Here is a 57,003-nt window from a genome sequence, read left to right on the forward strand (position 1 = left end):
GTTAAAAGTCCTGCATTCAAGTAAAAGTACAAAAGTATCAGCATCAAAATGTACTTAAAGTAGGCTATCAAAAGTAAAAGTACTTTTTATGCAGAATGGACCCACTCATATATATATATATATATATATTTGAATAATAGAGTTATTAATGAAATATAGACAATGTTCATTGGGATTTTTTAGTTTCTGACATTTTGGATAATATGTGGATATATATGGATAATTATATATATATGGATAATTAAACATGCCCCGGGTCAAATTGACCCATGAACAATAATGCTGTTCCTGAGAAAGAACATAACAGGAGGGTTAAATAGGGGGATAAACAGTCATTCCTACCTGATATGTACAGGATGAAACACAGAGTTTCTGTCAACAACATGACTGTTGTAATCTCAAATCCTGGAATCAGAAAATATTATTGAATGATCGTATAAGTATGTATGTCTTTACAATGACTGCATTTTTACAAATCTAAAGAAATTATAATAAAGCAATAACTCACCAGTCTTTAAAGGCTGTAGAGGACAGAGTGGACTGTTGGTCAGAATCAAGCTCAAACATCATAACCTCACTTCCTTCCTAAAGTGCTAATTTATTTATACACACAGATCACACTTTGATCTCTTCAAGCTTTTACTTTGATGTCACTTTCTGACATGTTATATGGAATTATTTGGAATATATATATTCCAAATATTTTATTGGATTATTTAGCAGCATTTTAATGTTGTAAAGATAGGGCTGGTTTTAACTATTTTATAGACTGTTGTGAGGTTTAGTTTAAAAGAAAATGCCGAATCATTTTAGATTGATCATGTTTTTAATGTTAAATATTGACCTGGAAAGAAACTAAAGCTGTCAGGTAGTGGAGAAAAAGTACAATATTTGCCATGTACGTAGCAGTGGTGGGATATAACTGAGTACATTTACTCAAGTACTTAATTAAAAATGGTGATAGGCCTACTACTTAACTTGAGTATTTTTCCATTTTATGTAACTTTATACTTCTGCTCCGCTACATTTTGAGGCAATTATAATCGGTGATTGGATGAGAAAGATAGACTCTAATTTGTTTTACTTCACTACAGTCCAAAACAAAAAAGCTGACCACCTGACGGAGAATAGCTCTGATTGGATTGAACCTCTTAAATTGGCCCTGCTGTAACCTCACAGTGTACACTGTCTCCCCTTAGTGGTTTAAAGTGGGAAGTTACAACCTGGATTCCACTCAGTAATAAGAGACCACACTGTAAAAAAAACATATACAACTTATAAAACTGAAAATTCACCCAAAATCTGTTATTCTTCCTGGTTGATTTATCCATCAAATAATGCACTAATAATGAGACATTGTTGTGAATTTAAAGGACATGATGGACATGTGTGTCAATTCATAAAGTCACTGAGGTTTTGCAAAGCTGATAAACCATATAACATGTCAGAAAGTGACATCAAGGTAAACGCTTGAAGAGTTCAAAGTATGTCTGTCTGTTTGTATAAATAGGAAGTAAGGAAGGAAGTGAGGTTTTGATGTTTGAGCTTGATGCTCGTCCCTCTCCTACACTCTGACAAACAGTCCACTCTGTCCTCTACAGCCTTTAAAGACTGGTGAGTTATTACTTTATTATAATTTCTTTAGATTTGCAAAAATGCAGTCATTGTAAAGACACCAATACTCATAATGTTATTCAAAAATATTGTCTGATTCCAGGATTCGAGACTGCAACAGTCATGTTGTTGACAGAAGCTCTGTGTTTTATTACAAATTTCATCATGTACATATCAGGTAGGAATGACTGTTTATCCCCCTATTTAACCCTCCTGTTATGTTCTTTCTCAGGAACAGCATTATTGTTCATGGGTCAATTTGACCCAGGTCATGTTTAATCATCCAAAGTTTGGAAACTAAAAAATCCCAATGAACATTGTTTATATTTAATTAATAACTCCATTACTAACCATCTCAATCAATATGGAAATATTGAAAGTGAAATGGTGAAACTTCAAATTTGGTTTCATGTAAATAAGTTATCATTAAATCTGTTAAAAACGAAGTGTATGGTCTTTGCTAAAAGAAGTAAAGAGGAAGTGTCATTATCCTTTGATGGAGTTAAAATTGAGAAGGTATCAGAGTTTAAGTTTTTGGGTATTATATTGGATGACAATTTGACATGGAAATCACATGTATCATATGTTAAGAAAAAACTGTCAAAGAATATTTTCATTTTGAATAAAGTCAAGTATATTTTAGATTGCAAAATAATGAGAATATTGTATTGTTCACTTACACTGCCTTACTTGAATTATTGTGCAGAAGTATGGGGTAATACATATGTGAGCAATATAATGCCTTTGTTTTTATTGCAGAAAAGAGCAATCCGAATCATCCAAAAAGTCAACTTTAGGGAACATACCAATAGTTTATTTATTAAATCAGGGTTATTGAAACTTACAGAGATAATAGAACTCCAGACACTGTTAATTATGTTCAAAGCCAGAAACAGTTTTACCAGGAAACCTGCAAAAGCTATTTGTGTTTACTTCAGAAGATGAAAATCATAGAAGAAGATTTGATTTTAAGCACCAAGTTTCTCAGACTACTTTGAAACAAATGTGTGTTTCGGTTGTCGGTGTGAAAATATGGAATTCCCAACTAAAGGATTTAAAAGGTTGTACAGATATTAATAGATTTTTTTTAAAATGTACAAATGCAGAAAAAAAAGTCAATATGTTCTGGAAACTTAAACTGATTGTTTATGATCAGTTGTTTTTTGGTCTTTTTGTTTTTGAGATGTAAACATGTGCTTGTATGGGTTTTTGTTTGTTTTTTGTCTTGTTTGTTTGATTTTGTTGTTTTAAGTGTTTTGTTGGTGTAGGCTACTGAAAATCAATTGTATGTGATGTCAGACCATCTTTTTTATTTTTATTGTTCAAGAAAGGGGGGCAGTCAAATATAAGAAATGTTTTCTTCTTGCTGCTCCTTTCCAATCATGAAGCTACACCTTGTGTCTCTGTACACATTTTGTTGTCCACCTTCATGAAAGGAACAAAATAAAAAAATAAAAAATAAGATAAATAAAATATTTAGGGCAATGCTTTATCTCTCACAGATCATGATTCAATGAGGATAATTCACTTGTTTTTCATTTTTTAAAAATGCATGTTAAAACCTTTTTTATATGTACATTGGAAAGACTTACCTAAAATATAATGGTTTTACACTACATTGATTTTTTTTTTTAATTATTTTACATTTTTACTTTTTTCTTTTCGTAGAAAAAAAAATATACATATTTTTTAACTTTCAAAAGGATCAATTTGACCAGCAACATAACAGGAAGGTTAAACCACGCTTAATTGTTGATATGATGCATTTTTGATGTGGTTTGAGAAGGAGAGGAAGCCCAAAGTAGCGTTCAAGCTAATTTAAAGCAGACGAGCTCAGATTAGATCCTCTCATGCTGCAGAATAAATGCAGTACACTTTAAGGTCAAGTTTATATAGATAAGCTCAAGGCTGTATATCTGTAGTTTTCCATAATAGCATTTTTTCTCAATAATCAGTTCAGTTCAGTTCTATTACAGGCTTGGTCCAAAATACATATGTCCTTACAAGGTAGTACTCTTCAGGTTACTGGAGACAATGCTATGCAGAATTTATATTTAAAAAATTGTTCTAACAAGATGCTTTATTTAAATTATAGGTGACATATGATTCTTAAAAGGGCACAATTCACACATAATGGTCACTACAATTCATGCAGTTAAAACATCTTTAAAATGTCCTCTTTTTAGTCATAAAAGCTTATAAGTATTTGACTAATAAAAATGTTTACCATATGGTGAAAAGCTGAAAGATTACAGTGATAACAGTTCATGAAATGTGGACTCAGGAGCCTTATGTTTAGACTTCTTTTAGTATGTCTCGCGTGAGCCTCTCATTGAAGTGCAACAGTAAATCGCTGTATTCGCTGAACACTGATGTATTGTCGTGAAACAGTTGCAGTTTAGTGAAGTTTATGGAAAGATTATGGTTTAAATTTATAATGTTAAGTTAGCCTAAAACATAAGTTACATAACTTAGTTAAAATAACTCAAAATTGCGTTTTGGTTTATTATGGGACACTCTGACCTCGTCCTTATGTGGACTTTGTCACTCTTTATAATACCTTGTGCAACTTTCTCCTCTGCTCCCATGGTACATACTATGGCCACTAGAGGTCGCTGTGCAACAATAAATATGAATATGGGTTGTAATATGCTTATACAAAGATCTATGGGGTAGGAGTCTCATTTCGAAAAAAATATGTGTCAGGTACAATATTACTGATGTGCACATTTATTAACACATAGTAGAAAAGTAGAATTACATATCAGCTTTCTCTCTGTGTCACACCAGTTGCATGCAGTATGGCACACTATTTTCGTTACAAAAAGTGTTTGGTATGTTAATAAAATCTTCTGTTATAGGGGTTCAGGGCCGACAACACAGGATCTGTGCCCTAAAAGGTTCATCAGTGAACCTGACCTGCTCAGCTCAGCATCCCACTTCCAGCATGACATGGTACACAATACACTGGAATAGATCTGACTATAGATGGTACAGAGCAACAACAAATGGATTTGTTCAGAATTACCTCATAGATGGAAATAACACAAGGTACAAGATGTCTGAGGAGAGCAACTTCACTCTTACAATCAATAATCTAACAGAGAGCAATACAAATTATTACTGCTGCGGAAACGTTACTGACAACCCAGGACGCTGCTGGTCCTACAGAACTGAGCTCTATGTTGCAGGTACGGACAATTATTAAACATCTGCCGAACCACATCACCCTATAAATTCTTATTCATACATTATCATGTCAGACCTGCAGGTGAAGGTGCTTCCCACCACAGAGGGACAGACAGTAACACTGATGTGTAGCACCAGCTGTCCTCTGACTGAAAACCCTGCAGTCTACATCTGGTACAAGAACGGAGAGTCTCTCTATCAGGACTGGTCTCCCTGGTACCAAGAGCTGGTCAGCAGTGAGGAAGCAGTCAGATACTCCTGTGCTATCAAAGGCTACGAGGACCTCAGAGCTCCTGAAGTCTCAGTGGGTGAGTGAAAACGATCAGCTTCTTATCATGTGAAGAAACATCTGGATATTTTCTTCATAGTTTGGGTTAAACTAAAGGGTACACCTGGGGGTAGGCAAAAACAAAATTCCCGGACGACTTTCTGTCATTCAGAAGCTGAAGCAAGCTCAGCTTTAACACTGTCATGCATTACATATATAAATACATACAGTCATGGAAAAAAAGGATTAGACCACCCTTGTTTTCTTCAGTTTCTTGTTCATTAATATAATGATACCAACAAAAATAGCTCATGAGAGTGTAATTTAAGAGCTGAGGATAACCAAAATCATAATCAAGAAAACTATGGAAAATGGCCAGATACCAGCTCTTAAATTAAACTCTTATAAGCTATTTTTGTTGTTGTCATTATATTTGTCCAAACACATGTACCTTTAGTTGTACCAGGCATTGAAATGAACAATAAATTGATGAAAACAAGGGTGTTCTAATTTTTTCCATGACTGCATGTCATGATGTGGCATCTTCTGAAACAAAACCTTACCATGTCATGATTATCTTGTCGGGAAGGGGGCTGAAGATTGCACCAAAGATAGGCTACATTTTGGTAAGGGAAAAACAGGCATGCCTCAAAGGGTTCCCTTGACTTCCGACCTCAACATATGTGAATGAAAATGTAAAATGAAACCACAATTATCAGCACAGTTATTAATAATAGTTGTTTATTGTCAGTGGAGTAAAGTAACAATACATTTCTGTGTCCAGATTCTGTCACACCGACCTGCATTAGTGTGACCTATGCTAAAGGCCGAGTGTGTCCTTACAACCAGACGTCAGTGGATGAGCCCTGCTCCATCACATATCCAACAGGTTAAGACCTCCAGACCTCCAAAAACTTGAACACATAAACACATCTCCTGTCATTATAACACCATATTCCAACTAGCCTGGGTATACCCATACTGCCTTGCACGCTCGAATTTCATTTCGAACCTCCAGGCAGTCTGGCAACCAGGGAGGTTTCTTAGCCCTGTTTTAGGGATCCAATCACAGAACGGGGAGGGACGGCAAGATGATGACGCGTACTACTCGGCAGGCGGAAGCTTGTAGTTTTCTTACGGATCCAACATGGCTGCTGCAGATGCGAAACTCTCTTTAGCTGTAGATGGTGTTTTAAATAGTTTAGAGCGAAAGGCGAAAGGTCTCTCGGCGGCTCCGCTGTCCCCCGGCTCATAGTGAGATCTCCGCCGTTACGGTAGCGGGGCTATAGGCGCTAATAGCCCCGCTCCGTCATCTCGCTACGAGCCGGGGGACAGCGCAGCCGGCAAGAGACCCGCAGCAGCATGTTTATTGCCCATAAAATCAGTGGATGTGTGTGGCTGAATGACATGAGGGGGAATAAAGCGTGAAAATGTATATATTTATTTTTAAAAAAAAACTCTTATTCTTTTCTCTTCTTTTCTTCTTTAACATATAGCACTCCTTTAGCAATGACAGTTAGCTCTTAAAGTTATGTACTTACTTGATTCCTATGGTCTATGTCTAGTACCATCAGGTTGAATGCACTTATTGTAAGTCGCTTTGGACAAAAGCGTCTGCTAAATGACATGTAATGTAAATGACATGTAAAAAATAAATAATCTTGCAGAAAGCGAGAACTGGAGAAGCAAAGCAGCAAGCAACACTCTCTCACAGACACACACACAACAAACATCCATTTCTGTCGCTCTACTACGTCATCTGGTATAACTAATACGATTGGCTAAGAGCTACCTACAGACGCTTTTGATAGACATTCTAAGCGCCCAATAAACGGCTCCGGAGGATCGTTAACCACACCTCCTCTACGGAGAAATGAATGGCTGGTTGCCAGACTAGATCTAGTTTGAGATTAGTCTGGTGTTAGCCAGGCTATATTCCAAACAGAATGTATGCCATTGTGTGCACATCACAGAAAAAACAATAATTTAGAGTCCTCTTGATGTCAGGCATAAAACTTCCTGTGTTCACAGTTCAACAATCAGGTAATTCATGCATTTAATGTCGCATGGCACAGTAACTGAAGTCTAGTTACCATCTCCTTACAGAAGTACATTCCCAAAGGACTCAGACAAGACATTTCTTGTTAGACAAGGAATATATCAGACTGACCTGTACCCCCAGCTGTCCTCAGACTGACCTGCAGACTGCCTACAGGTGGTACTTGAATAAACGCCTTTACAGATTCACAGAGAGTCAAAACCTCACAGTTTACGCCAGCGGTAATGCTATTTCTTGTGCTGTGAAAGGTCACGAGGATCTGCGCTCTGATGAAGTCTGTGAGTATGAACCAAACAATGGTCTGTTATAACATTTGCATCATTAGTGTGCTTGAAAGGCAATAATAAAGATAATTTAAATTATGCTTGTAGGTTAACACCCTTTTATCTTCATTTCAGGTGCTAAGCCTAACACATGTATGAACTATGTCAGCAGGACAATCTGTGCTCTGGAAGGTTCCTCAGTGAACATTTCAAGAAAATACGTATATCCTTATGAAAGCCCGCCATTGTTTAAATTGTGGTATAAAAGAAATAATCTCGTGGAGGATGTTGGGAATCTGACAGGTCGTCTGGTGTACCATGACTACATCCTAAAAATAACAAATCTGAGCAAGAGTGACTCAGGAGAATTCGCGATCACGATCCACAGAAATGACGAAGTACAGACTAATTCTGCTGGAATCGCTTTGTTTGTCACAGGTAATTCTTCTAGTTACATTCCTAACAAACAAACAAACAAGGCAATTATCAGTTCAGCTAATAGTTGATGTGATCATGTTTCAGAGCTGAAGGTGACGTTCACTCCTTCTGCAGTGGTGACAGAGGACCAGAGAGTCACACTGACCTGCAGCACCAGCTGTCCTCTGACCAACAACACAAACTACATTTGGTTCTTCAACAGTCGACCTCTGACCCTGACAGAGAACCAAAACAAACACCTGGTTCTAGACCCAGTCAGCAGTCAGCATGCAGGAAACTACTCCTGTGCTGTCAAAACCCAGACAGACATCAGATCCCCTGAAGAATCTCTCACTGTTGAAGGTGGGCATGCCTTTTCAATTTTACTAAATTATTGTAGACATTAGAAGCACTTTTTAAAAATGTAAACCTGTAAGAAATGTCACGTCTGTCTTTCTCCAGCTCTCGATAGGTCAATGGCAATAATAAATGTGATCAGACTGACAGCTGCATTGCTGATCCCAGTTCCTCTTCTTCTCTTCCACCTGTGGTTGAGGTAAAGTAATTCAATTTGCACTCATTTTTAAGATTTGCTTCCCATAATACACAACTTTAAAATTGGAAGATAAATTGTTGGTGATAAAAGTTGTGTTTGCTTCCCTATGAGGGGCCGTACAGGCCATAACTCATATCCTCCCTCTCACATTCACAATTTCACCTCTCACATACACAATGTTACCTCTCAAATGCACAGGTTTATCTCTCACATTCACAATTACACCTCTCACATTAAAAAATGTACCTCTCACATTCAAAATTTTACCTCTGACATTCACAATTTTACCTTTCACGTTAACAATCATACCTTTCACATACACAATTTTACTTCTCACATTCACAAATTTACCTCTCACATTCACAAGACATCATCATTTTGTGAAAGAGAAATTGTGAATGTGAGAGGTAAAATTGTGAATGTGAGAGGGAAGATATGAATTAAGGCCTATATTGCCCCTCATACTTCCCCGTCTCCTCTCTGTTTGAACTGCCCTGCAGATGCAGCCCCAGTATGTGAACATCATGAATCCTGCTTTGCAGAGAGAACCAACAGAAGACGCTGTCAACACAGGAATCTCCTCACAGTGTGCATAAAACTGCCGTCTTCATCGTTTAGGCACAAGTTGACAGTTTTTAAATGTTTGCTCTTAAGTATTATTTTGTGATTTTGGGACTGAATGATGGATTTACATTTGAAAATTGAACAGAAACCCGAGTCCAAATGAATGGTTAATTCGTGTGTGATTTATGTGACAGTAAGTCAGAGCATTGACTTTGTCAACTTGTTGTGAGGCTCTTTTTTCCCCCAGAATAAATGCAGCTTTAATATTTCCTTGTTGTCATTTTTAACAGCTGCTTTATTGTCCCCTGGGTGTTTTATGTAATTAAGATCAGCTTTGTTAAAAAGCAACTGCTATAAATGTTTGGCAACAGTGGGGACTATCAGAAGATGTACTCAGAAATCAAGGAAAAGAAAATTGAGTGTTGGAATATAAAATTGTTCACAGATTAATGTACTCACAATTATAATTAACAATAAGTCATCTTTTCTATTCTTTGTATATAGATATATAGATATATATATATATATATATATACATATATGTTGCAATATATATATATATTGCTCTTAACAGTTAATTGTTACATTAATCATTTCATAATCTGTATGAACGTCATTATTTGTTGTTACAGATTTTTTTAATATTGCTGATTAAATTTAAAAAATTACCCAAAAGTTGTTGTTCTGCCTGTTTAATTTATCCATCAAATAATGCACTGAAACACAGTTAAGTTGCGTCAACAATCCCAGTTGCACAACACAACATGTAAGACGTCAGAAGGTGACATTAGAGATAAAGCTTGAGGCGATAAATGGGTGAGCTGCCTGCAGATAGAATCAAGACGTTCAGCGTTAAAATAAATTCAGATGCAATCAGTCACTTAAAGAGAAAGGAAGTGAAGATCTGATATTCACGGGCTGGAAGTTCCTAGTCCACAGTCCACTCTGTCCTCTTAGACACTGGTGAGCTATATATTATATTATTTTTTTAGATTTGCGAGAATTATTAGACATCAGTGTAAATGCTGTTATTTAATATGTTTTTCTGATTACAGGTTTTGAGACTAAAACAGTCATGTTGTTGGCAGAAGTTCTGTGTTTGTTAACGTGTATCATCCTGAACATATCAGGTAGGAATGACTGCTTATCCCTCTTTATACAATGACAGTTGTGATGTGATTATGAGTTTTTTAGGAGGCATTCCATCAATTTCTCACATGAAGTTGAGTTCACTCTTCATAAGGACTCAACCTGTGAAAACAATTGTATAATGTCCTCTGTGAGGCTTTACTGAGGCCCAATAATGCTGGACTAAATGATGGACTAAATGCTAAAATCAGTATGCTGATGTGTTACTACTATAAACCTGACTAACCATCTGAGGTCAGTGGTTTACCTCAACCATCTGTGCACATGCATAGAACAATTCGATTTGTGGTACCAGAATCATCAGCTGATGTTCTCACAATAGTTTAGTCTTTAGTTTTGTGGTAAAAGTCAATAAAGTCAATAAGTCATTAAAGGTGTAGCCAGAGTATGTCCAAATGACTGATAATATACAGTGCTTAAATAATTTATTAGCTTATGCCACAGCTATTCTAAATTAACAGCATTAGTAATTACCAAAATCATTTTTTACTGTAATCGTTAAGCTCTTTAACCCCAATGATATTTTTAATGCTAAAATATAATTGTTATTGTATTTATCCATGAATTTTCAAATTAACTGTTTTACAAAAAAACACGAAAATAGTGAAGCACATTATTATTTCTTGATTAAGATGTCAAATTATAGTTTTTAGTATTTTAATACTAACAAATAATAATTTTTAGTTGTTTGATGAGCCGGCTCAAACCTGGCTATAAAAAGATTTCTAAAAAGATTAACTTATTAACATATTTATTAGATCATCTTTCACGAGAAAACATAAATATTTTAGAAATCTTTCAAAATTTAACCACTAAAACAAATTTTTCTGTTCAGGAATGCAAGTAAATATCTATGATTTGACATCTTAATTAAGAAATAATAATGTGCTTTACTAATTTTTCAGTTTTTATGTAAAACAGTAAAATTGAAAATTCATGGACAATAATACAAATCTTATTTTAGCATAAAAAATATCATTTGGGTTAGAGAGCTTCTACATATTGGTGTATTTCCCGTTACAGAAACATAAAAAATATTCTGATAATTACTAATGCTGTTTATTTAGGACACTGAGGCATAAACTGGTGGTCTAAAAAAACATTAACCACTGTATATCTGTGCCAAAACTTCCTCTTCTGGTAATTTTCTTGCAGTCTGATTAGCAACTTCATCAATATTTTTGTAGGTGTTTTAGGTCCAGATGACATGTCAGCCAGTCCCTGTAAACCAATATCTGCATATTAAACCAGATACACTTTTAAAAGCTTAAAAAAAGCTAAATCATAATCAGACAAAAACAGTTTGTTTTGCCTCTTTTGCCCTCCACATGGACTCTTGAACTGCATGCAATCAAAACCCAATCAAACATGATTGGCCAACATTACTTAGACTAAAAATGGACTACAAATGTTAACCACCAACACTTCTGATACCAAAATCTTGTCCCGTTGCCGACATATTCTGCATTCAAACGTATATTTCTGTTTATAGAGATAAGTAAATGGGTGTAATGTTTGTCATGAATGTCATTATGTATGGTTTTAAACCAAAGTATCAAAAGAGAAATTCCGACCACATAATTGTGGTTTAAAAAGTAAATGATGAAAGTAATTGCAATTCATAAAATCTACATCTTTGGAGCTTGACTAATTGTAGAGACTAAAAGTCAGGAGCTCTCTGATCTGATCATGCTTTTTTTTTTAACTCTTATCTGTCACTTGCAGTGATAATGTGTGTCAAGTTAAATATTAGTTGTTGTTTTTTCAGAAAGGCCAGCAGTCATACCAGTTGTTTGCAACATACAACACCATCATTATTACAAAAAGTGATTTGTTTTAACATCTAATCTATAAGACGTTTACATTTGTATCGAAGTTTGTTAATTAAATCTTCTGTTAAAGGGCTTCAGGGACAACAAAAAGAGATATGTGCCTTAAAAGGTTCTTCAGTGGATCTGCCCTGCTCAGCTGAAAACCCTGCTTCAGATATGAAATGGCACACTGTGCACTGGAATGACTCCAAGTATGTTCTGAATGACTTCTCTCAAGATGGAAATTATGAAACATACAACATCTCTGCAGAGAGTAGCTTCACTCTAACCATCAATAATCTAACGGAGAGTGATGCAAACGTGTACTGCTGCAAAGAATCTACTGACAAACAAGAAAAGTGCAAGAAAAGTGTGATTAAACTCCGTGTTGCAGGTATAGCTTTGGTTATCAGTATTACTTTAACAATAACCCAGGTATGAATTCTTATTTATACATTATCATGTCAGACCTGCAGGTGAAGGTGCTTCCCACCACAGAGGGACAGACAGTAACACTGATGTGTAGCACCAGCTGTCCTCTGACTGAAAACCCTGCAGTCTACATCTGGTACAAGAACGGAGAGTCTCTCTATCAGGACTGGTCTCCCTGGTACCAAGAGCTGGTCAGCAGTGAGGAAGCAGTCAGATACTCCTGTGCTATCAAAGGCTACGAGGACCTCAGAGCTCCTGAAGTCTCAGTGGGTGAGTGACAACTCCTGATCAAGTTATAAAAATGTGACTATAGTCTCCAAAAGTACACTTTTTTGGTCCGTATTCTGGCTGGTCAAATATGTTAAGATTAAGATTTCCTTTATTAGTCCCACAACGGGGACATTTCCAGAGGTACAGCAGCAAAGTGGATAGCAAAATAACAATAAATAGTAAACAGCTGTATAAACTAGAAATATAAGAAAGGTATTGGCAAATAAACAAGTAAAAAGTAATTTTTAAAGACAATTAACAATTTACAATTTAAACAAGTAGAAATATAAAAAAGTATTGAAACAGAAATAAAATTAGGAACATTATATACAATGTAGACAGAGTCAGCAGTTGGATATGGACCATTGCAAAAAGAATATTGCACTGTTAAATTCAATTTTAAAAAGTAGCCTGACTGTTCATAGTGCAGTGATTGTCAATGTCTGGTTTCTTTAAGTTATGTTCTTAAATGTTCTTTAAGTTATATCCGTCACATAACTCATATAATGTGTATTCAAGAATGTGTTAATACAGCACTATTGTGCTATCTGTACGTAACACATACTCTGGTATCATTCCTCCTGTCCAGACTGTCCATTAAGTGTGCTTGGGTTCAGCAGCAAAAAAAAATAGTTAATGTTATTTATTTTCGTCCAGATTCCATCACACCAACCTGCTTTAGTGTGACCTACACTAAAGGAAGAATGTGTTCTTATTATCAGACATCAAAGGATGAGCCCTGCTCCATCACATATCCCAGAGGTTAGTTTCCACATACGTACAACTCCTAAATCCCACAAGCATAAGTCATATTTACACATGCATGTTGGCTGATTAAAGCCTGGTACTGGATAATAACTGGGTAACTTCCAACAGAAGTACATGTTCAGAGGACACCTGTTGAGAGCCATGTGAGACTGACCTGTGACACCAGCTGTCCTCTGGCTGACCATCAACCTGCTTATAGAGGCTACAAGAACAGACATGCTGTGGAAAGCTTCTCCTGTGCCATTAAAGGCTTTGAAGATCTGCGCTCTGCTGAAGTCTGTGAGTATGAACCAACCTTTTCTTTCCTGTTCAACCATTCCTTGAGCTGGGCCAGACATGGCATGTTTTTGTCCAACTGTGTAGTGTAATTTATTACATATCACTACTATACTATACATGCTTTTTTATGAGGGGCTTATGGGCCATAATTCATTCTTCCCTCTCACATACACAAAAAATACCTCTCACATTCAGAATTTTACCTCTCACATTTTACACTTGGACATATTTTTGTGAATGTGAGAGGTAAAATTGTGAATGTGAGAGGTACAATTGTGAATGTGAGAGGTAAAATTGTGAATGTGAAAGGTAAAATTGTGAATGTGAGAGGTAATATTGTGAATGTGAGAGGTAAAATTGTGAATGGGAGAGGTAAAATTGTGAATGGGAGAGGTAAAATTGTGAATGTGGGAGGTAAAATTCTGAATGTGAGAGGTAAAATTGTGAATGTGAGAGGTAAAATTGTGAATGGGAGAGGTAAAATTGTGAATGTGAAAGGTAAAATTGTGAATGTGAGAGGTAAAATTGTGAATGTGAGAGGTAAAATTGTGAATGTGAAAGGTAAAATTGTGAATGTGAGAGGTAAAATTGTGAATGTGAGAGGTAAAACTGTGTATGTGAAACGTAAAATTGTGTATCAGAGAGATTAAATTGTGTATGTGAGAGGTATTTTTTTGTGTATGTGAAAGGTAAAATTGTAAATGTGAGAGGGAAGAAATGAATTATGGCCCATACAGCCCCTCATACTTTAATACAGTTGTTTTTGTTTTTTTTTACACTTTTCACTTTTCTTCTTGCCTCATTAGAGCCTCTGCTTCTTGTTTACCTGATAACTTTCAGATGACATTACCTTAAAAAAACTCTCTTATATACATGCTGCTAATTGATAGTTGTTTGTATATCACATGTGTTGCTGTCTTTGTGATAACTTCTGGTGTATCAGTATCAAACATTACACACTGAAAAAACCTGATACATATTAAAATTCTAATTTTATGTTCCAAAAAAAATGTATTCCAAACTTTTTTCTGTAACTACATGGTCGCCCATAAAGTTGGAATAAAATATATTTCTTTACCACTTGAAATGATTGTGACAAAAGTGATATCTTCTCCAAATGTTTTTAATGAATCTCTTCCAAACATATCACAATGAAAATGAAACAAGTTAACAGAGGATTGTGTTTGAAAACAAAATTATTCCAACTTTATGGTCAACCGTGTATATCACACTGATTCTGAATTTAATCCATATGTTTTTATTTTCATTTTATTTTTTCCAAAAAGACAGCATATGTATCCAGCTCTATGCCATGGGAAAATGACAGTAAAGTCTAGAGTGTTTAAGCAGTAAGCATTGTAATTAAAGTAAACTTTATGGTGGCAATCAAATGAATAGTAATCCATACAGTTTGAGGCTGAAACCTCTGAAATATTCCAGATCCTCAACCTGGATCCTATTTTCTATTAGCCACTTATACATAAAAACATGGGAAAATAGGGTCCATGTAGAAAAATACCTCAGTTTCCTTTCAACATCTTTAGTTATACTTTTTTTCCAGGTGTCAAGGATAACAACTGCTGGAGTGTCAATTATATGAGCAGGAGGATCTGCGCTCTGGAAGGTTCTTCGGTGAACATTTCCAGTGAATACTCGTATCCTGACAACCAGCAGCCCAAGTCGAAATTTTGGTATAAAATAAAGAGAATGGGCAAGAAATCTGCTGAGGAGATGACTGAGGCAGCAGGTCGTGTGGTGTACCACGAGGACACAAAGAACCGACACACCCTCAATATAAAAAACCTGAAGAAAAATGACTCGGCAGAATACATATTCAGACTTACAACAAAGGGAGGAGGACCTAAACAATCAGGCTTCTCTGTAGTTCTATTGATTGTCACAGGTAAGTCTTTTAATGATTTTCATATTAAGTTGATACATGATCAGAATTAGGTGAGAGTTGCATCTTAAGTCATACCCATAATGCATACAGTATTTCATGCATGTTCTCTCGAAGTGATCAATGTCTCCTATGTGACCACTCTCACCATGTTTCAGGGCTGAAGGTGAAGTTTACTCCTTCTGCAGTGGTGACAGAGGACCAGAGAGTCACACTGACCTGCAGCACCAGCTGTCCTCTGACCGACAACACAAACTACATTTGGTTCTTCAACAGTCGACCTCTGACCCTGACAGAGAACCAAAACAAACACCTGGTTCTAGACCCAGTCAGCAGTCAGCATGCAGGAAACTACTCCTGTGCTGTCAACACCCAGACAGACCTCAGATCCCCTGAAGAGACTCTTGCTGTTGAAGGTGGGCATATTTCATTCACATACTGTAAATCTGTTCAATTTTGAGCAATAAAAATCTGCTCCACCTCACCAAAACATGTGGGGCCCTGTGTAAACAGAAAAGAATGTGTCAAAATCAGAATTGAGAATGTGTATTTGCAAAAACAACAAACAAGTTTATCAGTTAAGAAATAAAAAGTGATTCTCTGTGTACTGTTTCAATTGTATTTAGGTCACAAATGACTGTAAAAAAGCCACAAAATGCCATCTGTTGTCTTTCATTTATTTATTTATTTATTTATTTATTTATAAGGATCCCCATTCGCCATTATCAAGTTACTAACTACTCTTTCTAGGGTCCTTTAGTATAACCAAAAAAAAATCCAAGGCAAAGGAGAACAACAGATAAGAGACAAACAGGCAAAACATTATTATGATTTCTATTATGATTATGATTATTATAATTATAATTACTATGTCAACATTTGTTAAATCCGCAACACAAATCTAACAAGCATCTCTCTCCACTTCAGGTACGTCAATGTCAATTAATGCAGTGAGACTGACGGCTGTGTTACTGCTGACTGTGTTTCTCTTCTACCTGTTGATCAGGTAAAAATCTGCCATATTAATCTTTGACTCATACTTCTTGTTTTCAATGCTTTCTTACTGATTTGATGGCTTTGTTTGTAACATTTGCATAATCTGACCCAAAAAAATCCAGGAAGAAGAATATCTTGCCCCCCCTTGAAACTGATAGGGGCATTGGACAGGTGAGTGTGTGTGTGTGTGTGTGTGTGTGTGTGTGTGTTTATTGTAGACGAGTTACCAATTCTCGAGGCTGAGTCAGTCTTGAGTTGAGTCCAAGTCTAAGTAGCAGAGCCTGAGTCAAGTCATCAATACCTGAGTTCGAGTCTGAGTCCAAGTCCCGAGTCCCCAGTTTTCAAGTCCAAATCCAAGTCACCAAGAAGAGTCTGAATCGAATCATCATTACCTGAGTTTGAGTTTGAGTCTGAGTCCTCATCATCAAGGTTGAGTCTGAGTTGAGTTCCAAGATTGCCTCAAGTTCTCCATTCTGTCACCTTCAAAAAGCTGATATATGAATAAAAAAGGTTAAAAAGTATTACAATAATATAATGACTCACTGTCACCATTTCAGGGAGATTATTTAGTTTTTCCAAAATTCACCAGTGGTTCCAAAATCCCCAGAAACTGAAAAGACATTGACATTAACAGTGCAAAGTCAACTTGTATAATGTTCTTGTTCCATTTCTTTATGTACATTTTTGAGAAACCCATTTTTGAGTCCAGGACTCGAGTATTCCATCGTTACAAACATTGTGCACCAGAATGCACAAATCCGAGTCATAGTGCAGCAAAATACAGTCATCAGAGTGGGAGTTCAGGTTGAGTCACGACTCCAACTTAAGTCTGAGTCCAAGACCAAGTCCAGTACAGTGTGTGTGTGTGTGTGTGTGTGTGTGTGTGTGTGTGTGTGTGTGTGTGTGTGTGTGTTTGTGTGTGTGTGTGTGTGTGTGTGTTCTTCTTTCATCTGCTGCTGTCCTCTCTGTCCTGCAGATGGAACAGGAGCAGCAGGAACTCACAGTGTGATCTGCTGAGGTGTGAAGATGATACAAATATATGTATTTTGCTTTTATTAGTTGTTGATGCTAATTGAATTGCATTGAAATGTATTCAACTCTTATTTTGCTGCATGTCTTGGAAGTGGGATTGAGATTCATTGAGCCTGTGTTCACTGAATCCCTCTAGTGGTTATTTATGGGGAACTGCAAGTCACTCCGTTAGAATAAACCAGCTTTGTTTATTAGTTTAAGTCCATCAACAAATTCTTCATGTATCATTAAACTTTTATTACTTATTACATAGCTATAAACATGCAATTTAAAAATGTGAGAGAAAAAAATTAAAAGAAAGACAGCAGCAATAACTTTTATTTTCACTTTCCATTTCTTCTTTTAGTGTAAAAGGCTGTAATTACCGGACATATTCAGATATAATCTTGGTTTCTATAAATACATTTCTTCTTAATCTTTTGACATTTTAAAAATTCTAAATGAATTTTTTTCTTCTACTTCTTATCTAAGATGAGTGTGCTTTCCACATGATTGTAATCTGTTCTGTCATGCAGGAATTCTTTTTTTAGTTCAACCTTACTGAAATTAAATTTAAATTAAAAGTCTAGCAGTGAAACATTTATATCATAAAGATGTTTGTCTCATTAACACAGAATGACAACCCACAATATATAGAAAGATGACAATTTAAAGAAAAAGACATTTCAGTGTAGTTCATCATCCTTACAAACATGAGATGCCAATTTTGATTGTTTCCTAAAGATGTTGATTTTGTTCACTGTTGGAAAAGTTTGACTATAATTTTTACTTTGGAATAAAAAACAAGCAAACATTTCTGTGATTATTTTTGTTCTTCTTGGTTGATTTCTCAATTAAATATATCCTTAGAATAAGAATTATTCCAAGATATATTCTAATTATATGCATTATTATCATTATTATTATTATTGTTGTTGTTTTTTAACATTTTTTAATTTTAACCTTTATTTAACCAGGAAGTCCCATTGATATTCAGAATCTCTTTTTCAAGAGAGACCTGGCCAAAATAGCTGCCAAAACTCAACACAAGTGTCAAATAATTAACATTTACAATAAAACAAGTGCAATATAACACAATATTATAAAATAATGAGCCTTATTAAGAAAAACAAGCACATGTCTCTATAACCACAGTCTTGATGGTAGCTTTAAATTCATTGATTGATATCAGACTTTCTAGTTTCAGCTTTTTCTGTAGATTGTTCCATTCCCAGGGTGCTGAGGAAGATAATGCAGTTTTTCCCAGTTCAGTTGAAACACAGGGGACATTTAAAAGTAAACCAATATAAAAAAAAACAATCACAGCCTTTTTTCTTTCCGCACAATCTGCAGATAAAACTTTTTCAGCTTCACATCACTGTGCAGCACCATACCTTTGACCTAATCCTTTTCCAGTACACTAATGCTGAAAGGAAAGTGTGACGAGATAAAAGTAATGACTGTCTTTAACTGGAATCAAGACTTAGAAGCATGAGATAAACACTCGTGAGAACCAATGAGATTTCCATTAAGCTTGTTTGTCAAGATTTCAATCACTTAATGTAGGCTAATCCTTTAACATGCATTGGATGTGTTGGCTGTTTATAAACTGTCTGACCAGTTTCAGGTCTCACTGTTTAATAGAAACTTAACAGTGATACTGACCATATTAACCCATTAGAACCCAGACCCAAATATCCTTAAAGTAAAATTATGGGGGATATACCACAGACCAAGTTGACCACAAAGAACACATTTATGATGTTTTTAAAAAAAATACTACCCCTAAATGTCAAAGATCTGCGATGTGACATAAATGTTACATTGGGCGTTTATGGTATTTGTGTTCATAATATTTCTTATTTTAAAATAAATAAACTAGACGTTTTCTGCTTACAGAAACACAAATTTGACTTTTTCTTTGCATCTCCACAACATTTATCAAAATTGTGACATTAATAGTGCTGTTTAACAACTAATTATTTTTCAGATTTGTTTTTAAGTAACACATTAATAATAAATATTAACAAATAACCATTTGCCTTTTTCTTTGCATCTCCATAACATATATCAAAATAGTGACTTTAATTTGTTCAGGAAATATGGTCAGAACAAGTTAAATGCAATACAGGACACCCTATTAAAGGGTTAGAATCGTTAAATGGGTTTAATCTTAGATTCTAGAAGATTTAAAGTGTTTGTTACACGGGTGTCACCATGGGTTCTTGTGGGTTAAAACATTTTGGAACTAAAATCCGAGATGCTTTAAAAAAGGTCTACTCACATTCTTCTTGAGCAGGGTAACAAACAGTCTACTACCACTATTACTGACAAACCCCTGAGCCTTAATAAAAAAACATGCCAAATCCATATTTTATGTCATAAGACAAACTATGGAAATAATTTAAGCTTGTGTTAACCACAGATCTAATGTCAGATGTCTAACCCAAAAACAATCAACCAACAATCAATTTAATTCAACTTTATTCAGGCTCAGTGTCCAGATTAAGAACAACAAACCAAGAACAAACAGAACATTACGATGCATGAAATTCGTACAAGCCACCATAAAAGATTAGGTTTAAAAAATGAATGTACTACAAGGAGACAGCTAAACCAGAGTTTCCACAGCTGGGATTGGTAATGTGTAGTGCTTATATTTGATAAAACCATGATCATTTCATTCTTGGAGTCATTAAGATGAATTTATATACAGGTGCATCTCAATACATTAGAATATGATGGAAAAGTCCATTTCCAGTAGTTCAGTCAAATAGCCCCAACCAAGTATTGAGTCATATAGATGGACATACCTTCAGAGGCCAACATTTCCATATTAAACATACTTTTTAAAATTGGTCTTTTGGAATATTCCCTTTTTTTTTCAGACACTGAATTTTAGGTCTTGATTAAATGTAAGCCATAATCATCATAATTAGAACAAATTAAATGATTCAAGACATGAAATGTTTCATTCTGTGTGCAATGGATCTATATAATGTGTTATTTCCAATTTTTGAATTTAATTACTGACATAAATAAACTTTTGGATGATATAATGATATTATATAATTTATTGAGATGCACCTATATTACATTTCTTAAAACAGTTTGGAGAGTATTCACTCCTGCAGCCACAAACTTTTCTCTTGCACTGCTGCATCAATTTCTCTTCAGTAGTATTCTCATGGCATCATTATAAGCTACATGAAGTCTCTGTAAACTTGCTTGTTTGTAATTTGACCTCAAATGTGCATGATAGTGATGTATGATATGCTCTGAAGAGGGCAATCTACAAATCACCTGTACACAGTGGTGGAATGAAACTAAGGACATTTACTCAATTACTGTACTTAAGTACAATTTTGAGGCACTTGTGCTTTACTTGAGTATTTCCATTTTATCTGTCTTTATACTTATACTCCACTACATTCTGAGGCAAATATTGTACATTTTACTCCACTACATTTAGCTGACAGCTTTAGTTACATTTCAGGTTGAGATTTAACATGAAAAAATATATCAATTTAAAATGATTACACATGTTATAAATGTCATAAATTAAACCACATAACAGTGTATTAAGTAGTTAAATGAGCCTTATTTTGATGACATTAATAAATGCATCAATATTATTAATGTAATACTTTATTTGAACATTTATAACCGTCTGTGTGGGTCCATTCTGCATAGCAATTACTTTTACTTTGGATACTTAAAGTACATGTTAATGCTGATACATTTAAGTAAAATATGAATGCAGGACAAGATGAAAGATGTTGAATGTTCATCAAGAAGATGAAATGTTAATTATTACAGATATCAGGGCTCATTCTGACTGCATGGAGACCAGACTTTTTTCTCCGGTTGTGTTTACTCTTGGGCTTACAATCAACGAACCCTGAATCTTTACAAAAGCTTAGACATTTCAAATTAAAATTAGAATTCAAAATTACTTTATTTATCCCCGAGGGTAAATTCAGTTAGTCTGGTAGAATCTCTGTTAGAATGAGACAGCCTGATGGCTGTAGGAGAGAAGGATCTTTTGAATCTCTATCCTGCAACAGAGAGAGAGGAGCCGTCCACTGCTGTTTTTTTGGTCCATATAGGTTTTGTGTAGCAGATGATCTGGGTATTTCAGGATGGCCTCCAACATCTTGACAGGTCATCTCTCCACCACCTCCTCCAGTCTGTCCAACCTCCTTGCATCTCTGTGTCTGTGTCTGCCTCCCCAGCAGACTGCAGCATAAAACAACACACTACCACCACAGACTGATAAAACATCTGCAGCATCTTACTACAGATGTCCAGAGATCTGAGCTTCCTTAAGAAAAAGAGGCAGCTCTGCCCCTTTTTGTAGAGAGTGTCTGTGTATAGGGACCAGTCCAACTTATTATCCAGGTATACGACGTACATCTAGATCAGGGATGGGCAACTGGAGGCCCGGGCGCCGCATACGGCCCGCACCCTCAGTTGAAGTGGCCCTCAGTACAGCTATGCATTTAAGCATGACATCTTAAAAGTGCAGTGTAAAAATGCACAAAATTACTTGTTGCAATTAATGTTGGTCTGCTGTCCTTGCACTGAAAAAAAAGAAAGAAATCACAGTAAGTGGTCATTTTTTATTAGCTTCAAACCTTTTGTATTCCTATCTATACTGTTAAACATGCATTTGAGCATGAAATATATTAAGTTACTGCACTGTAAACATATTTCAAATTGCAGTTTCATCTTATCTGGTTAAGTGCACGGTCCTATATATGGCCCTATGGTAGTGTCGATGAAAAATTGTGGCCCCCTACAGCATTTGAGTTGCCCATCCATGACCTAGATACTTATAACTTGGCACCACCTCGATGTTCAGCCCACAGGTGTTCACTGGCTGGGGGGGGGGGGGGCTAGAACCTCAATCCTAGGAAGATTATGAATAACACCTTTTTTCAGTGATATTTGGATTGTGGACTTTCATCTAAAATTGAGTGTTTTTACCCTCTAGTATTGCTATTTTTTACTCAACTAAAGTATCTGAACACTCCTTCCTTAAATTAAATGTCGTGCCAGTGGGCTCTGTATTACGTAACGAGGCCTTGGTGGTCACGTGATAGTTTTGCGGCTCGGATCGAGTCGGTACATCTCGTCCCTCTGACGGAGCTTTAATCTACCCCAAGGCGTAACGACTGCTGGAGACATCGCTGATCGTTTCGACCGGATTTTCTGAACAACGCACTAAAAAAATATGGACGGCAGGAGCTACGGTTCTGGTAACTATGCACTAGCATGGTACTGGCGTTAAATATGTTAAACTGTGGTGCAGATGCATTCACCGTCTAGTTTTACAGTTCGCTGCATGCTTTGTTACCGTGAAACGAAGACCCGGTACGTTAGCTGTGAGCTAGTTAGCATGCCAGCAGCAAATACCAACCAGGTGTAGCTGGAAACAAAGAGGGGTTAGCCGTTAACTGTTAAGTGGCTAATGTTGTCCACTATTGTCGTAATACATCTACGGAATACATTCCATAATGAATTAAAATGTGTTAACGGCACACCAGGCCTGTTAGCTGACGTTAACGGAGAATAGCTAGGTTAGCCACTTCGCCATCAGGCTGTTTTTATTTGCTAATATGCTAACATAGAAGGCTGTGTGGCCCTTTGTTTGGGTTTCTGCAAGGCGGGTTGCCCAAGTTAATTCTGTTAAAATGGAGTCAGTGTGGTTTTAGAATAAATGACGTTAAAAAAGCCTAAAATGGTCGCCGTGGAAAAAAGAGAAAAGAAAATGCGCTCAAAACTTCTGGTTGCTCTGTCATTATCGTCCCAAATTCTGTCAATGATCTCTAAGGCATTTCTGCATTTCCCATTTGCAAGTTAAATCAGTACAAAAGAAGCAAACAGACTCTTTGGCTGATAAGAATTACATGGAAATCATGCCTGCTTGTTGTTGAACATTTCTGGCACACCTTTCTGTTAATTTTATCTACAAGCATGGCTACTCCTGTTTTTCTTTTTAGACAACTTACTGCTTGCATGGCCGACTAAACAGCCATATGGTCTAATTAGAGACAAGGTGTCTTTGTTGCGTTTAAAGTTCTTATATCATCTGCTTTCACCTTTTTATTTTGCTTGAATCGGTGTATTCTCCTTTTGCAGGTTACTCCAGTTGGGGAGGTGGCGGGTCAGGCAGCAGAGGTGAGAAAATACCTGAATCTAGTCTAGCCCTGCATAACGACAGTGATACTCAAGCATTATGCTCAAATGTATGGCTGCTGCCAAGTTTTGTATATATTTAGTTTTCATATTAACACCTTCTGATTCCTTGCTTTTTAAGGTTCTGGTGGCTTTGACCTGTATGGGGGAGGTTATAAGGATTCAATGTCTGGGCTCGGGGGCTATGGGGGAGGAGGAGGAGGAGGAGGAGGTGGAGGCCACATGAAGAGAGGTCTCTCGGGCGCGTCCCTGCTCTCATCCACAGGGACCCACGCAGATGCAGTCATTGCCAAGATTAACCAGCGCCTGGACATGCTCACTCAGTTGGAGGGGGGGTTGAAAGGGTCTCGGGGTGACAGGTAATCCCTTTTTTGTCATTTTTCTGCTCCATAATGTCTTCAGTAGTCAGAATCCACTTCCACACATCCATTTTGCAAAGTGTCAAATTGCCCAGGTGTCTTTTCTGTTGAAAAGTAAAATAATGTCATATGACATCTGTTTGGTTGAGAACATTGCCTCTGAATGTTGCAGCATGCCTGGACAATATCCAACCAATATTGCTTGTATTTATAATGATCTGGAAAAGGAAGAGTACATGTCTCAATTCATGTTTTTTCTGTAATACATATATATTAAAATGCTTAAGCCTTCTAATGATATTGGTAATTTAAAGTTAAACAGGCCTTGCATTACTTTGGGATTCTGAAGTTGTCTTTCAGTAAAATAGAGTTCTTTAAATTAAAATCATCGAGCATGCCAATGTGGTTGGAAATGTAGTTGTTATTGTTTTAGAATGGTACGGTTCCTACGCTGTTTCAGCTTGCTAAATGCCTAAGTGCATTACTTGCACTTTACACTGAACCTTTGTGAAAATAATGTGTGCCTCAATTCCCGTTTGAGATGGAAAGGGTGCGAGTTGCTCACAGGCTGTAGTGGAATGCCTCAGCGTATGCAGAAGCTTTGATTGCGTCCCATTTCTTATGTTGTGGTTTGTCTGATTGATGGAAAGAAGATGTTGTGATTCCTCAAAACCGTAGATGTCACAAATGCATGACCGCTTGTTGGAAGTTAAATTATAGATCATTCGTAACAGATTGACATCCTTGCACATGAAGCCAGTCCATCTTTACCTAGCACTCCTTGAACATTGCCTGTGTCTTGCCTTTGTTTTTATTTGTTCCCACACTTTGTTTCTCTCATCCTCCATGTGACCTAACCCTGTCTTCTGGCTTTAGGTCGTGCAAGAGAGATGAGTTTACAGGTGTACGCTTGATGTACTGTTTTGTCAAGCTCAATTGTTCATTGAAAGATGCCTTGTGTCTGCAAAAACACTATTGCCCTCTGAAAAAAAGCCCCAGTTTATGTCTCATCCCCTTTCCTGAGTATTTACCATAAGCTAGTCACTACCCAGGATATTTCACCTCATGCACCTGTCTCAAGACATCACAGGTTCTGATGGACCACGGTCATGTCTGTTTAAGGTTTCACAGCCGAAATAACTGCATTTCCCTTAATCTGCAGAATACTGTTTGACCTCCACCAGAGAATGTGGTTGGATGAGTTTCTGTAAAGTAAATGATAACAAAAATCATTACTATGTTATAGAAGACCACAAGCAGAGTTAACTTGTTTTGGATCATCAATTTCTGATCTAATGTGGTTTCTGAAATAAAGCTGGGAGTGACAAAACAAATGGAGAAAGCGAGACCATAGAGGAGAAGGAAAAGCAGGTGGAGAAATCCAAACCTGACTGCCCTCCCTGCCTCCCTTGCTCTCTGCTCTTCTCTATCAACCCTCTCCCTCCCTCCCGCAGGTTTGACCACTACGAGTCATTCGACTCGCGCACCTCCGGTCTCACCTCCTCCCGAGATCTCTACAGATCTGGCGGCAGTAGCTATGGTTATGGCGATGGCCGTGATGACAACATGCTGTTGAGTCAGCGAGGAGGCTCGGGCTTCGGAGGGGGAATTGGGCTAGGGGGAGGGGGAGGCTTTGACAGCCCCTCCTCTTCCTATGGAGTCGCTAAAATGCGACAGAATATGAGGGACTCCTTCAGCGGTGGCCAGGGAGGAGGTTCTGGAGGTGGAGGATGGCCTGGAGCAGGCCGACGTTCCCCCAGAAGGGGTGGAGGTTCCGGGGGTCGAGGAGCTGGAGGAGGGTTTGGAAGCCGCAGGTCTGACCCCACTCCATTAGGCGGAGGTGGGCGGGGAAGTGGCAGTGGTGGCCAGTCCCACCGCGGCCACTCTCCAGGAGGTGGTAGAGGCAAGCTCCCATCCCTCCTGTCCAACCGCATGTACCCTGAGAGTGGGGGCTTCCATCAGGGTTCCACTCAAGGGCCTCACGACTTCCCTGGGAGGCATTTTGGAGGGGGCCCCCGGGCTGGCCGCCAGCGAGGCCGCAAGAGACCCCTCAACAAAGTAAGTACCTCCAGCCAAATAAGACCTCCTCAGACACTGGGCAACAGTTAAGCCCTTTCTGATTCCCTCCTTTTCTATCCTCAACCAACTGGCAAGTGAGCCTACAGTGCTACTACCTGCTATGTGCCATGCAAAGCAAATTGTCACAAAAATCCCCAACACACATTTAACATTACACTTGCCCTTCTAGCTCCACCCAGCCCGTATTTATTTGTAGTCATAAATGCCTCATGGAACTGCCCCTTTTGTACAGTAAAGGCAAGTGACCACTCTTCCTGTCCAATTCTTTGTCTTGTTTACCTCTGGGGTGTTGAGTTATTTCACATTGTGGATTTTATTTTATTTTTTGGTTACGTTACGTTCTTTTGCCCCAGTCCTCGGTAGTCTAAAGATAAGGCTAACACTTGATGAGGAAATGCCCAGAGAATAAAGACATAATCAAGTCTTCTAATTGGCCTTGATGAGCATTAAGTCGTTGATGTGTTGATGATGAGTTGTGGTTTTATTGCCCACATTTTTTTTTTCAGGAAAAAATGTATTTGAGTGCATATTGATTCTGTTGACTGTAGCAGGTGAAGCCACAGCGTGATGTCCAGAAGAAGAGGAAGCAAACACTTAGTGGAGGTGATGAGCCAGAGTCAAAGATGAACAGGACGGAGAGTGCAGGGTCAGAAGCTACCCAAGGTACTTAGACAACTCTAAAAGAAAAATATAACTTGGTATACATAATTTCTGTCTATTTTGGCTTATGTTGATGTGCTCTGTTTCCAAAGAGCAAGCAGAGAAAAATGGTGACGACAGTGAGCCTAAGACTTCAGCTGCGGTGAGTAGATCATTCCTGTGTGCCAGAAATTCAGTTGTTTTTTTAAATCCACCTAGGTCTTTAATGTACCTTTTTATTGTGCTACATCAACACTTCAGGCAGTATTAGTTTACCACCATGAATAAACCACTGAACCATGTGAAACGCGCTGTTCTTTGTGTACTTCTGTAAAATGGCCTTTTCATTGTTCCTCATGTTTTTGCACAGATTTAGGAGGGACTTAATATTCTCAATCAAAAAGAAAAAGTAACCTGTTAAAAGTTCTCATGTTTCTAAAAAAAAAAAAATTCTCTTTTACAGGAGACAAAATCTACCGATGGAGATAAAGGTAAGCTGAAGTTGCTCCTTTCATGATCCAGCTACTCGTCTTGAACTGTTCATACCATATCATGTAAATGTTAGCATGCCTAAGCTTTGATCATTTTTTTCCATAGCTTCACCCAAACAGGAAGAGAAGAAAAGTCCCCAGGGCAAACAGACCCTGACCCCAGGTCAGGAAAAGCACCCAAAAGCGAGGAAGAGAAGGGGTTTCCTGGAGAGGTGAGAGGACATACTATATACCCTTGAGTCAATATTTGTTACCCAGCTCTCCATTGTCTCTTCTTTCCTTTCTTTCTCGTCATTTTGTGAGATTATTCTTTGACCTTTTCATCTGTTTCACTTTACATTACGATATTCATGGCTTTGTTGCAAATTGCCAAGCCCTGATTGTTTATGATATAATAATCCCGATCTTTAAGATCTGCATTTTTCTGATTGCCCTCCTGTTTTTTCTGTTTAGGGTGATGTTTGCCTGCTCTGTGTGCAAGTTCCGTTCATTCTATAAGGAGGAAATGGAAACTCACCTTGACAGCCGCTTTCACAAGGACCACTTTAAGTTCCTTTCCGGCCAACTGTCCAAGCCCACTACAGACTTCCTACAGGTGACTGAGATTTTTCAAACATCACACTCTCATATGCTTTTTGGAAGCTGAATTTAAAATGATGCGCGAGGGCTGTTCCTGGATCTGGATTTCTAAGTCAAATCTACCATTTTTTCCCCTCAGTAATATGCATTCTTTCCTATGAGTCTTTACAGAAATATAAAAAATTTCACAGAGGATATTTTCAATTCCAGGAACAAGCAGTTACCCTGTATAACCCATATAAGATAATAATAATAATAATTAGATTTATGATCACTAGAACTGCTTATGGAGGCAAGAACATTCAATGATGAAATATCCGTTACACGGACTGTGAACTAATGAACACTTCATGGTTTTGTTTTTGTAGGAGTATTTGCAGAACAAGTTTAAAAAGACAGAGCAGAGGGTTGGCCAGTTGGAAAATCACAGTGCTGCCATCTGCCAGGTGTACAAAGAGCAGGACCTCACCAGGGGTAAGAACCAGCACCAGCAGCAACAACTGAAGCTTAGTGTGTGTGAGAGAAGTAAGGAAGGGTGAATTTGAGTGATTTTTTTCATTGCATTTATTTCTCACTATGATCCTTGTAGATCTTGGTATGGAGCACTTCATGAGGAAGGTGGAAGCTGCCCACTGTGCAGCATGTGACCTTTTCATTCCCATGCAGCCACACCTGATACAGAAACACATCAAGTCCCCTGACCACAACTACAACAGGAAGGTATGACAGATCACACCCAAATTATTCTATAGGAATCTAAAAGCCCCTTTCTTCTACTGATTAGTCTGTGAAAAAGCAATAATAAAATGAAAAAACACAACAAAAGCATTATATGCAACTTAGCAAGTGTTTTCATGTAGATATTTTAATGATTGTTGTTTTGCTTTGTGTCCTATGTGTGACTTTTGGATTGTTCTCTCTGTGATTTCAGGGTATGATGGAGCAGTCCAAGAGGGCCAGTCTGTCAGTTGCTCGTAGCATCCTCAACCACAAACTCATTGGCAAGAAGCTGGAGAGTTATCTCAAGGTATTTACAGAGTCAAGTAGCTGAGCATAAGCTAGCAATCAAAATGCATGGCAAGCACTGAGTAAATTTAAGTTCCCTCTAGAACTCTCCATGAGCTCTATATATGTCTAGGGCTTTTACTGTGAAAGGTAGGAACAGAAAAAGTGAGGCTGTAAATGTGCTGCCGTCTTGAATAAGATTTCTGAGCCTTCTGAGCCTTATTTTATTACCTTCATAATTATATGTGCAATAAATGATGGATACAATGGGGAAAAAAAGTTAAGTCACTTGTATACAATATTCTAAGCGAATTGAAAATGTAGTAGTACTGTTAAGAAAGGCATACTGAACTTATTTTTTTTTAAAAAGTTCCCTGGAAAAATACAGGTGATTTTATTAAATGCCATTGGGATAAATGCTCTAGCATTTATAATGTGTAGTCTACACACATAATATACTATGCATGCATATATTAAGTCTGAACTGTGTTGTTGTTGTCTACAGATCATCTAGCTGCAAGTGAAACGTGACCTTTTGTGCTAGGAAGTATGCAAACACAGTCTGTGAGACATGCATACGTAGAGACTTAGACATACGTAGATACACAAAATGTTCTTATAAATGTTCTTTCTTTTCAGGGGGAAAACCCATTCATTGGTAATCAAGACGACCAGGATCCAGAGGACTCCATGGTGATGGATGTCTCTGAGATGGAGTTAACCAGTGAGAAAGCAGACGACCAGACAGAGGCAACACCAGTCAAGGGGGTGCCGGTGAGCGATTGGGAGACGAGCCAAGAGGTGGCCGAGGGTGAAGCAGCAGCAGCAGCAGAAACAAAGGCAGAGGCAGAGGAGGAGGTAAAGATGGAGGAGGAGCAAGGAATGGAGGGAGAGGAGGAGCAGGGAAATCCGGAAGAGGAGGAACAGAGGAATCAGGAAGAGGAGGAGCAGAGGAATCAGGAAGAGGAGGAAGGTTTTGAAGTTGAGGAGGAGGAGGAAGAGGAGGGATATGTGGTGCACGATGAGATTAACGACGAGGGATTACAGGTTGATCGTGACGGGGACGAGGAGGAGGAGGAGGAAGGAGTGGAGGCAGCAGAAGTAGAGGAGGAAGACAAGAATGACGAATGACTTTTGCACCCTGTGTGTGACTTCTCGATCTTACCGTCTGTCCGGACCAGTCACCCCACGCTCACATTCAACCAAATCTCATTGCCAGGCACGTTGTGAAAAATACATACCTGCGACCACCATTTTTCACTGTCTAATGACTCTGAGCTTGTATCATTTTATTTTTGTATTAATGGAATAACTCCACATCTTGGGAAATGCTCTTGTTCACTTTCTTTTCAACAGTTGGATGATTAGAAAAACAAGTTATGCTACCGAACTGTGTTATGTATGCCTACGAACTCTTTTGAAGTGTTGATGGTCGGTGGATTTCCCAGAATGTCCAAGTATTCCTCTTAATAGTTCTCATTGTGCCTTTTCTTTAAAGTACTCTTTATTTAGGTTAATTTGTTTAGAATCGTTTAAGAAAAATTCTGAGTATTGTAAGGTTAAGAGATATTGTGTACTTTTTTTCTTATCAGAGTTACTGTCATAGCCTTTTGTCCATGCCAGTATTGATGATGGTGAGTAGATGATTTTCCAAGCTTTTGGTAAAATCTATCACATGCTGGGCTTTTTATTCTTCAACTTGAGGTAATAGAGGGGACTGTCTGTTGAACAAGTATGTAATATTTAGAATGGATATCAGTCATGTAACAAAGTCTTGTTTCACTCCGAGTAAGAAATAAACTTGTTGAATAAATAATTGTTTCACTGTTTGGTTTGAAAGATTATGACATGCAATTTACTTGATGAAAGTCAATGTAAGAAGAGTTTAATGTGTCACAATTTGACACGATCAAAGCTTAGGTTAATAAAAAAAAAAAGTACACATATGATATTTATCCACCTAGAAAGGTGAACGTTCATGGGCTGTTACTTTACATTTATGTAGCTGTTAAATTAATATCTATTCGCAGCAGCTTCCTTAGGATTAAGCAATATTCTTCACCACAAGGTGGCGTACCAGTCCCTCTGGCCCCAAAGTCAAACAACAAATGTTTTTTTTTGTTTGATGTGATTTTGCTTCAGAAATTACTCATGGATCCCCACCTACTGATATTGTTTTCACTGAAATATTTCAAGGCAGATTTGACTCTTGCCTCAAAAATATGTTGCCTCCATATGGTAATAGAGGGGTCCATTAAAATTATACACATATTTCTTAGTTATTTCTGCACAGCACTCTTTGAATCCCTACATCAGAAATTGTGGCATATAGTGTGCTTGTTTTGATGACTTTTTTTCCCCCTATAATTCAAACTTATTTTAGTTTATGAATCATTTTGGTTTATACATTGGTTCATACAGGCACACATCATGAGCCATAAACATTAAATAAGTCTTATAAACAATGTAAATTCACCTATAAAAAAAGCCTAATTTTCCTGTTTTGCATAAAGAATGTGAGATGATAAACCCTAAAGTATTGTAAAAAAAAAAAAAAAAAAAAAAGTATATATATTAATAATTTGGTTTGTTTGTGTATTATTTTTACATCCTATTTCATCTAGTCTTTTATCCACCGGTGCTGTGATGTTCAGAGGATTGTTCATCATATTAAATAAAGAGTTATTCAAGAGAGAAATAACTAAATGGCTAAGCACCGCATACAACAATATGCATAATGCGTGGATTTTTTTTAAACTTAATTATTTACATTTACAATCTTTATTTAGACAGCAGGATTAAAGACGTAATTTGTGTGATAAACTCTTAGCTATTTTATCGCTAAAATGATTTCGAGGTATTGCATGATGTCTCCCGGGGGAGGAGGTGGAGCTGCGGGTGACATTTCGCTCTGACAGCCTTTAGTCCCGCCCCCCGTGCGTCTGACGTCATCGACGTCGAACGGGACTGTTTGTTCTGGATTTGGGGCGAGGAAGGTCTGCGAGCGCTGACAACCGACTGAATAAGGTAAAAAATACCATGTTATGCCCCTCTGGAGATGACATTGGTATATCAAATGAAAGCCTACAACACAGGGGATCCGGTAAAACGTTTACAACGGGCATCGGGGGCGTATTTCGCGCGCTGTCAGTGTGCTCTTCGGCAAGCGGAGCATGAGCTGTCTCCGCAGGCCTTGCACCGGTTTCGGACACACGAGATGGATGATTTTTTCTGTCTTTTAAGTTCGCGCGATTTGGTGTTATTGTGCATTTTCTGTGTGTTGTCTTCCTTTTCTTTATACTCGTGTTGAGGTCGTTTTCGTGGCGTTGGGCACACCGCACTGTCAGTGTGCACGTTAGCTGCAGGTCGGCGTTATGCTAACCTGTTAGCTGCTATGCTGTTTGTTTGTAGCCCCGTAGGCCGTATTCGTGACATAAGTTACGTCCTCTCGGCAGCGTAGTTTACGCGCGATGGCGCAGGAGCTCATGAGAAGTGCGACGTAACGTAATTTCGAGAATATCAATCCGGTCCAAGTAGTATTGTGAAAGGCCGTTTACGTGCGGAGCTGTCAGCTGCTCAGTGGACATGGCGATTCACTGACAATGAAGGTTAGCAAGGCGAAGGGCTAGAACAAATAATGTCTGCCTCTGTGTTCACTGTTGGTGTTAAGCAACATCATTTATGACACTCAGCTTCGTAGGCTTTTCTCAGATAATGTTACCGGTAGCATGAAGAATCTAGCCAACCCTACGTGATACGAAATAGTAGCAAAATGGCTGATAAATGTTGTATAATAATTAATTGACGCGACAACGTACGTTTATTCGCTTCACTGTCCAGATATTTGGGCTTTTTATTCAAATTAGCTGCGCCAGTGGTAACGCTGTATCATGTGAATGCAATTGAATCTTCTTGAAATTATCAGGATATGATTTTAAAACCTCAAGCATGAGCCACAGCTTTGTTCATGTATTTAGAATTGCTATTAATATGTGTTGGGAATATGGTACACCTCAGATTTAAAAAGAGCATGAATTACAATATTGGACTAAGGTTTTAAGAAATGTGTTGACACAGTCCACAATTTGTTGCACAGTCCATTTAAGATATCTAATCTACATTCTTGTGGTATAGATTCATGTCTGGAATCTTGTTGACAACATCAATTACTTATCTGGAGCTGCACTGTTTGTTTTGGTTTAATTTTGGGAAGAGACTGAGCCCTAACATTATGCAGTGGAAAGTCTCTTTAACACCTTGTGATATGGACCTGCAGCAGAGGATGGGCATTTTTCTTACAAAACTTGCAAACACTGTATGTATACACATCTTTCAATATGAAGATTAAGATCTTTGGTGGAAGAAATTTAGCAGTCTTTTAGGTAGGCACATGTCAGTTTATGAGAGACTAAAAACAAGCTATCGTCTGTGTTGTTATTTGTCTATATATTCCAAAAAAAGGACCTTCGACCACCTTGGCCTACACTGTCAAAAAAACATCTGGATACTGTAAAGATTCAAGGTCAGGGTCCAGTGTATTCATCAATAAAACCTTGCAAACTGCAGAACTAACATTGTCACATTGTCATCTAAATATTTAGCCAAGTAAGTCGCTGAAATCTAAATCAACACAACTATAACAGAAAAAACAATAAATTAGCAACAAAGTATTTACATGCACATGAAAAAAGATGACGCATAAAAATTATAGAAGAGCTACTGAAATAATGAGAATAATATGCTTCTTACAAGCTGCTCATTGTGCTGTCAAATTCCCGGGGGAATCAAGAAGAGAACATACCAATACATTCAATATAAATGGTCCATGATGTGCACATGTCGTCGGTTTTTGACTTTTAATTTGGAGCATCAACCTCTGAAAGACGTAGATTGTCAGCAGAATCAAAAAATATCCACGAGGGTCTCTTGCTTGCAGAGGTGATGGATAATTGTGTGATAAGGGGTCTAAAAACCTTAAACGGGAAATAAAGGGAAGGGTTGACAGTTCAGAAACTTTTTATTAAAGCATCAAAGAAGATGCTGTTTTGGCCGAAAAATGGGCATTGTTTGTATTGTGTATTTTGTAAGCCTCAGCTCATCTTGACAGTTCCAGTTAGAGAGAGGACATGTGCAGGGAAAAATTGCAATCATGTCTGAAATGACTGTAATTGTATGTAGGTGGATCCTTTTTAAACATTGCTCAGGAGAAATGAAGGAAAAAGGTGCAGCCTTAAAATAAACTGGTTAGAAAAAGAGGAGTAGGTGAGAGCTAACCACCGGCAAATTTCCAACATGTCATGAAGGAATGCAACTCTTGTTTGTGCAATTCCTCTCATGTCGAAATAGCATTTGCGCTTTTCCTGTATTCTGGGCTCTGCCTGAGACACAGCATGACCCAATGTTTACCTGATGGTGTTTTGATGTTCGTTGGAAATTATGTTATCAATTTTAATCAGGCACACCTCTCTTTTTTTTATATCCTTTTTCCCAGGTGTGACACTCAGCCCTCTATCTGTGTCTTGTGGTTTCCTTGCCCCCACACGTGTCACTGACAGATCTCCGGTGTTACCTCAGGAAATCACTGCCGCATCAGCTGAGATATGGTCACACAATTGGATTAGATCACAGCTGCATAGCAACAACACATGTAAGAAATACATTTTCTTTTTAATATTTTTTGAATGTATCACAATTGACTATTTGGTCTACTGAGGCCTTAATACAAATCTTGAGCTTACTCTTGTAAATTTTGGTCTTTCTTTTTGGCCTTAGCATCAGTTTCTCAATAAAAAAGCTTTCATGATTGTTATGATCATTATTATTGCATCTGCTTACCAAAGAATGCAACATTCTGCCAATGCGTGCCATCATATCTGAATACTGCATAGATGCACTGATCACATCATAATGCAAAATGTATAAAATTATTATTTTTAATTTTTGACGGATTTGGTTGGCTAATATCTGGTTTCTAATTGAAAATGTATCCAGATATTCCAGTAATACAGTATTGCATAACATTTACTGTCAATTTAAAAATTCTAATGTTTCCAATAAATTTGTTTAACTACTGCAAGTTAAGCACTATAATTGCATGTTGGGTGTATTTGATGAGTGAAGTAACTACAACCCAGACTCTGTCCACTCCAGTGTTTAAACTGGATTTTAAACTAAGATTTTGATCAGAGTGAAATTCCATCAAAAATGAACACTAAACATAAGAAACATGAATCGTTTATTCTCTGTTGCCAACTCTCTTCTAGTGAAAGCAGCTAGAACTAGCTCCAAAAGTCAATAACATTACCTCATGAACTCATTTGCACATTGATGGCATCACCATGTATAATTTGTATAGAGCTCAGTGGTTGGCTGTCTGTGCACAGAGCAAAAGAAGAGAGGGAGACCCGGTGTTTTTGGCAGAATGGAAGATGAATAACTCTATAATGCATTTCTTGTTTTTTCCCTGATGGTCTGAATACATCGCTGAATTTATGCTGTTTAGAAATAAAGTTGCAAAGAGGGTTGGAAAAGCTTCTTATTCTAGTTGGCAACACAGGCCTAAATTTCTTAAGAAATTTATATGCAACTGTATTAATCATTACCGCAGGCAACAGAGATCCACGGTTCCCAATCTTTTCCAAGCCGATCACTGTGTATCGCCACTGAGAAAATGAAGCAATAATGGCCAGCTATAGAAAGATGAAAGGTCCCACAAGGGGTCCTCTCACACCGTACGGACATCCCTGACCCGCAGAGTAGAATCCCTCCTGCAGACTGTGGACTGTGACCCGTTGAGTCTTGTTAAAATATTCAGTAGAAACTGCCATGCGCACATCGAATTGCCATTACTGAAACTTTTACTGAATTACTGAATTTCATCCAATCCTGCAGTGTGTTTTTCAAAAAAAAAAAAGTACCTTTCCAAGTTATGTCTGCTTTACTGATGCCACTGAAGCTGAAGTTTTAAATCGACATGTAGACACTGTGGACTGATTGTGAGATAATGAGTGATGAGAACTGCTTGATACAGGTTGTTTTGATAGTGGTTTGGTTTCAGATTTCATGAGTGATATCGAGGCTGACTGCGGTTTGTTATATGAGAAAGTTGAGTCAGAAGTGGCATCACTAACAAGTGCAGTAATGGTTTCGGCAGTGGCAACAGCGATAATGCTTTTGTTGATTGTTCCTTCCAGAGAGTCGGGTAAAGTGTGTAATGGCCTGAGAGGGGTCGCCCGGTCCCACCTGCCCCTGCCAGGTCCTATCTGCTCAAACTGTCTGCTCAGTCACTGCAACCCACCTCAGCGATGGGAGACGGACTGGAGGCTGGCAGCAGCCAGAACCCTCCCTCTGCCCCACCACCCCTCTCCTTCAACGCTCCACCCCCTGACACATTGAACCCCAACAGACCCAAACGACAGACCAACCAGCTTCAGGTACGGAGATTTCAGTTTGTGTTTATACAAGTAAACTTTGTCTGTTATTTGGACTAAAATTTTATTTAGATTTGATTGTTGTATGATTTTTTCTCTCTTTCAGTACCTGCTTAAAGAGGTATTGAAGACACTGTGGAAACACCACTTTGGATGGCCCTTCCACGCTCCTGTAGATGCTATCAAACTCGGTTTACCTGTGAGTCACATGTTTGTCTGCTTGTAATCAAAACACTGTCCAAAACAGAAGCACTTTTTTTAATTGATTCTCCTGATAAAGATATATTCAGAGTTGCTTCCTCAATTAGCACTTTGAGCAAGCTGATCTTCTTCACTGGAATAAAAACACTTCTTCTGTGGAAACAGTTGAAAAACAGAAGTACCAACAGTATCAGAGATTAATCAGAGAGATACAGGAGGCACTAAATGCACTAAATAACTTTGCACATATGTCCGTCTTGAAGCTGCTGTAACACTATAATCTATCTATCTATCTATCTATCTATCTATCTATCTATCTATCTATCTATCTATCTATCTATCTATCTATCTATCTATCTATCTATCTATCTATCTATCTATCTATCTATCTATCTATCTATCTATCTATCTGTCTAATATTTGTATCTAATCTGTCTAATATTTGTATCTAATCTGTCTAATATTTGTATCTAATCTGTCTAATATTTGTATCTAATCTGTCTAATATTTATATCTAATCTATCTAATCTTTATATTTAATTTTTCTATCCATCGTCTATTTTGATTATTAATTTGGATCCTCATTAGCTGTTACCAGCAAAGGATGTCACAATACTAGAAAAGTAGAAGTGGAGACCAGTGCCGGCAAAAAAAAATCACACAATTCTCCATACCCAATTTGATACCGCGATCGGAAACAAAAACAACACATAAATCTCATTTTCATTCTTCCTGGCTGCCAGAGACGGTATTAAATTCGGGGATGACTCTGGCAGTCATCCAGAGTCCATAGAACTTAAGTTACTACATCGGTGACTCTTGTTCTGTTTCTTTCTTCTTGGCTGCTAGAGTTCTTTGTCGTTTTCTCCTGCATTCAGGAAGAATTTATTGAACTGTAGTTACATCTGTAACCCTGGTTTTGCTGTCAGTTTCCCCTCATCTCCTTTTTTCTCCTTGTTTATTTCATCCGGTGTGGAGCAGACAGAAAGGTGCAGTGATGACTCACTAGTCTGCTTAGTTGTTGCACCTGCTATCAATATAAGCTGCTCTGTTTCAACCACGTCAGGTTAAGGGAAAAAAAGAAAAACGTACATGCAGTCTGTGAAAGGGTGAAGGGTAGAGCTTCATGCGCTGCGATGTGGAGGGACACAGGGCACCTGGGTTTCCTACAGTACAATAGAAAAACAGGTCACTTCAAGTTTTCCATATTTAGACATTGACTCACAACCAAGGTATCGGTTCTTGTCACACACCAATTAACAGGGAAATAGTTACTCATGCTTGGCTTTTCAAAAGAAGAAAGTGAAACTGAAATAACGTGCAGAACACTCCTAAATATAAAGCAGCACTTCAGACTCACTTGATATGCTCTATATTATGTTCCATATGCCATGTAGTCTTATTTAAAGGATAGTTTACACTTTCCTGGTCAACAAATCTGACAAAAAGAGGATTTGACTTCAAATAAACCCATGCTCATCAAAATGAACAAACATGTCAACCAGTGTAATTTTGTCACCCTTAGTTTTAGTTGGTTTAGTTTAGTTCGGTTTTTTTTTTAGTTTAGTTTTAAATTTCTTGATAACAAGAAAGATATACAGTACTAGGGATGGGAATAATTAATCGATGATTGATTAATGGTCGTTAAGAATTTGGTCGATCACGTGGAATTTTTAATCGATCTGTGTATTTTTTAATTTTATCTCTGACTGCGTTTCAGCATCACTGAACTGAAACACGCCGAGCGTTCAGTTCTGCGACCGTACATCAATAAGCCAATGAGCTGAGAATTAAGTTGGACAAAGCTATAGTTTGCAAACTGAAAGTTGCAATAACGATGATAAAACACACAGAAATACAAGAGTATTAAATTGAGCAAAACTAGCTTACTGTATCAAAACTTGCTAGCATGAGTTTAATTTGATCCAAAACTTATTTAAATACAAAACACATTTAAAGTTGAAGATTACTGTGAAAACTAACCTCATGCCTGTTTGGGGGCTAAAACATAAAACATTGAACTCCTTGACCTTATCTTTACAGTTTAATCTCGGTTAATTTAGTTTTACGATTGACAGAAAGTTTCTTTTTGTCCTTTCAAAATAAAAGATTAATTGATTGTTAACGTTATAGATAATCAAGTTGGCAGATTTCTTCCAAACGCCCATCCCTGTCTTAGGCAGTTGATGCTGGTTTGAAGGCAAAGGGTGGTCATACCCAATATTGATTTGGTTTAGATTTATCTTCTCTTCACTCACTTTGCATTTTGGCAATTAATAAAAATAAACTATTAACATTTCTGTTTTTGAAAGCCTAAAACTTTTTGCACAGTGCTGTATCACCAGACAAAGTGCCAGGCTTTGTGTCTCTGATGTGTGCCACAGGTGGAAAATGGTTGCTATGAATTGTCTATTTTGAACTCATGAAAGAGGTTTTTTTTTAAAGGCATAACATGCTTGTCTTTCTCACATTCTTTGCTTCCTTTTGTCCAGACAAAAACTGATCTAATGCATCTACCTGCTCTCCTTCTCCTTTACTAAGGACTACTACAAGATCATCAAGACCCCTATGGACATGGGCACGATAAAAAAACGTCTGGAGAACAACTACTACTGGAACGCCCAGGAGTGCATCCAAGACTTCAACACAATGTTCACAAACTGCTATATCTACAACAAGGTCAGCTGCTGGACACTTGAGTTTTTAATTACAATGACTTCCCTGAACTAGAAGTTCATTCTCGTCAAGAAAAACATCTTCATAAAGAGCTTATGCCTTCTAAACATGTGTTTGTGTGTTTAGCCTGGGGATGATATCGTCCTAATGGCGGAGGCCTTGGAAAAGATCTTTTTGCACAAGATCACAGAGATGCCGCAGGAGGAGAAGGAGATCGCAGTGGTCACCAAAGGACGCCGAGGGGGCAGGCGGGAGCCAGGTACAGTTTCTGTTGCCTCAGAAGCTTCCCTTCAGTAGCAAGGGTGTTGTGGCATTATGAGTGGTTGTGTTCGTGACAATGTAATTGTACTAACCCAACCAGCCGATCTTGTATGTACAGTTCCTATGTTGTCGGTACTGGTTTACCCTCTTCAGCTACACCTAGAATGAAATATGTATTGTTTAATCAAATCTTGACTAGAGATGGTCCGATCATGTTTTTTGGGACCGATCACCTAAAGCCTCACCGATCCGATTACAGATCAGAACCGATCGATCACCTGGGACGATATTAATATTTATATTCTACTCGTTTCCCCCCCATCAATTCATCCACTCATGCACAGGCCTATAGTCTTTCATTTATGTTAACCTTGTAATCATTTATTTACTAGATACTAATAGATTTCCTACCTTTATTTATTGCATAGCAGTAACTTTAATATTCCTTCATAGCAGCAGTGGCACTGTGGAAAACAATATGCCAACATGGCCTCTATAGGGCAGTCAAGAACAGGCAAGAGATTCATGTTGAAAGTTCATTTATTGATACTATCCATTTTAAATGGCTGTATTGTTGCATATATCGTATAAAATAAAATTCAAATAAAAATTGAGCCTATTTAACAGGCTAAACAAACTCAAAATGCCAGTCTGAACATTTGTGGCATTATTGCACATTGTAACACAGTACAGTGTAACATATTATTATTGCTCACTGTCACACTAACATTTCTCTAAATGTCTAAACACTTGCAGAAATTGCCGCTAGCGCCCGTGACAGCGGACTCACTCACTTCAAAAAAGTTCCGTATCGCAGACATGTTGTCGGTGTGTCGGTGCATGCAGGCTGCGTGAACACAACACAACACTTCTTCGTTTTAAAGCGGCGGCGTTTCGGCGCACTACCGCCACCTTTGGATCCGGAATGTATATCACACCATATATAATACGATCGGATCGGTGATTTTAACCTTTGATCGGTCGACCGTTTTTTTATCATATCGGCCGATCCGATCAGTTGCCGATCGATCGGCATCATCCCTAATCATTAGTGCTTCAGGCTTGTTGTACCAACAGTGTTACAGTAGACCTGGATATGTGTTTCTATCCCTAACCTCAGCTTTGTTATCTTGTTTATTTTCTTCCTTCCAGGTTTGATCTCCAAGTCAGACTCAGGCCAGGACTCATCGTCCCCCTCCACCACCCCACACACACGGGGCTTCTCATCCCCTTCAACCACCCCGCAGACCCGCGCCGCACCCACCCCTCAAGGCCCTCCCGCCCTGTCTCTTGCCCAGCCTCCGCCTCCACCTCCTCGTGTGCCTCCTACACCCACCTCCCACGCACCCCATCTGGGGCCTCCATACCCCCTCTCAACCCCTGACGTCCTGGCCCAGGGCATGACCTCTGTCCCCCCTCCGGCCCCGACACACCCAGGCCTCCATCCCGCCCCGATGCTGCAGAGCTCCCCCGCCCTCATCAAGGTTGGACGACATGGCAGCCGTTATTAATAAAGGAATGAATGTATCACAAGCTGGTTTGATGCCATTTTCTAACCTCTTCTCTCTGCTCCAATAGCAAAGAAAGAGCCAGAAGAGGAAAGCAGACACCACCACACCCACAGCCAACGACCAGCTCAGTGAATCATCTCCTGTCTCTGCCGACATTCGGCCGCGGCGAGAGAGCAGTCGTCCATCTAAGACACCCAAAAAGGAAACGTCGCAGCCGGACTCCCAGCACCACCCGGGAGTCGTTCTGGAGGCGGTTGGGACGGCTTCACAGAAGCGCCAGGACCAGTTGCGTTTCTGCGCACGCCTTGTCCGAGACATGCTGTCCAAGAAACATGTAGCATACGCCTGGCCCTTCTACAAGCCCGTCGATGTGAGAGCCCTCGGCCTCCACGACTACCATGACATCATCAAGCACCCCATGGATCTCAGTACAATCAAGGTGATTTGATTGGGATTGGTGACCAGCATGTAATGGACCATGTGTGGCTGCCAGGACAATACCTGGGGGGGTTTTTTTATACAGATGCTAAAATTATGTTTCTTATACATAACATGTCAATTATGTGATTGTTATCTACATTTATTTTTCATTTAACTTACAAAAACTTAAGGTAAAATACAGTATAAAATGATAAGGAGAAGGATAAAATCAGGTCATATATGATCTAAAGGAAGTTATGTTTCCATCCATAAATTTCTCTTTGCATTTTGAAGCTTTGCATGAGAATAGCTTGATGAAAACAGCAAAATTGGGTTCGCTTGAGGTGTTTTTTTCCTTTTTCCAAAATTAGTCAATGCAGTAAACGTGTAATGGAAACGCTTTTCTGAATTAGTTCTAATGAAGCGAACATTTAGCTCACATGACTGATCAGCTGTTTCCGAGCTGACATGAAAGAACAATTATAAGTTGCCCAATTGAATCCAATTCCTGAAGACTTCTTCTCATTTTCTCTTGTGGATTTCTGATTAGCAACCTCTTTTTTGTTGTTGTTTTCTCTCTCGAAGCAATCTCTACTTCTTCTACTGTTTACTGATGGATTAGCCTACAGCAACACATTACGCTGCAATCTTCTGATGAAAGTTTGTTTATGCAACTTTGTTTATTCAATCTAAAATAGTTTAAGGAAACGTCCCCAATTTCTTGAATGCAACATTGAAAATTTCCTGTGACTTTAATAGAAACGGGGCTAGTGTTAAAGAGTATGGAGTGTCTTTTGTTTATTAAAAATTATTTTATGTCAAGTATCGTCTCACAAGTGTGCAAAATAATGTAAACAATATTGGATACAATATTTGGTTTTATAAATACAGTATTACTATGGTGGTACAAGAAGATATCCACGTTGAAATATCCTCCATATCTTTAACAACACAAGTTTTCTTTTTTCCTTTTTTTAAAGACTTGGATAAGTTTTGATTTTGACATTTGTTTGTCTCCTTCAGAAAAAGCTGGACAACAGGCAGTACAGAGACGCTCAAGAATTTGCAGCAGACGTCCGGTTGATGTTTTCCAACTGTTACAAGTACAATCCCCCAGACCATGATGTGGTTGGCATGGCGCGCAATTTACAGGTAATCAACGGGTCATACATGTCAAGCAACCCATATTATCTATAATAGATAATAAATATATATATATATATATATATATATTAGTATATGGCTAGAGCCTAATCAATCCACAAGTGAGGGGCGATGTTGAAAAATGACCTGCAGGCCCTTCGACCCCCCTGTTTCTCCCACTGTGTGTGTGTGTTGTATATTAGGGACGTAACGTTACACAGAAGTCTAGTACAGCAGGAAATAAATAATGCACAAGGATCTGAAGTAGTATTTTGTCTGCTTACAACTTTGGGCGCAATGTTTTGAGGAAGTATGTCCCAAATTGTTTGCATATTGCATGCAACAGTAAGAGCAGCTGCAGGACGTACTCTAAGTGAAACAGTGCATGCACTTACTGTCCTGCATGCACAAGACAGGCACAAATACACAAACCATTACACCCTATTGTCTATATGTTAGTAGGTAGATTAACCAAAGAAAAATACATATTTGCAGCACAAACGGCACTGTAACTTGGTTCCATTTCCAAAAGGCTCTGAATTGTCATTACCTATTGGTTTGTGGTCCAGTTAGAGTTGACAGTTTCTCCTGTCGTCCTCCATCCTAACAGGACGTGTTTGAGATGCGTTTTGCCAAAATGCCTGATGAGCCAGAGGAGCCCGCCCCTGTTCCCACCCCGTCGTCGGCCCTCCACCCTGCCCCCTCCACTCGACAAGCCCCGCCTCCTCCTGTTGTCTCGGAAGACGACAGCTCCAGTTCCTCCGAATCGGAGTCCTCGGGAGGAGACTCGGAGCACGAAAGGCAACACCGATTGGCCGAGTTACAGGAACAGGTTAGAGGATGGAAAATGAAGGGGGAGGGAGGCTTATGAGACACAACAGGTGGGTGGGCCACGCAGAACAGCTTTACCGAACGTGGGTGAATGCTGAGACACGGAGAAGCAAATGTGCAGGACGCTAGCTTTTTCCTCTCTTAACACCACCACTGTGTGTGTGTTTGTTTGTTTGTGTCCTCTAGCTTAAAGCTGTCCATGAGCAGCTGGCAGCACTCTCCCAGCCCCCGGCCAGCAAGCCCAAGAAGAAGGAGAAGGACAAGAAGGAGAAGAAGAAAGAAAAGCACAAGAAGAAGATGGGAGCAGAGGAACCTGTGGAGAACCCGCCGCCTGTGATGATTCAGACTTCTAAGAAAAACAAGAGCAGCAAGGAGCCAATCATTGTCAAGAAGGAAAGGAAAAAGGCCGGGTAGGTGGTACAGAGATAAGATAAGTGTTGTTGTAGCTGAATAACTGGAACTAATCAAATTATTTGTCAATCGCAGTAAGAAAGAAGGAGTTAAAAACAGCCGCCCAGTGGTGCCCCCTCAGCCTGGGCCGACCCCTCTTGTCCCCTCGGCCTCTCTGGAAGCAGAAGATGAAATGGGTGTGTGTGTGTATATATAAGGGTTATGTGGAGTGGTTGTGTCTTAAAAAATGGTGGTTGTGTTAATTTGCCAATATGTTTCCTCCACAGATGTATTTGGAGGCGTGTCCGCCGACAGGTGCAAGCCGATGTCGTACGAGGAGAAGCGCCAGCTGAGCCTGGACATCAACAAGTTGCCTGGTGACAAACTGGGCCGAGTCGTGCACATAATCCAAACGCGGGAACCTTCGCTGAAGAACTCCAACCCGGACGAGATCGAGATCGACTTCGAGACACTGAAGCCCTCCACGCTGAGAGAGTTGGAGAAATACGTTTCCAGCTGCCTCAAGAAGAAGAAAAAGCCGTCAGGTAGGCTGTTTGTAAGACTTTGTTATAGCACCTGCTAGGGATGGGCGTTTGGAAGAAACCTGCCAACTCTATTATCTATAACCTTAACGATCAATCAATCAATTAATTGCTATGTTTTTATACATACTCCAGTAAGTATAAAAACATGCATACATGGGCAAAATAAAAAAAATATATACAGTACTATGCAAAACCCTGTTTTGACAATGGACGCTTTCATTTTGAAAGGACGAAAAGAGACTTCCTGTTGATCGTAAAATTAACTCAAGTGAGATTATACTGTAAAGATAACGTCAAGGAGTTTAATGTTTTATGTTTTAGCCCCTGAAGAGGCATGAGGTTAGTTTTCACAGTGATCTTGCATATTTAAATGTGTTTTGTGTTTAAATAAGTTTTGGATAAAATTAAACCTAGTAATTCATGCTAGCAAGGTTTGATACAGTAAGCTAGTTTTGCTCATTTTAATACTTCTGTGTGTTTTATAATTGTTATTGCAACTTTCAGTTTGCAAACTCTAGCTTTATCCAACTTAATTCTCAGCTCATTGGCTTATTGACGTACAGCCACAGAACTGAACGCTCAGCGTGTTTCAGTTCAGTGATACTGATGCGCCGTCAGAGATAAAATTAAAAAATACACAGATCAATTAAAAATTCCACTAGGTCGACCAAATTCTTAACAACAATTAATCGATCATCGATTAATATTCCCATCCCTATCTTGTTCTCCCACTCATAATTAAATGATGTGTAACTGTTTGGCAGTGAAACATTTTTAGGACTACGTACCGTCCCATAATGTTATATACTGCAGCTGTTACAGTAAGCCTTGTGACTTTTATCCAGTGCTTTTTCTAAATGTCTTGTGTTTACTCAGGTGAGACCGAAGCTGTCCGTCTGCCAGTTTCTGAATGTTGTGTTTTGTTGCAGTAGAGAAGCCTCTGGAAATGACAAATGTGACAAAGATGAAGACAGGATCCTCATCTTCAGGCAGCAGTGACTCGTCTGACAGTGAAGACTCTGAGAATGGTAACATACACGGTGTCAGCATATCTTTTTTTTTTTTTTTTTTTTTGAGAAACTGTCACTGTTATTCCTCAGATTTCCTCATATTCCCTCCATATATATAATATGCCTTTGTCTCCCAGGGCTGGTTCCCAAGCTGCAGAAGAAGGCGACCTTGACAAACAAAGACACCAAGAGGCCGCACCACATGTCCGTCAGTATCGGAGCGGGTCCAGTCGCTCCTCAGCCTCAGCCTCAGCCTCAGCCTCAGCCTCAGCCTCAGATTCAGATTCAGCCTCAGGTGGTCCAGTCCAAACCACCGTTCGTCCCCCCTCCCCCTGTCCAGTCTCTGGAATCGACACAGCTGATGGCCTCTGGATTTGATCCTCTGGCTCAGTTCATGAACCCTCACCTGACGCAGACCAACACCGAGCCCAATCCAACCATTACTGCTGCCGGTGCTCCTGTCGTGCCTGGCCTCCTCAACGCAAACGCACCCACCGGCCAGACGCCCACCGAGACGCACCCTTTCCTCAACCAACACCCCGCCATACCTTCACCAGGTCAGTACACTTCAGTACGACTTTACACAACTTTCAGCTGTTCATTTGAGAAATGGACACTCATGTGACAATATTTATACAGTTTACAGCTGCATGTAATTACATTTTTCACTATCAATTAATCTGTTTACTTTTTGGGGGGTAATTAAGTAAATGTTTAGTCTGTAAAATGTCAAAAAATGAAGAAAAAACACAATTTCCATGATGTGACTTCTTCAGATAACTTGTTTTGCCAAGCATCAACAATACCAAATGATATTCAATATTTATTATATACAATTTATGATACTCAACAGATAAAAGTAGATTATCCTCAAATCTGAGAAGTTGAAAGCAACAAATGTTTCACATTGTATCACTTAAATAATTGGAAGCAGTATCAGCTGATAACAATCACTGATCACAAGGTGCACTTGTCCTCCATCATCCAATATTATTACCATTTACTTAGAATTAAGTCCGGTGTGCTGGAGATACACAGAAAAAGTTCATGAATAATAAGAAAATGCCCTAAATAATTTGAAGAAACATTTTAAAAAAACATAATGAAATTGATACTACTCTGGGGCAAATTAATCTTTCTTGATCTGTCCATTTTCACACTAAATCTTCCATTATTGCTCAAAAAAAATAGAAGCATAAGGATAATTATCATTCGACAGATATTGGGAATTTATTAATCCAATCTGATTCTCTACGCTAAAATGAGACTGATGTTTCATAAGTACAATGTTCTATTTCTGTATGAATTCATATTTTTTGTAACTTAAGAAGAAAAATTATTTTCTAAAAAAAATACTCACATTTTTCCTCTCTTGTATTGTTTGCAGCGATCCACAATGCTCTTCCTCAGCAACCATCAAGGCCGAGCAACCGAGCAGCGGCGCTTCCTCCGAAACCCCCGCAGCCTCCCCCGTCCGCGCTCCCCTCCCTGCCTCCATCCCCCTCGCCCCAGCTGCAGCCCTCGCTTCCACTCAGCCTCCCCCAGCCCGCCCCACGGCCCCGCGTCCCTTCACCCCCATCGCACGGCATCTTGGGCACCCTCTCGGCGCAACCACCCATAGCCCTGCTGGAGGACGACGAGGAGCCGACGGGCGGCAGTTCTCAGACCCCGCCCCTCAGTCAGGTTCACAACTTCCTGCAGTCGCTCCAGGCTCGACCCACCGTTCAGCCGCAGCCGCTGCACCCACATACACATTCGCCTGCGCAGGGCGCTGCTCAGCTGATGCCATCGATGCACACGCAGGCTGTGGCATCAGCCCACCCCCCTCTGACACAGAGACACAGCTCAGGCCACGCACACATGCGCCAGCCTTTACCACATTCACACACACCGGCGTCGCAGCAGCAGAAGGGGGTAGCCCTGCAGCAGAAGGTGCAGCAGATGCAGCAACATCAACATCAACAACAACAACCGTCACCACGCATTAAAGCAGAGCCGTTCCCAACAGGTAAGATATCTATACACCTCACACAGTGAAAGGTCCACACACCCCCCAAGATGATCACACAGAAAAGAAAAACATACAAAATAGATGTTTTTGTTCTTCTTGACTAAATTAAATACGTTTTACATTGTTTGTACTATCTTGAATGTTTGTGGGGGGGGAGTATTTTAACAGTTAAGCAGGGATTATGCTTGAATTAAAATATCCTCTTTAAGAAATGCTTAATTTTCAACATAATCAGATGTTTTCATGTAAGCCAAAAACCTTTAATATTTGAAATGCAGCAGGCCTGTTATAATATTAGTTTATCTGAAAAGGGAAAGTAAAACCAGTTTACAAAAGTTCAACAACAGTATCATTTGAAACCACCTTTATGACTGGATATGGACAAGTAGTTTCCTAAACATTAAAGTCCAGCAATAGGGAAATTGATAAAAGTGTTCATGAGACTTGAAGGAGGAATTTAAAAATTTAAAAATTTATTTTATGCAAGCCAAAGGAATTTATAGGTCTTACACAAGTAAATACTCCTCAGGTCATCTCTTTCTGGAATGCATGTTCACAATATTCAACATACACAAGATACACTGTATGTACAAACCATACATTTTTTGATTTAACCCTTATAACCATAATCATAGTTATTGATTGTAGTTACAGTTTTCACACTATAACATGTTCATAATGCTGCATAATAAATTCAGCAGGGCAATTTAACAGCTGTTCTGCTAAAAAAAAATAGTATGTAGAAGGAAAATTATTATAATTTGTCCTTGTTTACCTGAAGTGAAAGTAAAACCAAGTTAAATTTCTTGTGTCATACCTGCATCTGGCCATCATGCGGAGCAAGCTGACTTCTTTTTTAAGTTCAGCTACAACTGTAAGGGGAGGGGCTTGTGACCACTGGATGCAGCTTAAAATCTTTTGGGACTGTTGTTGCTAATCAGATACTGCAGATACTCTGCAGTGGGAAATGGTTATTCAAAATAAAAGCACTACCCCTATCAAAATAAGTTTGTTTTTATACTGAGGTTTGGATTGTTTTTATTTACAGAATTGGCCCTTAGGTTTAAAAGCCACTAGATATTAATACTTTGTAGATACAGATGCACATTTTTAGTTAAGTTTTGCATTGAATTTAAACCAGTTCTTGTCCTGTTTTTCTAGGCTGCCTGCGTGAAAGCCCGTCTCCTCTGATGATGCATTCTCCTCAGATGCCTCAGTTCCATACAATGGGACAGCAGTCACCATCACAGACCAAGAAACATGTGAGTGAGCAATATATTCCTTTATTATGTTTATGTATGGACCAAAAACAACATCACTGGTTTTGTTTTCTTTGGTCTGTAGCTCATCAGGAAAATTAGATGTCAAACCTAAAGTATTGTCATCAATGAGATATGGAGACTAGGGATGGGCTTTTGGATGAAACCTGCCAACTTGAGCATCTATAACATTAACAATCAAATAATCAATGAATCGCTATGTTTTTATACATACTCCAGTATGTATAAAAACATGCATAAATGGGCAAAATAAAAGATGTATAGTACTATGCAAAAGTCTTAGGCCTGTTTTGATAACGGACACTTTTATTTTGAAAGGACAAAAAAGAGACTTCATAAAACCAATACACGTGAGATTATACTGTAAAGATAACGTCAAGGAGTTCAATGTTTTATGTTTTAGCCCCCAGAAGAGGCATGAGATTAGTTTTCACAGTAATCTTGCATATTTAAAAGTGTTTTGTGTTTAAATAAGTTTTGGATAAAATTAAACCTAGTAATTCATGCCAGCAAGGTTTGATACTGTAAGCTAGTTTTGCTCAAATTAATAGTATAAATACATAAATTAATACATATTTCTCTGTGTTTTTTGATTGTTATTGAAACTTTCAGTTTGCAAACTGTAGCTTTATCCGACCTAATTCTCAGCTCATTGGCTTATTCACGTACGGCTGTTCTCAGCTGAACTGAACGCTCGGCCGTATTTCAGTCATAGATACAATTAAAGTAAAAAAATACACAGATCAATTAAAAAAATCCATATGATCGACCAAATTCTTAACGACCATTATTATTTTTTCCCATCTGTTTTCTACTTGAAGGTTATTGTAGACAAACATCGTGATTGGCTCTGTATTGTAAGTTAAAGGTTAGAGACACACAAGTTGTTAAACGGAACAGTCACCTACTTTAATGCTGATAACATTATAAGACAAACATGTTGTTTTTGACTGTGTATAAATGTACTGTGTTTCTGGGTCTAGGAGCAGAGGTCCAACGTGGTGGCGGTAAAAGAAGAGAAGCCTTCCCAGTCGCCAGTCCTGCCGCCCTCGCCCTTCAGCCCTGCCATGCGTCAAGATTCACACAAACACGACAACAAACATAGTGAGTAGTAGAGTTCATTACATCTACTTTATAATGCATCATATGCCACGCTAAAGATGGCCAAATTTATGTAGAAGTAACTCACTTCATTTTTGATTGTATGCTTCCTACAGTTACATTACAGAGGTATTATTGCTTATGACCCCCTGTCTGGTTTAAGTTGTGTATGTGTATGTAAACACCATTTGTGTCTCCCGCAGGGTTAGACCTGAAGCCATTGGACGGTTCTCGCCCTGGTTCCCGCCTCCCAGACTCCCCAGCGCCACCCTGCTCCCAGCAAGATATCAAAATCAAGCAAGAGTCCAAAACTCCCATTGCTCCCAAGAAGACACAGGTGTGTATGAGTGTGTGATGAGAACATAATGTGTTTAGCTGGATCACAACTAGGGTTGTCACGATACTAAAATTTTCCACTCGATACCGATACTCAGGAAAATATTCGATACTCGATACCATTTTCGATACCACCAGGATAAAAACAAACAAATATTTTTAATAACAAGAAAAATGCAACATTTAAAAATTAACAGAACCACTGGTTAAAGATTTATAATAAAAAAACAGTTGTGCAAAAAGAAACTGCAACTATGGTAACAAGCTTCAGATACTCGATACTTTTGAAAATGAGTATCGTATCCGGATACAACGTTTTAGTATAGATACTTTTTTGAGTACCGATACTTTTGACAACCCTAATCACAACTGCACTGCTCCTTCTGGATTGTCTGGTTTTTTCTCTTCTTCCATTCAACCTGTCATCCTGGTCTTCTCCCAGGATGTGAAGTTAAAGAATATGGGCTCCTGGGCCAGCCTGGCTCAGAGGTCCCAGTCCACGCCGGCGTCCGCCGTGCGCTCCTCCAGCGACAGCTTTGAACAGTTCAGACGGGCGGCCAGAGAGAAGGAGGAGAGAGAGAGACAGCTGAAGGCTGAACAGGCCCGGAGAGAGCAGGAGAAGCTACGGTAAGTGGAGGACTATGGAGAAGTGTGTAATAGACATCTTGACATGTTATCATAAGAAACCCACAGGTGAAATGAATGACATTAACAATGGCCACGTTCCATTAAGTGTCTCAGTGAGCCAGCGTGCTCACTACGCAGCCCTCCCCTCAGCCCAATGCAGCCTCATTAATGTTAATAAAAACGCTAATGAGCCACATCTAAACATTGTGTCTAATTCAAGAGTGTTCTCATTGTTTGTGCTATTCTAAATGTCAGAAACTCCCACCAGTGTTTTAACACAAATACAAGTCGACTTTTAAAATCTTTCATCTGCAGCTGTCAACTCAAACTTCAGCTAACTTTTAACACTTTACTGAAATGAATGAAAAGCAAAAACAACTGTGTAAAAGAAACTGTCATTTGAAAAATGGGACAGTATCGGTAAAATAATCATTTTTGTAGTTTTTGAAAATGAATTACTGTATATATTAAACAAACCAAATTTTCTAAAGCTCGAAATGCTTTACAAGAATAAAAGTAAGCACTATAAGCAAATACATGACATAGACTTCATTTTTATATTTCCGTTTATTGCAGACATGGCTGCATATTAGGCTTAAGCGATGTTCGTTTTTACAAACCCTAATAAAACAGCTTGGTCCGTTTTCACTGGTTCACCTTTATCATCAAGATTAACCCCAAAATACCCCCAAACAGGGACAGAGTCTGAGAAGTAGCCATGTTTCTCAGCCAAGCTGATGAGAGACTGCCTCTGGTGGCAGCTGCTGTGCACAACACATAATAAACTGTGGTATCTGGTATACCATAACACCTGAATACCACTCAGGTGCTTATTGGCTACTGCCAATAAGAGACAAGGCCACATCACAGTTTTGCAAAGACAAATACATAATATAATGCATAGTTGGTGATGAGAAAATGAAAATGAATGGCTCTGTACAGGCTTGCTCATAACTCAATTGAAGAGGTTAATCTCTGAGATTGGTAGTATATAGACTGTAGAACTCTCATTTGATTCTTTTTAGACATATGGCTTGCTTCTACTGCGGGGAAAAAAGCCAACAACTACCCTTCCTCCTGCACATCAGGTGTTGATTCATAGAGTCAAATATACTTTGGAAGCAGTTAATGTACCTGTGCGCCCTATGCACGTCAAGTCTCTGTGGTAAACAATGTAAGAGAATTTAACTCTTTAAAATATAAACATTTATTATCCGTCTGATAAATACAGCATTGGTTGGGTTTAATTAAGTTTTATTGTCAACAAAGAAATTTGCAAATATCAAAAGTTACTTCCCAGAGTTAAAGCTACAGTTGGTAACTTTTATAAAAGTAAGTTTTTTGCTGTCAATCATGTCGATGGCTGCTCATGAACTGCAACCAAACTGTCAAACTAGGCAGCACAGATCAAATATGAATATTTTCAGAAACGTATTTTAAACGTCTGTTTAGATGAACAATGAGAAAGTTTGTGACCCGGCAGGAAGGGGTCTCACTCTACTTCAGTTCCTGGTGGATTGTTTCTGCCTACTTCAGCTTTAAGTCATCTGACTTTAATTTTTTTAATATTCAGCAACCGTGACGACGACGACACCGTGGAGCAGGCTCGTCGCGTACAAGACGACTCCCGCCGCCGCCAGGAGCAACAGTCACCTCTTGCTCCCACGCCTCCTGCTTCCACCCCGCCCACTCACTCCCCGCAGGCTCCACCCACGCAGCCACAGGCCCCGCCCACGCCCTCCTCAGCTTCACAGAATGCTCTCGACCAGAGGGAGATGGCACGCCGCCGCGAGCAAGAGAGGCGCAGGAGAGAGGCGGTACGGATAAAGCAAATTAAAAAAAGAAATGCACTTTTTTCTTGTTATTTTTAGAACAGTCTTAAATGCTTCTTGTTCTCTCTTTTCTTCTGCAGGCGGCCGACACCATTGACATCAACTTCCAGAGCGACCTGATGGCCATTTTTGAAGAGAATTTGTTCTGAGAGGGGAAAAAGCAGATGACGGGAGTGAGAGAAGGACCTATAGACACACATAAGCAATTTTACGAACGTGCATATAACCCACAATGCTCTGATACACATGGTCGCTGCTCACACAAACACACAGAAACAGACTTGATAGTAACTGTCCCTTTCTCTCTGTAGTTGAAACAGCTGGCTTGTGTCATGTGAATGAGAGGGGGGAAGTGAAATTGAAATAAGCAACCCTCTTTTCCTCCAACCTCAGATACGTTTTGGTGTCTGGCTTGGTGTTTATGGTTGTTGGTCTCCCTGGGGAAAACGGACAGCAAAATAATAAAAATATTCCCTCGAGGAAAAACTAGAAAGGCAGAACGACATAAAGGCGACAGACAGAACTTTTACATTTAAAAGAAAATAATGGCGCTGAAGAGGAAGATTTAATTTAATTGTGTGACATTTACGAAAAACCTTATTCTCTAATGTCTGAGAGAGAAGAGGAGGGTTTAAAAGGAACAGGTGAACAAATTACAAACGGACAGATCACTTTGTTTTTTCCTAATCTCGTCTCTTTTTTTTTATTTTAATTACTTTTGGTTGGATTTTAACTGGGAGGGATGGGGTGGTCTAGTTTGTCAGGTTCAACGGTCATCTGAGAGTCGGTTTGTTTTCTCAGGACACAGTGGGAACGCAACACCCCGGCCACTTATCACACTTTTTCTAAAAACATCTTTCCTCCCTTCACTTCCTTCTAATTCTCTCTCTTCTGTCACTAATTGGAGAGGTGGAGGCTTCAGTGATGCTCGGTCTGTGGAACTTCCGGGGTGCGATGAGAAGGGAACGATTTCCATTTTAAAAAGTTTCAGAGTGTGTCCTTTGCCTTAGCGCTCTGGCCTGTAAACTAACAATCATACCCTACAAATTATACATATTATATATATAAATAGATACATGAATATATATTATATACGACGAAACGTCAACGAAAAAGAACATGAGAGGAATTTGGATTTCGGGGAGCAAAGCTCGTCTCTGTGTTCATCTCTGAGCTCTGGTTTTGATTTTGTAGAATTTACTGTAAAGAAGAAAAAAAAAACTTTTTTATGATTCTATTGAGAGGATTGTTTCGTCTGTCTTATTCTCTCTCATACCGTTTCTGTTGTTTTTCTTTCTTTTTCTCGACTCTATGCCAAAACCAATCTATTGAGTGCTGAAAGTTCATTCACATTTTTTACATGTAAAATGCATCTTTTTTTCACTTTATATTAAAGGCTATGTTTTTATTGCTATTTAATTTCCCTTTACCCCTTTTTAAATCCGAAGTTATGCAGCAATTTGCTCTGTAATAGTTCAAAGAAGCGGTTCAAAAATCATTGTATGTCACTACTTTACTAGGCCCCATCATGCTGTAGCTGCACTTAACTGTTTCATTACTTACGTCGTCATTTTTTTATTTCCTCTCATCATGTACATGTTTTTAGTCTTTCTTAGCCATCTCGTTCACCACTATCTCCCTCACAGCTTCGACAGTCTGTATAATAGGTTCTTGTTTGTCTTCCTGTCTTTTTAGTTTTTATTTTTAAAATGTTTTCATCGTCCATGGTAACTGTTTTTGGGTTGTCGTGTGCCATTGTGTTTTATCTGGAAGCGGGAGGTTTATTTTTCGTCGGTCGGCCCAGAGATCTGTGAGTGTTTTCAATTCTATAATCGCTTTTTTTATGTTTCATTCATTTCTTTTTCCCTTTTCATATTTGATTGTTTTGAGTTTATTTTGTTTTCTCTTTCCCTTTGCTATTTTTCTCTTGATTTTATTTTACCCAGAACAACCTGTTGGTATGTTGGTGAGTGAGGCATTGAGGTCAATAGATTCATCTTGTTCAGATTATGGAGTACAACATCTTTTTTTAAGAAAAGTATTAAAATAATATTTAAAAAAATAATCTTGTATTTGTTTTTTGACCTTCTGCACTGTGAGTTACTTACATGCATACTGTTATTTGTGTTAAAACCTGCTGCAATTCCAGCCTCAGCCAAAGGGAGGCACTATAGAAAAAAATATTAGTTGAAGCTGTCAGCTGTCAACAGATTAATGTCCATGGCTCTGGATTTAAAGTCTTCTACTATAACAGGGGTCGGCAACCTGCGGCTCAGGAGCCACGTGGCTCTTCAGGCCGTCTGCAGGGGCGCCATGTGGCTGTGACCAAAAAATACAAAATAACAGTTATTTCTTTACATTTTAATTTTTAATTTAACATTGCCGAGGCCCAAATCCATTTGTATTCTTAAATTGTAAAAATGTATGGTTTATAAACAGCAATAAAACCTTTTTTTAGTTTTATTTTGTTAGTTTTAGTCAACTAAAATGTGCATCATAGCTTATGAAGGTCTACGGTCCGGCACCTAATCCTCTAAATTTTGCCAACTTCAAGTCTAGTTTTGAGTTTCATTCGTACAAAATCATATTAATAAATGCTCATTTTGACCTATTATTAATGTTGGTAGGCTAATTTAGACTGTTTTATCTTCATTCTAAGGCTCAAAAATAAGGCCATTTCAACTGTTTTTCTCTTTTTTTTTGGCCGACAATGGCTCTTTTGTTAGTAAAGGTTGCTGACCCCTGCAGGTGCATCTCAATACATTAGGATATGATGGGAAAGGCCATTTCCAGTAGTTCAAGTCAAATAGCCCCAACCAAGTATTGAGTCATATAAATGGACATACTTTTCAGAGGCCAATATTTCCATATTAAACATACTTTTTAAAATTGGTCTTTTGTAATATAAAACTTTTTTTTTTGAGACACTGAATTTTAGGTCTTCATTAAATATAAGCCATAATCATTATAATTAGAAGAAATTAAGTAAATTAAGACATGAAATGTTTCATTCTGTGTGTAATGGATCTATATAATGTGTTATTTCCACTTTTTGAATTGAATTACTGACAAGTAAACTTTTCTATGATATTCTAATTTATTGAGATGCACCTGTATAACATAGGAGTCAAATGTTAATGTGTCCACAGATGTTTGGACTTGTAGCATACATTAATACATTTAAAGATGCTGTGCACAACATTCAGAAGATTAATATACAGGGTTTGTACGGGTGCTTGAAATCCTTGAAAATGCTTAAATTTTAATGCTGTATTTTCAAGGTTTGAAAGTGCTTGGATTTTGGATAAAGTGCTTATAAATGCATGAAATTCTTACTGTATTTCTCTTTCAATCTGACTATAGATACTCACATGTTCAATGGAAAAAATAAATTGAATATTGAGATTCAAACTGTACTTTTGGTTGTTAAAGTGTAATACCATGACTGTTGGTATGGTTAAGTGAAATAACCCCTTTTACCATGTAAGTACTCTTACTCTTACTGTAAGTGTAGTACTCTTACACTTAAACATGCAACTTACAACCGTTGTAAGGTACTGGAAAAGCTTGAAAATGGACCTTGAAATTCCTTGAAAAGTGCTTAAATTTGACCACTGAAAAAGTGCACAAACCCTGAATATAGCAGCAAACAACTATGTAAAGATATCAGAATCAGAATCTTTAATGTCATTAATAAAGTACAATGAAATGTGCGGGCAATCCCATTCAGTGCAAAGAAGGGGAAAAAGTGCAACAAAGAATAAATAAAGAAGAAAATTACAAAAAAATAGACGAAAAAAGATGTGTGTGTGTATATATATATATACTGTACATACAGATAAGGAAGTCACATTTAGCATTGAAATTTCATGTGATATTGCACAGTTGAATTATTATTATAGTGTATAATGGTATCCTGACCAGAGACACGAGCGATCTGTGGGTTTTAATCCGCGTTTCTCTTTTCGTTGTTGACGAGAAACAACAGATTGTTGTGGTAGCCGGTACAGCCACACCTGCATGTGAGTCCAACTCAGTGTCTTTTTTTTCAGCAGTTATCTCTGAAAACACCTTCCCGACCCGCAGTGATGCTGCAGAAGTGGTTACACTGTTAGCTCAGTCCTAACTGTTAACATTTTTAGGACTGTTGGCAAAATCCCCAGCTCCACCACCATGTAGATATGCTCTGAATTACGTGTATAGTCACTTTAAATAGAATATACTCAGTGAACTGATGTACAAAGATTTGTTGATGGTAGAGGCCGACTCAGACTGATAAAAGTATGTAAAAGTCTTAAAACATAAAATAATAATAAAGGTTTTATTTGTATCGTACTTTACTAAGTAGGTAAAAAATAAACATTTTGCATCACCAGGGACATTTTTGTCCTACAGTAAGTTTTGGCTGTGTTCATGCATACGGCTTAAATTTAGAAGAGGTTTTTATTTTATTTTGAAAGTTCAACCTCAGCCACTATAATAAGTCTATCATAAACTGT

At 38.5% G+C, this 57,003-nt stretch overlaps 4 protein-coding genes across 6 annotated transcripts; all 4 read left to right on the top strand.

Annotated features, from left to right (window-relative positions):
* Window positions 1-4,870: 4,870 nt before the first annotated feature.
* On the top strand, window positions 4,871-8,217 carry LOC131974960 (sialoadhesin-like). Its single transcript, XM_059337471.1, has 5 exons — window positions 4,871-5,111; window positions 5,856-5,960; window positions 7,178-7,408; window positions 7,529-7,831; window positions 7,916-8,217. The coding sequence occupies exons 1-5, from the start codon at window positions 4,871-4,873 to the stop codon at window positions 8,215-8,217; spliced, it is 1,182 nt and encodes a 393-aa protein (XP_059193454.1).
* Window positions 8,218-15,346: 7,129 nt separating this feature from the next.
* Window positions 15,347-17,552, top strand: LOC131990812 (sialoadhesin-like). The gene is made up of 3 exons (XM_059356362.1): window positions 15,347-15,542; window positions 15,698-15,955; window positions 17,512-17,552. Exons 1-3 carry the CDS (start codon window positions 15,347-15,349, stop codon window positions 17,550-17,552), a joined length of 495 nt encoding a protein of 164 aa, XP_059212345.1.
* A 5,029-nt stretch (window positions 17,553-22,581) lies between these two features.
* On the top strand, window positions 22,582-30,726 carry akap8l (A kinase (PRKA) anchor protein 8-like). Its single transcript, XM_059333211.1, has 13 exons — window positions 22,582-22,807; window positions 23,691-23,729; window positions 23,869-24,106; window positions 25,561-26,164; window positions 26,734-26,848; window positions 26,938-26,987; window positions 27,288-27,315; window positions 27,422-27,527; window positions 27,769-27,910; window positions 28,263-28,368; window positions 28,484-28,614; window positions 28,826-28,921; window positions 29,539-30,726. The coding sequence occupies exons 1-13, from the start codon at window positions 22,783-22,785 to the stop codon at window positions 30,028-30,030; spliced, it is 2,172 nt and encodes a 723-aa protein (XP_059189194.1). The 5' UTR covers window positions 22,582-22,782; the 3' UTR covers window positions 30,031-30,726.
* A 1,071-nt stretch (window positions 30,727-31,797) lies between these two features.
* On the top strand, window positions 31,798-54,569 carry LOC131971676 (bromodomain-containing protein 4-like). 3 transcript variants are annotated; one of them, XM_059333223.1, is made up of 22 exons: window positions 31,798-31,926; window positions 34,391-34,546; window positions 36,093-36,332; window positions 36,436-36,528; window positions 39,072-39,209; window positions 39,333-39,465; window positions 40,620-40,951; window positions 41,046-41,417; window positions 42,422-42,550; window positions 43,152-43,373; window positions 43,559-43,782; window positions 43,859-43,959; window positions 44,050-44,307; window positions 45,237-45,335; window positions 45,455-45,874; window positions 46,705-47,325; window positions 48,490-48,590; window positions 49,592-49,712; window positions 49,913-50,046; window positions 50,488-50,672; window positions 52,246-52,489; window positions 52,585-54,569. In XM_059333223.1, exons 3-22 carry the CDS (start codon window positions 36,204-36,206, stop codon window positions 52,651-52,653), a joined length of 4,125 nt encoding a protein of 1,374 aa, XP_059189206.1. In that variant the 5' UTR covers window positions 31,798-31,926; window positions 34,391-34,546; window positions 36,093-36,203; the 3' UTR covers window positions 52,654-54,569. The 3 variants fall into 3 exon arrangements, with proteins under 3 accessions (XP_059189206.1, XP_059189224.1, XP_059189215.1); XM_059333241.1 differs by having other exon boundaries at window positions 49,598-49,712; XM_059333232.1 differs by having other exon boundaries at window positions 45,240-45,335.
* The last annotated feature ends 2,434 nt before the right edge of the window (window positions 54,570-57,003 follow it).

This window comes from Centropristis striata, chromosome 1 (assembly GCF_030273125.1).
Source record: "Centropristis striata isolate RG_2023a ecotype Rhode Island chromosome 1, C.striata_1.0, whole genome shotgun sequence".
Taxonomy (NCBI): Eukaryota; Metazoa; Chordata; class Actinopteri; order Perciformes; family Serranidae; genus Centropristis; species Centropristis striata.

Excerpts from the sequence above, each read along its gene's own strand:
- LOC131974960 (XM_059337471.1), top strand. The coding sequence starts at position 4,871 with ATGTCAGACCTGCAGGTGAAGGTGCTTCCCACCACAGAGGGACAGACA. Across the intron at positions 5,112-5,855 it reads AGCTCCTGAAGTCTCAGTGG|ATTCTGTCACACCGACCTGC; the intron begins GTGAGTGAAAAC and ends TTCTGTGTCCAG. Across the intron at positions 7,832-7,915 it reads AATCGCTTTGTTTGTCACAG|AGCTGAAGGTGACGTTCACT; the intron begins GTAATTCTTCTA and ends ATCATGTTTCAG.
- LOC131990812 (XM_059356362.1), top strand. The coding sequence starts at position 15,347 with ATGGGCAAGAAATCTGCTGAGGAGATGACTGAGGCAGCAGGTCGTGTG. Across the intron at positions 15,543-15,697 it reads AGTTCTATTGATTGTCACAG|GGCTGAAGGTGAAGTTTACT; the intron begins GTAAGTCTTTTA and ends ACCATGTTTCAG. Across the intron at positions 15,956-17,511 it reads AGAGACTCTTGCTGTTGAAG|ATGGAACAGGAGCAGCAGGA; the intron begins GTGGGCATATTT and ends TCTGTCCTGCAG.
- akap8l (XM_059333211.1), top strand. The coding sequence starts at position 22,783 with ATGGACGGCAGGAGCTACGGTTCTG. Across the intron at positions 26,849-26,937 it reads AGGGTCAGAAGCTACCCAAG|AGCAAGCAGAGAAAAATGGT; the intron begins GTACTTAGACAA and ends CTGTTTCCAAAG. Across the intron at positions 28,922-29,538 it reads AGCTGGAGAGTTATCTCAAG|GGGGAAAACCCATTCATTGG; the intron begins GTATTTACAGAG and ends CTTTCTTTTCAG.
- LOC131971676 (XM_059333223.1), top strand. The coding sequence starts at position 36,204 with ATGGGAGACGGACTGGAGGCTGGCAGCAGCCAGAACCCTCCCTCTGCC. Across the intron at positions 41,418-42,421 it reads TGGATCTCAGTACAATCAAG|AAAAAGCTGGACAACAGGCA; the intron begins GTGATTTGATTG and ends TGTCTCCTTCAG. Across the intron at positions 52,490-52,584 it reads AGAGGCGCAGGAGAGAGGCG|GCGGCCGACACCATTGACAT; the intron begins GTACGGATAAAG and ends TTTCTTCTGCAG.